We start from the raw sequence: 62,084 nt of genomic DNA, 5'->3' as shown, positions 1-62,084 counted from the left end.
GCAAAAGAATGGAAATTATAACAAATAGTCTCTCAGACCACAGTGCAGCCAAATTAGAACTCAGGATTAAGAAACTCACCTAAAAACCGCACAACTACATGGAAACTGAACAACCTGCTCTTGAATGACTACTGGGTAAATAATGAAATTAAGGCAGAAATACATAAGTTCTTTGAAACCAATGAGAACAAAAACAACGTACCAGAATCTCTGAGACACAGCTAAAGCAGTGTTGAGGGGGAAATTTATAGCACTAAATGCCCACAGGAGAAAGCAGGAAAGATCTAAAATCAACACCCTAACATCACAATTAAAAGAACTAGAGAAGCAAGAGCAAACACATTCAAAAGCTAGCAGAAGACAAGAAAGAACTAAGATCACAGCAAAACTGAAGGAGATAGAGACAGGAAAACCCCTTCGAAAAATCAGTGAATCCAGGACCTCATTGTGAAAAGATTAACAAAATAGACCACTAGCCAGACTAATAGAGAAGAGAGAAGAATCAAATAGACACAATAAAAAATGATAAAGGGGATATTACCACTGATCCCACAGAAATAGAAACTACCATCAGAGAATACTATAAACACCTCTATGCAAATAAACTAGAAAATCTAGAAGAAATTGATAAATTCCTGGACACATACACCCTCCCAAGACTAAATCAGGAAGAAGTCAAATCCTTGAATAGACCAATAACAAGTTCTGAAATTGAGGCAGTAATTAATAGCCTACCAACCGAAAAAAACCCAGGACCAGATGGATTCAGAGTCAAATTCTACTAAAGGTACAAAGAGGAGCTGGTACCATTCCTTCTGAAACTATTCCAAATAATAGAAAAAGAGGGACTACTCCCTAACTCGTTTTATGAGGCCAGCATCATCCTAATACCAAACCTGACAGAGACACAACAAAAAAAGGAAATTTCAGGCCAATACCCCTGATGAACATCAATGTGAAAATCCTCAATAAAATACTCGTAAACTGGCCGGGCACGGTGGCTCACACCTGTAATCCCAGCACTTTGGGAGGCCAAGGTGGGCAGATCACAAGGTCAGGAGATCGAGACCATACTGGCTAACACGGTGAAACCCTGGCTGTACTAAAAATACAAAAAAAATTAGGCGTGTGCCTGTAGTCCCAGCTACTCGGGAGGCTGAGGCATCAGAATGGCATGAACCCAGGAGGCAGAGCTTGCAGTGAGCTGAGATCACGCCACTGCACTCCAGCCTGGGCAACAGAGCGAGACTCTGTCTCAAAAAAAAAAAAAAAAAAAAATACTGGCAAACCGAATCCAGCAGCACATCAAAAAGCTTATCCACCAGTCGACTTCATCCCAGGGATGCAAGGCTGGTTCAACATACTCAAATCAATAAATATAATCCATCATATAAATAAACCAATGACAAAAAACACATGATTATCTCAATAGATGCAGAAAAGGCCTTTGATAAAATTCAGCACCGCTTCATGCTAAAAACTCTCAATAAATTAGGTATTGATGGAACTCATCTCAAAATAATAAGAGTTATTTATGACAAACCCACAGCCAATATCATACTGAATGGGCAAAAACTGGAAGCATTCCCTTTGAAAACTGGCACAAGACAAGGATGCCCTCTCTCACCACTCCTATTCAACATAGTATTGGAAGTTCTGGTCAGGGCAATCAGGCAAGATAAATAAAGGGTATTCAAGTAGGAAGAGAGGAAATCATATTGTCTCTGTTTGCAGATGACATAATTGTATATTTAGAAAACCCCATTGTTGGCCAGGCGCGGTGGCTCAAGCCTGTAATCCCAGCACTTTGGGAGGCCAAGGCGGGCGGATCACGAGGTCAGGAGATTGAGACCATCCTGGCTAACACGGTGAAACCTCGTCTCTACTAAAAATACAAAAAATTAGCCGGGTGTGTTGGCAGGCGCCTGTAGTCCCAGCTACTTGGGAGGCTGAGGCAGGAGAATGGCGTGAACCCAGGAGGTGGAGGTTGCGGTGAGCCGAGATCGCGCCACTGCACTCCAGCCTAGGGGACAGAGAAAGACTCCGTCTCAAAAAAAAAAAAAAAAGAAAAGGAAAGAAAACCCCATTGTCTCAGCCCAAAACCTCCTTAAGCTGATAAACAACTTCATCAAAATCTCAGGATACAAAATCAGTGTGCAAAAATCACAAGCATTCCTATACACCAATAATAAACAGCCAAACCCCATTCACAATTGCTACAAAGAGAATAAAATACCTAGGAATACAACTTAGAAGGGATGAGAAGGACCTCTTGAAGGAGAACTACAAAACACTGCTCAAGGAAATAAGGACACAAACAAATGGAAAAACATTCCATACTCATGGATAGGAAGAATCAATATTGTGAAAATGGCCATATTCCCCAAAGTAATTTATAGATTCAATGCTATCCCCATCAAGCTACCATTGCGAATTAGAAAAAACTGCTTTAAATTTCATATGGAACCAAAAAAGAGCCTGTATAGCCAAGACAATCCTAAGCAAAAAGAAAAAGCTGGAAGCATCATGCTACCTGACTTCAACCTATACTACAAGGCTATAGTAACCAAAACAGCATGGTACTGGTACCAAAACAGATATATAGACCAATGGAACAGAACAGAGGCCTCAGAAATAACACCACACATCTACAACCATCTGATCTTTGACAAACCTGACAAAAACAAGCAATGGGAAAAGGATTCCCTATTTAATAAATGGTGCTGGGAAAACTAGCTAGCCATATGCAGAAAACTGAAACCGGACCCCTTCCTTACACCTTATACAAAAATTAACTCAAGATGGATTAAAGACTTAAATGTAAGACCTAAAACCATAAAAACCCCAGAAGAAAACGTAGGCAGTACCACTCAGGACATAGGCATGGGCAAAGACTTCATGACTAAAACACCAAAAGCAATGGCAACAAAAAAAGCCAAAATAGACAAATGGGATCTAATTAAACTAAAGAGCTTCTGCACAGCAAAAGAAACTGTCATCAGAGTGAACAAGCAACCTACAGAATGGGAGAAAATTTTTGCAATTTATCCATCTGACAAAGGGCTAATACCCAGAATCTACAAAGAACTTAAACAAATTTACAAGAAAAAAGCAAACCCCATCAAAAAGTGGGTGAAGGATATGAACAGACACTTCTCAAAAGAAGACATTTATGCAGCCAACAAACATGACAAAAAGCTCATCACTAGTCATTAAAGAAATGCAAATCGAAACCACAATGAGATACCATCTCACCCCAGTTAGAATGGCGATCATTAAAAAGTCAGGAAACAATAGATGCTGGAGAGGATGTGGAGAAATAGGAATGCTTTTACACTGTTGGTGGGAGTGTAAATTAGTTCAATCATTGTGGAAGACAGTGTGGTGATTCCTCAAGGATCTAGAATCAGAAATACCATTTGACCCAGCAATCCCATTACTGGGTATATAAATCATTCTACTGTAAAAACACATGAACATGTATGTTTATTGCAGCACTGTTCACAATAGCAAAGACTTGGAACCAACCCAAATGCCATCAATGATAGACTGGATTCAGGAGATCGAGACCAACCTGGCTAACACGGTGAAACCCCGTCTCTACTAAAAATACAAAAAAAATTAGCCAGGTGTGGTGGTGGGCGCCTGTAGTCCCAGCTACTCGGGAGGCTGAGGCAGGAGAATGGTGTGAACCCGGGAGGCAGAGCTTGCAGTGAGCCCAGATCGCACCACTGTACTCCAGCCTGGGTGACAGAGTGAGACTCCATCTCAAAAAAAAAAAAAAAAAAAAAAAAAAAAAGACTGGATAAAGAAAATGCGGCACATATAAACTTATAAAGGAAGTTTTGGTGCCACAAAAGAAATAGCGCTCAAATGTAAAATTTTCTTAATTCTCAGCAAGACAAGTTACTTCTATAGAAGGGTGCACCCTTACAGATGGAGCAATGGTGAGCGCACACTTGGGCGAGGGGAAGGGGTTCTTATATCTGATGCACGTAGCCCCTGCTGCTGTGTCATTCCCCTATTGGCTAGGGTTAGACTGCACAGGCTAAACTAACTCCAATTGGCTAATTTAAAGAGAGTGATGGGGTGAGTGGTTTGGTGGGAAAAATGGTTATGACAGAGCAGGTAATCAGAATGCGTCAGGGTGGAGCAGGTAATCGAAAAAGGTTGCTTTATGAGGAAGCTAAGTTTAGAAGGCAAAGAATTGAACATACTGACATGTTGATTCTTTGAAAAGAAATTTAGAACTCATATCTAACAACACCATGGAATACTATGTAGCCATAAAAAAGAATCAGTTCATGCCCTTTGCAGGGACATGGATGAAGCTGGAAACCATTCTCACCAAACTACCACAGGAACAGAAAACCAAACACTGCATGTTCTCACTGGTAAGTGGGAGTTGAACAATGAGAATGCATGGATCCAGGGAGAGGAACATCACACACCAGGCCTGTCGGGGGCGGGGGAATAGTGGAGGGATACCATTAGGAGAAATACCTAATGTAGATGACAGGTTGATGGGTGCAGCAAACCACCATGGCACATGTATAGCTGTGTAACAAACCTCCACATTCTGCACATGTAGCCCAGAACTTAAAGTATAATAATTTTTTTTTAAATGCTAACTTTGGTGGAAGTGTCCCAGATGTGTCTTTTTTATAGGCAGAACAAGGACCCTCTTCAACAAAGAACAGGCAGCTTTCCTTCCTTCCCCTGTCTGTTGCTTCAGGGTGCTGGGAACAGGGAGCAAACACAACCACTCACAGCAAAGAGAGATTTCTGTTTAGATGAGAAGCTGAGGAACGAGATGCCTAGCTGTCTCCCTGGCTGAGCAGAACCAGGAGTCCCCTGCTCTCCACTGCTGAGGCCATTGCACTGGGCTGCCTCTTGAGAAATAAGTACCATTTGAAAAGTGTACCATCCACTAAAGAGAAGATACTCATCTTCATTTGTCAGCAGGGAAATACAGATTAAAATGACAATGTGCCGGGTGCAGAGGCTCACACCTCTAATCCCAGCACTTTGGGAAGCCAAAGAGGGAGGATCACTTGAGGTCAAGATGGAGAGTTCAAGACCAACCTGGCCAAAAAGGCAAAATGCCATCTCTACTGAAAATACAAAAATTAGCCGGGTGTGTTGGTGCGTGCCTGTAGTCCCAGCTACTCTGGAGGCTGAGGCAGGAGAATCGCTTGAACCCAGGAGGCAGAGCTTGCAGAGAGCTGAGGTTGTGCCACTGCACTCCAGCCTGGGCAACAGAGCAAGACTCCGTCTCAAAAAATAAAAAAGAGATAAAATAAAATAAAATGTCAATGTGATATACTACACCACCAAAAGGATTAGGAAGACAATACCATGGTTGGGGAAGATGTGGAACAACAGAATTCTCATACACTGCTTATGAAAATGTAAACTCCTATTTTGGAAAACTGTTTGGTACTATCTCTACACATACCTATAAACCCAGTGATCCCACTCACAGGTATAAACCCAATAGAATTACCCACATTTGCCAAAGGACATGTGTGAGAAAGTTCACAGCAGCACTAACAGTCACAGCCAAAACTGGAAGCAAGTTGAAGGTCCATCAACAGTGGAATAAATTTTGTTTTCTTTTTCTTTTTTTTTTTTTTTTTGAGACAAAGTCTTACTCTGTCACCCAGGCTGGAGTGCAGTGGCACGATCTAGGCTCAGTGCAACTTCTGCCTCCCGAGTTCAAGCGATTCTCGTGCCCCAGACTCTCCAGTAGCAGGGACTATAGGTGCCCGCCACCACGCCCAGCTAATTTTTGTATTTTTAGTAGAGACGGGGTTTCACCATGTTGACCAGGCTTGTCTCAAACTCCTGACCTCAAGCGATCTGCCTGTCTTGGCCTCCCAAAGTGCTGGGATTACAGGCGTGAGCCACCGCGCCCAGCCAGAATAAATTATTGGCATACAATGAAATACTGTACTGGAAGAAAATGAACAAACCACTGCTACATGCAACAACATGGGTGAGCCAGTAACATAATGATTAGCAAAAGAAGCTAGACCTAAGAGGCTACTTAATGGTAGGATTCCATGGATAATGCTGAACGTGGACAGTAATAACCGATAGTGATAGAATGTCAAGGCGTGGGTTACGTTTGTTCCGGGATGGGGAGAGTGGCCTGGGAGTGTGAGGAGTGTTGTAGTATCTTAGTAACGTTCTGTTTCTTGATTTGGGTGGTGGTAACAAATATGTGTTCACACTTAGCTGTACACATCCATGCACTTTTCTATAGGAACGTTGTACTATATAGGTGGTTTCTTATAAGTAGGCCAAAACAGGGAAAGTCAAGAAAGAAAAGCACACATTCTGTCTTCATGAAACCAAGAGACATCTGTAACTTCAATCACAATTTATGAAAAAGGACAGCTAATGAAAGAATAATAAATGACTTAGAGTATATCATAAGAAGCAAGATTATTTGCACTGTATTTAAAATAAAATGTAATGGAGAAGAATTGGAGGCCCCATGTGCCAGGGAAAAACAGAGATTGGAAGTTCATGTAAAAAGCAGTTAGAATTAACAAGACCAGAAGTTACATATATTTGGAGAAACAACCTCAGAAACTCACAACTCCAGCCCTGTGGTATTTGGAGAAGGAATGACCAGACCAAAAGGGGGACAAAATAAAGTCTGTCTTCTGAACATCCCAACCCCTTTCGCAGTGCCACTCCAGGTTTAGACTGCAGACCAGAAGACCTCTCTCTAAACTAACTCTGAGAAAAGACCTATAGAGATTGACTTCTAGGGATCGCCAGTGAAAATGCCACCTGATTGATTGCCCTACAGTGAAAACCAGCAGTTGAGGATAGTTGCTCTTAGTGCCCTATGCTTACATACGTAGCCAGCCAGCCAAGAAGTATCAGAAGGAAAAGTCTACAACATAAAATACTGAAGTGAAAATAACTCCCAGGAAATGGACAACACAAAGAGTAGAAGATATCAAAAAATAACTATGCTGCAAAAGTATAAGAAAAAGTATCCATTAAATAGGGGAAAAAAAGACTGTGAGAGGATAAAAGATACAGGTTTTGAAAATTACTATTAGAGGCCAGGTGTGGTGACTCAGACCTGTAATCCCAGCACTTTGGGAGGCTGAGGCGGGTGGATCACCTAAGGTCAGGAGTTTGAGACCAGCCTGGCCAACATGGTGAAACCCCGTCTCTATTAAAAATACAAAAATTAGCCGGGTGTGGTGGCAGGTGCCTGTAATCCCAACTACTTGGGAGGCTGAGGCGGAAGAATTGCTAGAACCTGGAAGGCAGAGGTTGCAGTGAGCTAAGATCATGCCACTTGCACTCCAGCCTGGGTGAATATGCGAGACTCTGTCTCAAAAAAGAAAGAAAATTAGTATCAGAAATAAGCTTAATATAAGGATAAAAGGATAAAGCTGACGAAATCTTCCATAAAGTAAAAATGACAAAGAAAATAAAAATGATCAGTCGAAGAGGGTCAACATCCAACATCCAACTGTAATTGGAAATCTGCAAAGAGAAAAAACAGGAAAGAAATTGCCAACATAATAATAGGAGAAAATTCTGAAAAACAGGAAGAAGACCTAAGTTCCCAGAATGAAAGTGCTAAGTGTCACTCTTTGAATAGAAAAATAATCCACACCAACATGTAACATGGAGAAATTTCAAAATACTAGGGATAGATGGGCTCCTAAAAAGCTTCAAAGGAGACTGGTTATATGCCAAGTCAGAAAGAATGGCATTGGACTATAAAAACCTAGAAAGTAAAAGTGAGGCTTTCAGGACACTTTTAATTTCAGCTAAGATAGATTAACGGAAATCAGACAGCTCTTCCTTAAAAGAGAATACCAAATAAAATGCAGAAGAAATGATCCAGTTAGAGAGTCACCATATGAATAGTAATAATTCAGGCAAGAATCATCCTGGATGCTAAAACTAGTAGATGAAGGTTTGATAAGGAGCAGGATTATGTATAATCTCAATTATCTCCCCACCAAATAGTTACTTTACAATGGAGAAACATGGCAGACTAATGTCTTAACCAAGTAATTAGTTGTTTCCAGTAATGGAACTGACACCATGTGCCTCTGATATCATGCATTGGGAAAGATACATCATCATCTCTGCTATTCCTCTCAAAACCACATAATCGGAATCTAATAATAAGAAAACATCAGACAAACACAAGTTACAGGACATTCTACAAAATCACTGGCCTATACTCCTCAAAAATGTCAAGGAAAACAAATCTAAGAAGTTATTCCAGAGTAAGGAGGCTAAAGAGGCATAACTAAATACAAGGCATGATCTTGGACCAGAGGAAATTTTCTTTTTTTTTTTGCTATGAAGGTCATTATTGGGATAACTGGTAAAATTTGAATAAATTTTATAAATTAAAGTTTGTATCAAAGTTAATTTCCTAACATCCTTGTTCTGAGGAAATACATGCTGAAGCATTTGAGGTTAAGAGGCACAATGTCTGCAATCCCCTCTCAGAGTTCAGGGAAAAAAATTATCAACAGAATGCTAACAAATGTGATAAAAGCTAAAAACTGCAGTGTTGTCAAATGCATGATTTGGAAATATGGCAGTGAATACCAGAAAAAAAAAGCTTAAAAAAACTAAAAGCAGTCAACTCTTGGGAGAGGATTTTGGGAGAAGAGGACAAGGAATTATTTTAAAACTCTTTTTAGCTGTATTTGGCTTTAGTTGCATACAGTACTTTTTTTTTTTTTTTTTGAGACAGAGTCTCTGTTGCCCAGGCTGGAGTGCAGTGGCGCGATCTCAGCTCACTGCAAGCTCCGCCTCCCAGGCTCATGTCATTCTCCTGCCTCAGCCTCCTGAGTAGCTGGGACTACAGGTGCTTGCAACCACGCCTGGCTAATTTTTTGTATTTTTTAGTAGAGATGGGTTTTCACCGTGTTAGCCAGGATGGTCTCGATCTCCTGACCTCGTGATCCGCCTACCTCGGCCTCCCAAAGCACTGGGATTACAGGTGTGAGCCACCGTGCCCGGTGCATATGGTACTTTTTAAAAGTATATTCGTTATAAAACATTTAGAAACTATAGGTTACTTTAAAAAATGTCAAACAGGCTAAGTGCGGTAGCTCACGCCTGTAATCCCAGCACTTTGGGAGGCCGAGGTGGGAGGACCACTTGAGGTCAGGAGTTTGAGACCAGCCTGACCAACATGGTGAAACCATCTCTACTAAAATACAAAAATTAGCCCAATGTAGTGGTGTGCACCTGTAACCCCAGCTACTCAAGAGGCTGAGGCAGGAGAATCACTTGAACCTGGGAGGTGGAGGTTGCAGTGAGTCAAGATCGCACCACTGCACTCCAGCCCGGGCAACAGAGCAACTCTGTCTCAAAAAACAGTGTAAAACCAACCAACCCCCTGCTATTTTACTCAATGTCTAATCCAACCAAAGGCAGAGTGGGGAGAGTTTGACTTTCTGGCAGGTCTATCCCCACACCCCAACAGACAGTAAAGGGCAACATGACTGCCTCTCTGGCCCAGCTGGGGAGAGGACTTAGAGCTGCCCTGGATCCTTCCTCCCAACTTTTTGAAGTCCCAGGGGGATTTCAATGACAGCAGAAGCCATGCAAGTCCGATTCCCTCCAGTTTCTTTCACCCAACACATGAAAGTCTCACTGAGCTAAGGTGATTTTGTTTTACTGAGATATAACTGACATGCACTAAAAGATCTAACCCTACTGTGTGTTGTTTGTGTGTGTGCGCATGCACACGCACATGCAGCTTTTTTCTCTCAGGATAATTCTTTTCAGAGTCCTGCCTCTGCAAAGAACTGGCCGCATGGTTCCCGTGTCTAATGTTCCATCTATGAAATAGGGCAGTTCCTCCCACCTTTCCCACCCCAACAGGTTGTTGGAAGAACAAAGGAACTCAAAATGACCTGCGATGCTCGATGGTCCTATACAGACGGAGGCATTGAGGGGTAACAGCTAATCCTGCTAGGGCTCAACTCCTCTCAGGATGAAGGCTTTTGAAGAATCTGCTTTTCTCTATTCAGTCAGAGGCACCCATTCTAGCCCCAGTCATCACCGCAGCTGCAGCAAGCCTGTCAGTTTTCTCAGAAGTCCAATTTAAAACACTACACGTTCAATGTCTGTGTACTCCGAGAAGGGACTCATGGTGGAGCTGCAAGGGTTACTGGAGTGCCAGAGAAAGCCCAGCCCTGCTCACCTCCTCCAACCCCAGGGCTGACTCCAGCCCACCCTGGCCTCCCTGCAGTCTCTAAAGCACACAGGAGAAGGAACCACAAGACTGAGCTGAACTCCAAGTACAAACTTTATTTCTATTACAAGGAAGTTAATAATTATTATAATAGTAACATAAAAACAAGGGGAAGGGGCTCTGACACTTGGTTTTCAGAGCAAGCATGGGGCTGGGGCAGAGCCCAACATACCCCTGTGGGGACAGGGAGCCCTCAGCCCTCCCCATTAGAAAGCAGTGAGGACAAAAGATCCATGCTCCCCCAGGAACAGAAGGCAGTGATGCCAAATGCCAAGGAAGCAGCTTAAAACACAGCCCCCAGTCCACTCACCTCCAGCTCAACACATCAAAAGCCTCGTTACTGACAGACATTGCAAGTGGCCTGAGCACCTTACCAGAGCCTCACACACACCTGGGGCCCAGTTGGGTGTGGACAGAGGCAGTACAGGGAGAGGTTGCCCAAAAGCCCCCAAATTTAGGCCCCAACAGGGCAGAGAATCAGTTTACTGGTGGCTAACAGGTTTCCAAAATCTTCCCCTCCTTCCACCGGGACCACACAGCACCAAGGGGCAGTGGCGACTTGTCAAAAGGGAGCTCTGGCAGCCGAGGCTGCAGCTTGTATTTCACTGCTGCCAAAAGGTAGCAGCTAAGGCTGAAGCGTTCTTCAACCGCCACCCTGCTCCCTTCCCTCAAACTCAAACCCCCACAGCACAACCTCAAAAGACACAAAATGGCCATAACCTAGAAAAATCTAAAATCTGGAAAATCTCTCCCACCCAAAGAGCCAGAGAGGTGGGCCTGCACGGCAGCAAGTGCTGCTGTGCACAGAATACAGGAACCGATGTAAAGTCTCTGGAGATACCATTACTCCTCCTCTTCCTCCTCTGCATCCCCAGCTCCTTGTTGCTTGGAGGGCTTTGCCTGGTGAACAACACAACACAAATGAAGCTTTACGTAAAAAGTGAAAGAGCACTACTCCTCCCCTGGATCCCTGAAAATGTCCTGCTTCCTTAGAAACCTTCTCCTCAAAAGCCAAAGGAACAATCTTTGAACCACAACCAGCCTGGTCCCAGCAACTTCTACAACTTCAGGAGCCACACAAGCCCCACCATGTCTGAGTCCCCCCTGAGCATCCTGGGCTGGAGCCCACCTTACCTTTGCAGTTCTGCTGCGGTAGTTGGCAGCTGCAGGGGTGACCCCAGAATTCCTGCCACCTTCACTCCCACCACTGAAAGAAAACAATTGGAAACTAGCTCCTAAAGTGTCCCTGAGCAAAGGTCAACAAACTCAGAGGGAACAGGAAGCAGCCCTATGCTACCAGACAAACCCCAAAAAACCCATGGGCCACAAAATAATTTTTTTGGAGTCAGGTAACAATACAGGGAAAATCCATACTCCTCCCCTTACCATGCAAGGACCTCAGTCTTACCCCAGGCCCGGCAAGGGTAACCAGGCCTTTCCCCATGTTTGCTTCAGCTACTCCCAAGCCCCATTCCTGGGCTACTGATTCTTACCTAGCTCTGTATCTCCCTGTAGGTCCACAGGAGAAAGAGGGCACAATGTTTTCTGGGTAGAGATTTTGAGGAGGGCGAATCACTGAAACGTGCCCAGGGGCTATGGCCCCATTCTGGCTGTTTCGATTCCGCCCCCGGATGTCCTGGCTGTCTGAGTTGTTGAGCTTCTGCACAAGAGGAGGGCTGGGCTGGCACCCAGGTCTGGGGCCTGATGTTGATCTCGATAGCTGGTTATAGGTAGCTGTCATATTGTTAATGGGTCGGCTGGGAGGCAGACAGGAGGTGGGCCCATTAGCTGTTTCCTGCTTAATATCATCCGGGTAACCAGAAGACAGGTCTCCTGAGAAGAGAAAATGGTAACAGCTTTAGGAAAAAGCCTGCTCTGGCTATAGTGCCAGGTTTAGGGCAGGAACAAAAAGATTCCAGATAGAAGACAACTGCTCAGCCAGGCGTGGTGGCTCATGCCTGTAAACCCAGCACTTTGGGAGGCCAAGGTGGGGGGATCAGCTGAGGTCAAGAGTCCGAGACCAGCCTGGCCAACATGGTGAAATCCCATCTCTACTAAAAAAAAAAAATACAAAATTAGCCAGGTGAGGTGGCACACGGCTATAGTCTCAGCTACTCAGGAGACTGAGACCAGGAGAATCACTTAAACCCAGGAGGTGAAGGCTGCAGTGAGCCAAGATCATGCCACTGCACTCCAGCCTGGACAAGACAGAGCAAGACTCTGTCTCAAAAAAAAAAAAAAAAGACAACTGCTCACCCCAAAAGGCCGCTGGAACCCACATCTCCAGGGCAGAGATGGGGATATTTTATCAATTCTGCACATATTATCTGAGTCCTCAAAGACAGCCTCCTAACTGTTCAACAACAGTGTGCAAGCAAACCTTGAAAAACAATTTTTTTTTTTTTTTTTTTTTGAGATGGAGTCTTGCTCTGTCGCCCAGACTGGAGTGCAATGGCATGATTTTGGCTCACTGCAGCCTCTGCCTCCTGGATTCAAGTGATTGTCCTGCCTCAGCCTACCAAGTAGCTGGGACTACTGGCGCCCGCCACCACGCCCAGCTAATTTTTGTATTTTTAGTAGAGACGGGGTTTCATGATATCAGCCAGGCTGGTCTTGAACTCCCAACCTTGTGATCTGCCCACCTCAGCCTCCTAAAGTGCGGGGATTACAGGCGTGAGTCACCATGCCCAGCCAAAAAATAATTTCTAATTGGCTTTGTGGTGGTGAGGTTTCAAAAACAGTTTACTTGCCTAAACATGATGCTCTTAAGTAATAATAATAAGTTTGAGGCTGGGTGTGATGGCTCACACCTGTAATCCCAACACTTTGGGAGGCCGAGCTGGGAGGAACACTTGAGCCCAGGAGTTCGAGATCAGCCTGGACAATGTGGCAAAACCCCAACTCTACAAAAAAATTAAAAATTAGCTGGGTGTGTTGGTGGGCACCTAGCCTACCTATAGTCCCAGCTACTCAGGAGGCTAAGGATGGGAGAATCACTTGAGCTCAAAAGGTCGAGACTGCAGTGAGCTGTGATCACGCCACTGCACTCCAGCCTGGATGACAAAGAGACCCTGTCTAAAAAAATAAAATAAAATAAATAAGTTTGAGGTCAGTCACAGTGGCCCACGCATGTAACCCCAATGCTTTGGGAGTCCAGGGCAGGAGGACTGCTTGAGGCCAAGAGTTTGAAATCACCCTGGGCAACAGAGCAAGACCCTATCTCTACAAATACAAAAAAATCAGCTGGGTGTAGTAGAGTGTGCCTGTAGTCCCAGCTACTTGGGAAGCTGAGGAGGGAGGATCACTTGAGCCCAGGAGTTTGAGGCTGCGGTAAGCTATGATTGTGCCACTGCACTCCAGCCTAGGTGATAGAGCAAGACTCTGTCTCTACAAAAAAATTAAAAATAAATAATAATAATAGGTTTGAGTACCCTAAGTGTTATTTCTTTTTTTTTTTTTTTTTTTTTTTTGAGACGGAGTCTCGCTCTGTCGCCCAGGCTGGAGTGCAGTGGCACAATCTCGGCTCACTGCAAGCTCCGCCTCCCGGGTTCACGCCATTCTCCTGCCTCAGCCTCTCCGAGTAGCTGGGACTACAGGCACCCGCCACCACGCCCGGCTAATTTTTTGTATTTTTAGTAGAGACGGGGTTTCACCGTGGTCTCAATCTCCTGACCTCGTGATCCGCCCGCCTCGGCCTCCCAAAGTGCTGGGATTACAAGCGTGAGCCACCGCGCCCGGCCCCCTAAGTGTATTTCAACTTGAAATGGGGGCCCAAGGTAGCTACCATAAGGTCTGCAAATTATCTACAAATAATCCACTAAGTGCACAGACAGGAAACCAGAAACTTATTACAAGCACTTACTACTACATGTATCTCATGGATGTCTGCAAAGCCATTACCCTAAAAATCACACACTTGAGAGAGCTCAGTCTAATGTGGGACCACAACTACCTGCAGAGGAGTCCCCCATGAGACCCTAGTGTGTTTGGAAATTCAAGATGCAGGTAATCCCCACGTTAGAGCAGTGGATGAGAAGTGGTAAACAGGCCAGAGCCAGTAGTAGACCTGTGGCCTTGGCTGAGTCCTGGCTAATAAATACCCTGGTGTCTGACACGCCTCCTGGGCAGCTCTGGTGAGGTCTCTTGAGGCTGGGAATCCAGTCTAGGAATCCCCTCTGTCACATGGTTGGTTGCTGTGGCTGGGCGTTGGTCACACTGGTCCTAAACAAGAAAAACCAGAATTAGTACCTCTGAATTGAGTTATTCCCAGAAAAGAGCATGTGATGGGAGGAACAACAGTGTATTCCTCATCTGGAGGGGGACTTTGACAACCTCTGAAAGTTCTGGGAACTTTCAGTAACCACACATCTGGAATGGTTGCATTCAATCCCATCGGCACATGAGGCACTGACAGAAGCACTTTCTGATTTGTGCAGGGATGCAGGAAGGGCTGGTCTTGTAGCCCAGAAAAACATTTCTTTCTTTTTTTTTGTTTTTTAAGACTATTCAAGTGCAATAGTGAGAAGGGGGAAAAGAGTAGAACAAGGAGTTCAATCTGTAACTGTGAACAATCAACTGAGATAACTCACTACCTTCAGAGCAGCTGAAGAGCATTTCTATACTCTGACCAGAGTATTTATTTGTGTGGTTGCTTATTTCAGTCTGCCCTAGAGGGTAAGCAGTCACTTATCTACTGTTTGATCCCAAAGCAAGAGTCTTTTTCTTTCTTTCTTTTTTTTTTTTCTGAGACAGAGTCTCACTCTGTCACCCAGGCTGGAGTGCAGTGGTATGATCTCGGCTCACTGCAACCTCTGCCTCCCAGGTTCAAGTGATTCTCATGCCTCAGCCTCCTGAGTAGCTGGGATTACAGGTGCCTGCCACCACATCCAGCTAATTTTTGTATTTTTAGTAGAGATGGGGTTGCACCATGTTGGCCAGGCTGGTCTCAAACTTTTGACCTCAAGTGATCTGCCCACCTCAGCCTCCCAAAGTGCTGGGATTACAGGCATAAGCCACTGCGCCTGGCCTCTGAAAAGCAGGAGTCTTTATTACAGAAATGAAATGTACAATGTTCTAGTAACAGCTGCATGGCATCAACTACAGAAATGGTAGCTGCAGTGTTGACTCTCACTCCCCATAACATATACGATTGGGCAGAAAACATTTTTTCCACTAACAGATTGGAATCCTATACTGTAAATACTGAAAAATGACTTCATATTGTCTAGTCCAACTCCCTCACTTACAGATGGCCCCAGTGAGGGTCATCCACAGGACAAAACCAGAAGTAGACCCTCAGGTCTCCTAGAATGCAAGTCTCAAATGCCACCACAATGGGAAAAACCCACCTGATGAAAAGCAGGGAGACTCTCATCTAAACCCTCTGACAAGGCTTCCTTCCACACCTGCTCAAATAGAGTCCTGGCTCTTTGGTCCTCAGCTAGTAACAAGATGGCTTCAGTTGCCCGAAGGGAGGGAAAGTCTGAAAGCCTGCGGTATTGGTTACCACAGACAGCTCACAAAGACGACATGGCCAGAAGCCAAGTGTGTGCATTCCTTGTCAGGATGGAATGCAACTTAAAGGCTAAGGAAGTGTTCTCAACTCTGGAAGCCTCAGGTTCACTCACAGAGCCACATGGACAGGGACTCCAGGGACCCTTACCTGGTGATGGAACAGCACCTCCTCTTCCAGCTGTACCCCACAGAATTCACATGGAATGATGATGCTCTCCTCCACAGGGTGTGAATTGCTCAGGCCCATCAAAGAGTCTAACTGGTTACTTGCAGCCTGTTGCAAGAAGTTCTGGAAGATGACATCAGGTTCCTCCACCCCTCTGGGGGAAGAGCTGCCAGTATTGAGTGAAGGTAAGGCACGTGAAGGGTTACAGCTTGTCTGTCATTCAAAAAATATAGGTTAAAAACAAAAATCAGAGGTTAAGAAAACAACTACATTCCTAAAATATTTTCTAGAAGAAGTCATATAATTTTAACAATGCTTGGCCGGGCGCGGTGGCTCACGCCTGTAATCCCAGCACTTTGGGAGGCCGAGGCAGGTGGATCACAAGGTCAGGAGTTCAAGACCAGCCTGGCCAAGATGGTGAAACCCCGTCTCTACTAAAAATACAAAAATTAGCCGGGCGTGGTGGCACTTGCCTATGATCCAGCTACTTGGGAGGCTGAGGCAGAGAACTGCTTGAACCCAGGAGGCAGAGGTTGCAGTGAGCCGAGATCGCACCACTGCACTCCAGCCTGGGCGACAGGGTGAGACTCCGTCTCAAAAAAAAAAAAAAAAAAAAAAAAAAATTTAAAATGCTTAATATTGGAAAGAGAAACTAAAAAGAGGAATACACATAGAACACTCATTTTACTTTTAAATATTTTTGTGGTTTTTCTAAGTGTGTTCATTCTTTTTAAATTAATTTGAAAAGATTCAAGGTTCTTCCCACCACACCCATACAGTAAAAGAGAGGCACAAATATTCTTTATTATCTTTATTAATGGATTTTCTATGGTACTCCCAAAACAAAAACTACATGTATTCAAATAATATATTATTTCATTTATGGGGGAAAGTAAGTTCCATCATCCAGAGTACAGGCACTACTTAGTAGTTGTGGAAATGCCAGACTACGCCAAACCAAATCAGAGTATTGAGAGAACAAGAAATTCCCTCCAGGCCAGGCGTGGTGGCTCACGCCTATAATCTCAGCACTTTGGGAGGCTGAGGTGGGCGGGTCACAAGGTTAGGAGTTTGAGACCAGCCTAGCCAACACGGTGAAACCCTGTCTCTACGAAAAATACAAAATTAGCCGGGCATGGTGGTGTGCACCTGTAGTCCCAGCTATCCAGGAGGCTAAGGCAGGAGAACAGCTGGAACTCTGGAGGCAGAGGTTGCAGTGATCCCCGATCGCATCACTGCGCTCCAGCCTAGGTGACAGAGTGAGACTCCGTCTCAAAAAAAAAAAAAAAAAAACAGAAGTCCCCTCCATCAGGTAATCCTCAAACACATAAAGCTATTTGCTCATCATTCCTAAATGGCTCAAGAATAGTCAATCATTCAAATAACTGACACCTTTTCAGATACCAAGTATTTAGAGATTCCGAAACTGGGAAAACCCAGAACCTGCCCTCAGGGAACTCAGCCTAGTAGTGCAGACCAACAGGAGATCAGAAGACCACATCATAAAGTGACAAACCATAAGAGAGGTGGGCACAGACTTTCAGAAGCACACAGGTGTGGTTCCTGAACTAGCCTTCATAGTACCTCTCAGGATGGCTTCCATAAAGTCACATCTGAACCAGCTCTACAAGTAAGGGGTCTGTGTTGTTGGATGTGTTAAGGAGACAGGGGCAGAAGGCCAGACACCTTTCAGGTAGATAAAGTAATGTGCAGAAAACATCCTTGACCTTTCTAGAAAAATGCAAGGACTTCAATACAGCTCCAATAAATCAAAATGTGGCATGAGATGAGACCAGATCACAAGACGGGTAGTGGAGATATATGTGCACCAGTCACTACCACATGAAAGGGCTGCTAGCATGAGATTTCTAGGTCTGCTGAAATAAGCATCATTCCCTGCCCCCCTTTTATTTTGGTAGAGCTGGGGTCTCACTATGTTGCCTAGGCTGGCCTTAAACTCATGGGCTCAAGCAATCCTCCCACCTCAGCCTCCTGAGTAGCTGGGACTACAGGCACACATCACTGCCATCACTTTTTCTAAGAAGGAACAAGGCTAAGTTTTCATATCTGTATGCCACTCACATCATGGAAAAGAACACTTGCTATTCCTATCATGGGCATTGTATTAAAATGATTTGTTCAAGGCCTCATGTGGCCTGTAACACCAATTATGGCCTGCATACAATCCTACTAAAAGTCCTCAAGTAATTCATAACACACCTGATGGTCAATCAGCAGTTCCTCTGGGTAGAGCTCCTCACAAAATTCACAAGGCAACATGATCTCGTCAGCTGCACCTAGGTATTAGGCCACACAATGAGACTCAGGATGAACAAAAACAAACTTGAATTTAACTTTTTATCCTCTTTTTGGGATCTTATATAGAAGTTTGGCTTTCTTTAATGTTTCTTATAGATAGCAATTTGTGGGGCTGTATATTCTCAGAGGGAACCCATCCAAGAGATAAACTCTAGGCAAAAACTTCCATTACAAAACAAGAAATGTACTTGACCCCAATTTCCTGAGTAGCAGTATAGTAGTAGTTTACCTGCTACTCACTACTCTAAGGAAGCGATTTAAATGTGTAATAATCATAGGCAATAATCTTAAGTGTTTTCCACACACTATTTCAATCCTCAGAAAAAACTTACGAAGTAGATCCTACATTATCCTTATTTTACAGATAAAGAAACTGAGCAAACTGGCAAACAATATCCTGAATACTCCTCCCAGTACCAAAAAATGCTGACTAAAGTAACTGAAGTGAACAAATTGATACATTTTAAACCCAAGATTCCCAGACACAACACCCTCAGTAAAACTGCTAAACAAATGGGAGGGTGAACAATGGGGGGATGTAGGGAAATTTACCCTTCTACCCATCTAGATTTTAGTTCTGGGTAAAAGAGAGAAAAGTCTCTACCAAGTAGAGTAACTAGAGCTTGGCCCCTTACATAGGTTTGGGGTCACAGTCTGTGCTTCTGTTTTTTATGTTTCTATTTTTACATAAATTCACATTTGTGATTTTTTTTCTGTTGCCTAGATTGGAGTGCAGTTGGTGCAATTTTGGCTCACTGCAGCCTTGATCTCCCAGGCTCAAGAGATCCTCCCATCTCAGCCTACCCAGTAGCTGAGACTACAGGTGTGTGCCACCATGCCTAGCCAGTTTTTGTTTATTTTGTGTAGAAATGAAGTCTGACTCTATTGCCCAGGACGGTCTTGAACTCCTCAGCTCAAATGAACCTCCCGCCTCAGCCTCCCAAAGTGTTGGGGGGAATGAGACATGATGCTCAGCTATGTTTATGCTTTTTAAAAGTCCAAGCCAGCCGGGCATGTTGTCTCACGCCTATAATCCCAGCACTTTGGGAGGCCAAGGTGGGTGGATTACCTGAGGTCAGGAGTTCCAGACCAACCTGAGCGACATGGTAAAACCTCGTCTCTACTAAAAATACAAAAATTAGGCAGGCATGGTGGTACAAGCCTGTAGTCCCAGCTACCCTGGAGGCTGAGGCAGGAGAAATCACTTGAACCCCAGAGGCGGAGGTTGCAATGAGCCAAGATCGCACCATTGCACTCCAGCCTGGGCAACAGAGGGAGACTCTGTCTCAAGAAAAAAAAAAAAAAGTCCAGGCCAAAAGCTTAAAGTTACCCCTAATGGTAGTATCTCTATGTGCCTGCCAGAAGCATTTATAAATTCTCAGAGGAACATGTTAGAAAACTTGGTGTTCACACACACACATAGCAAGCCTCCATGAACAGGAGACAGCAGAAACAACATAGCAAAGAAACAGTTTTTGCTATTTTTGGACACAAAAGAAAAATAAGTATATTTAACATGTTTAAAGACATGTTAAAGAGGCAACTATGCTGGGCGCAGTGGCTAACGCCTATAATCCCAATCCTTTGGGAGGCCAAGGTGGGGCAGATTGCTTGAGCTCAGGAGTTCGAGACTACTAGCCTGGCCAACATGGTAAGGAACCATCTCTATTAAAAATACAAAAAAAATAGGTAGTGGTGCATGCCTGTGGTCCCAGCTACATGGGAGACTGAAGTGGGAGGATCACTTGAGGCCTGGGGGCGGAGGCTGCAGTGAGCTGAGATCACGCCACTGCACTCCAGCCTCGGTGACAGAGCAAGATCCTGCCTCAAAAAAAAAAAAAAACAAAAAACAAAACCAAAAAAAAAAACCAAAGCAGGAACTGTAATATGACTATGGAACAAAAGATTATTTAAAAAAATTAGGAGGTACAATGAGGAAAAGGATCAAACAGAACTCAAAATGAAATATATAATCACTAAAGTGAAAATCTTAATGGACACATTAAACAACAGATTAGAAGTAACTACAGAGAAAAATCAAACTAGAAGACCGATAAGAAATTACCCAGAATGGCTGGGCGCAGTGGCTCACACCTATAATCCCAGCACTTTGGGAGGCTGAGGCGGGTGGATCGCCTGAGGTCAAGAGTTTGAGACCAGCCTGGCCAACATGGTGAAACCCCATCTCTACTAATAATACAAAAAAATTAGCCAGGCATGGCTGGGCGCAGTAGCTCACGCCTGTAATCCCAGCACTTTGGGAGGCCGAGGCAGGCGGATCACGAGGTCAGGAGATCAAGACCATCCTGGCTAACACAGTGAAACCGCGTCTTTACTAAACATACAAAAAATTAGCCGGGCGTAGTGGCAGGCGCCTGTAGTCCCAGCTACTCGGGAGACTGAGGCAGGTGAATGGCGTGAACCCGGGAGGTGGAGCTTGCAGTGAGCCGAGATCGTGCCACTGCACTCCAGCCTGCCTGACAGAGTGAGACTCCGTCTCAAAAAAAAAAAAAAAATTAGCCAGGTGTGATGGTACATGTCTGTAATCCCAGCTACTCAGGAGGTTGAGGCAGGGAGAATCACTTGAGCCCAGGAGGCAGAGGTTGCAATGAGCCGAGATTGTGCCATTGCACTCCAACCTGGGCAACAAGAGCGAAACTCCGTCTCCAAAAAAAAAAATGTTCAGAATAGTATAGCAAATACCCAAATACTCCTCATCTATATTCACAAAGCTTAATATTTCCTCACATTACTTTTGTGTATTTTTCCCCTGAACTATTTGAGAGTAAGTTTGAACACATAACATTTTATTCCTAAGTACTTCATCATGTGTCTTTGAAGAACAAGGGCACTGCTTTCTCCTACGTAAACAATACGGATGACTTAGGAGTTGGGATGCAATCCAGATTCCATCCTGACCCCAAGATTCATCATATGCATTAGGAGGTATGGCAACCTCATTTCTCTTTTCCTCCCCCTCTCTCCCACAAACTTCAGGGTGAGTCTTCAGATCTTTCACAAGGACATACGGATGAGAACTTAATCTAAGTTCTCTACTTGTACAATAATGTCCTTTAGAGCTTTTTTTTTGAGACAAGGTGTCACTCTGTCACCAGGATGGAGTGCAGTGGCACAATCTCAGCTCACTGCAACCTCCGCCTCCTGGGTTCAAGCGTTCACCTGTAATCCCAGCTACTCGGGAGGCTGAGGCACAAGAATCACTTGAACCCAGGAGGCAGAGGTCGCAGTGAGCCGAGGTCATGCCATTGCACTCCAGCCTGGCTGACAGAGCGAGACTGTCCCAAAAAAAAAAAAAAAAAAGAAAAAAGAAACGAAAAAGAATAAGGCAAATTCTATTTCATTAAAATCTTTCAATTGTATAAGAATTGTATAACCTAAGACTTACAAAAACTGTAGAGAAAGAGGCTAGTGCAGAATAAGCAAGCCTACCCTGTATGTCACTCAGAGAACTGGGACCGCCATGAGACTGGTCGGCCTCACATATGGCCCTCCAGAAGTCCTGCTCTGCCACACTGGAGGCTTGGCCTTCATTTTGCAGACTTAGGGCCAACATGAAGTCCAAGTTTGCACTGTCTTCACCACCCTCTTTTGGGGGCTGTTGGCCTCTATTCCTTTCCTGCCTCTCTCGTTCTTCAACTGAAAAAAAAAAAAAAAACCCCAACCAGCATTCAGGATACCTTAGAAATGTTACCACCCTCAACTCAAGTCCATGCCTAGCAAATAGTCAAGGTTTACAGGCATCTGGGTAGGAACAAAAATGACCATGCTCAACCAGCTCTCTTCACCCTCTGGGTCTCCTAACTCTGAACATTAAAGTCTGCCATGTGAAAAGGCTCCATTATTATTCTAACTATTATTAAGCAATATTACTGAGTCATAATTACGAGACAGGCACTGTGCTAAACATTTTATACTTATTTTCTGAATTATAGTAGAATGGTTTAAAGCACGAGGTCAGATTATCTGAATTCAAATCTCAGTTCTACCTTCAAATTTACCTACCTTCGAATAATGAGAGAATTAAATGAGTTAATACATATAAAGCACTTTGCAAATGCCTAAGGGAAATAAGATACAGGTTGAGCATACCAATCCAAAAATCCAAAATTTGAAACTTTTTGGGGATCAATATGGCTCTCAAAGAAAATGCTCACTGGAACATTTTGGATTTCAGATTCTCAGATTTGAGATGCTCATCCAGTATATATAATGCAAATACTTCAAAAGCCAAAACACTTCTGGCCCCAAGTATTTTGGATAAGGGATACTCAATCTGTATAAGTGTTGGCTATTTACAACACTGTCATCATCCTCACCATTATGAACCCTAACTATAATCCAATGGAGGTTATTTCCATTTTATAGGAAAGCGAGGTATTCTTCCCAGTGTTACTCAGCTACAGTCAGGTTTCTATAATCAAGATCTATCTGGCCCCAAAGCCCTGTTCCCATTTGCCTTGGGATTTTGATACCATTCTAGTTCCCTAATCGCAAGCACAACTCACACAGATTATTCTGAATTAAAACCTGGGCTGTAATGTTCCTTTGGTTGGTAGTTCTATTGTGGAAAACATCTGATTCAAAGGCTCTCAGGGGCCTTCGCGGCAGCCTCATGGGTGGGTCCAGAGCCTCAATTTGTCTGAGGAGTTGGGATGCAATCCAGATTCCATCCTGACCCCAAGCTTCATCATATGCATTAGGAGGTATGGCAACCTCATTTCTCTTTTCCTCCCCCTCTCTCCCACAAACTTCAGGGTGAGTCTTCAGATCTTTCACAAGGACATTGCGACCACAGTTGCCACATAATTCCGTCCGGGCACCACAATAATCTTCATGTTCCTTCAGTTTGAGAATGCAAAGTTCTAAATCACAGTGCTGACAGACAGCAAGCCGCAAAGGGCACTCAGTCTCCTACAAAACAGAGGAATGAGGCAGTTAATATGCATATCTAGGAGAGGTGTGTTTTACTATAGGGCAAGGAAAGCCAAGAGTATCTACTGCAATCTTTTCTTCCAACCCTTGATTCTCCTGCCATTTTTTAATGTATTTAATTATTTAAGAGTCACAGCTTCCCCTTTTGTTCCTGCCACAATGTTCTATAAAGGAAAATAAAATATTAGAGGGAGCCCACTACTCAGCCACCCTATCATATTGTTTTGTGTACACATTACTAAGTAATCTAAAACCAGCCAGAGAAGCCCAGGAGCAAATAACAAGAATCATAGCAATTCAGATGTTTGTCAAAGCTCCAACGTCCCTGTCCCCTACCAACTACTCCAATTCAGTTTTTTTTTTTTTTTTTTTTTTTTGAAACAGTGTCTTGCACTGTCACCCAGGCTGGAGTGCAATGGTGCAATCTTGGCCCACTGCAACCTCTGCCTCCCGGGTTCACACGATTCTCCTGCCTCAGTCTCCTGAGTAGCTGGGATTACAGGCGCACACCACCACACCCGGCTAATTTTTTGTATTTTTAGTAGAGACGGGGTTTCACTATGTTGGCCAGGCTGGTCTTGAACTTCTGACCTCATGATCCGCCCGCCTCGGCCTCCCAAAGTGCTGGGATTACAGGCTTGAGCCACCGCGCCCGGCCTCCAATTCAGTCTTAAGTACCTAATAATGAGGAAAAGAAACTGCACTTTAGAAAGACACAGGTTTCTCTAACCTTCATATTTGTATTTAGCACAGGCTTTATTTTTTATTTATTATTATTTTTTGAGAAAGTATTGCTATCGCCCAGTGGTAGAGTGGTGTGCATGGAGTGCATGGTGCAATCTCGGCTCACTGCAACCTCCACCTCTCGGGTTCAAACAATTCTTGTGCCTCCGCTTCCTGAGTTGCTTGGGACCACAGGTGTGTGCCACCACACCCAGCTAATTTTTTTGTATTTTTAGCACCGAAGGGGTTTCACCACGTTAGCCAAGTTGTTCTCAAAACTCCCAGCCTCAAGTGGTGTGAGCCACTACTCCTGGCAAATCTGTGTTATTTATCTAATAAAAGAACTTTGGGGCCCGGGCAGTGGCCCACGCCTGTAATCCCAGCACTTTGGGAGGCCAAGGCAGGCGGATCACCTGAAGTCAGGAGTTCAAGACCAGCCTGACCAACATGGTAAAACCCCACTCTACAAAAAATACAAAAATTAGCAGGGTGTGGTGGCATTCACCTGTAGTCCCAGCTACTCGGGAGGCTGAGGCAGGAGAACTGCTTGAACCTGGGAGGCGGAAGTTGCAGTGAGCTGGGATCACACCACTGCACTCCAGCCTAGGTGACAGAGTGGAAAAAAAAAAAAAAAAGCTTTTGAAAAAAAACTTTCTGAATTGGCATTATATCTACATGGTATCAAATTTTATTTCTTAATTTTAATTTTTCTTTTTTTTTTTGAGACAGGATCTCAGTGTCACCCAGGCTGGAGTACAGCGGCGTGATCTTGGCTCACTGAAACCTCTGCCTCACAGGTTCAAGCAATTATCCTGCCTCAGCCTCCCGAGTAGCTGGAATTACAGGCATGCAGCACCATGCCTGGCTAATTTCTGTATTTTTAGTAGAGACAGCGTTTCACCATGTTGACCAGGCTGGTCTTGAACTCCTGACCTCAAGTGACCTGCCCACCTCCGCCTCCGAAAGTGCTGGGATTACAGGCTGAGTCACTGCACCTGGCCTACCTTTTTATTTTTATTTTTTTGAAACAGGGTCACACTTTGTCGCCCAGGCTGGAATGCAGTGGCACAAACAGGGCTCACTGCAGCCTCAACCTCCAGGCTCAAACAATATTGTACCTCAGCCCCTTGAGCAATTGGGACTACAGGAACAGACCACCATTCCCAACTAATTTTTTAGTTTTTTGTAGAGATAGGGGTCTCACGATATTGCCTAGACTGGTCTTGAACTCCTTGGTTTAAGCAATCTTCTCGCCTTGGCCTCCCAAAGTGCTAGGATTACAGGCATGAGTCACTGTAGCCCGCCATGAATTACCTTTAAGGGTAATTTAATTATAAATTAATAAAATCAAGTTGTTACAGTTTGAGGCACACAGAATGAAATGCACAAATCTTTAAGTATATACCTTGGTGAATTTTTACATATGTATATCCATTCTTATATAACTACCATATAAACAGCTCTTTGGATTTTTATTTATTTATTTTTTTTTATTTATTTATTTTCTTAGAAGGAGTCTCGCTCTGTCGCCCTGACTGAAGTACAGTGGCGCAATCTCGGCTCACTGCAAGCTCCGCCTCCCGGGTTCATGCCATTCTCCTGCCTCAGCCTCCCGAGTAGCTGGGACTACAGGCGCCCGCCACCATGCCTGGCTAATTTTTTGTATTTTTAGTAGAAACGGGGTTTCACCATGTTAGCCAGGATGGTCTTGATCTCCTGACCTTGTGATCCGCCCGCCTCAGCCTCCCAAAGTGCTGGGATTACAGCTGTGAGCCACCGCGCCCGGCCTAGAAATGAAGATCAAGGCTGAAGGATGCTCCCTACTGAATGGGAAAACTGTCCTTGGTTCCACATGGGCTGTAGACACAGCCCTTCTGCCAGCAACTGTTCCTGCAAGGAACTTGTGCTCAACTGAACAAACTGTCACATGGCTCCTTGAAGGGGCACAGCACTGATTTCACTTGCGTTATAAAAGATTGAGTGGTGCTTTTGACTGTTAGTTTATGTCAACACTTGAAAACAAGGTGAGCCAGTTTTTTTTGTTTATTTTAGATGGAGTCTCACCCTGTCACCCAGGCCAGAGTGCAATGGCACGATCTCGGCTCACTGCAACCTCTCCCTCCCAGGTTCAAGCAATTCTCCTGCCTCAGCCTTCTGAGTAGCTGGGATTTCAGACACGTGTCTCCATGCCCAGCTAATTTTTGTATTTTTAGTAGGGACGGGGTTTCACCATATTGGCCAGGCTGGTCTCGAACTCCTGACCCTGTGATCCACCCACCTCAGCCTCCCAAAGTGCTGGGATTACAGGCGTCAGCCACCGCTGGCTGGATTTTTAAATTGGTGAATTAACATACTCATTCAATGTTGGCCAGTTTTGGCCAGGTGCCATAGTTCACGCCTGTAATCTCAGCACTTGGGAAAGCCAAGAAGGGAGGATCACTTGAGGCCAAGAGTTCGAGACTAGCCTGGGCAACATAGCAAGACCCCAACTCTATGAAAAACAAAAATAAATAAAAGTAGCCAGGCATAGAGGCCTATACCTGTAGTACCACCTATGCAGGTAGATCATTTGAGCCCAGGAATTCGAGGCTGCAGTGAGTTATGATCATGCCATTGCATGCTAGCCTGGGTGACAGAGTGAGACTCTGTCTCTTAAAAAAGGTTTTTAATTAAAAAAAAAAAAAAAATGACCGGGCACGGTGGCTCACGCCTTTAATCCTAGCACTTTGAGAGGCCAAGGCGGGTGTATCAACCTGAGGTCAGGAGTTCAAGATCACCCTAGCCAACATGGCAAAATCCTGTCTCTACTAAAAATACAAAAAAAATTAGCCAGGCATGGTGGAGCACGCCTGTAATCCCAGCTACTCGGAAGGCTGAGGAAGGAGAATCGCTTGAACCTGGGAGATGGAGGTTGCAGTGAGCCAAGATTGCGCCACCGCATTCCAGCCTGCAAGACAGGAACAAGACTCCATCTCAAAAAAAAAAAAACAAAAAAACTTCGGGCTGAGTACAGTGGCTCATGCCTGTAATCCTAGCACTTTGGGAGGCTAAGGCAGGAGGACCACTTGAGCCCAGGAGTTCAAGACCAACCTGTGCAACACAGCAATAGAGACAACACCTGTCTCTATTTTTGGGGTTTTTTTTTTTTTTTTTGAGACGTAGTCTCACCCTGTCATCCAGGCTGGAGTGCGGTGACGCGGCCTCGGCTCACTGCAACCTCTGCCTTCCGGGTTCAAGCGATTCTCGTGTCTCAGCCTCCCAAGTAGCACACACCTCCACGCCCAGCTAATCATTGTATTTTTAATAGAGACAGGGTTTCACCATGTTGGCCAGGCTGGTCTCAAACTCCCGACCTCAAGTGATCTGCCCACCTCCGCCTCTCAAAGTGCTGGGATTACAGGCATGAGCCACCATGCCCAGCTGACCCTGTCTGTATTAAAAAAAAAAAAAAAAAAAAAAAAACACGTTCGGCCAGTTTTATCTCAACTAGCGAGCAAATGATACTCTATTCTCTCTCAGCAAATGCTGAGGAATTTCTTAGGTTAAATAGCATGTTATCCAGGTGTTCAAGAATTTAAAATGAAGCCAGGTGTGGTGGCTCACGCCTGTAATCCCAGCACTTTGGGAGGCTGAGACAGGCAGATCACAAGGTCAGGCCAACATGGTGAAATCCCATCTCTACTAATAATTAGCCGGGAGTGGTGGCAGGGCACCTGTAATCCCAGCTACTCGGGAGGCCGAGGCAGGAGAATTGCTTGAACCTGGGAGGCAGAGGTTGCAGTGAGCCGAGATCACACCACTGCACTCCAGCCTGGGCAACAGAATAAGACTCCGTCTCAAAAAAAAAAAAAAGAATTTAAAATGAAATGACAGCTTGTAAGGCAGGCTGTGTGCTAAAGAGGTTATCCCACACTGGCAACTCTAGGGCTGGCTTCATATTCAGTGAGGCTGCCAATAACCAAACCCCAGCAGAAATGACAGACTCAGTTCCAAAGGGAGAGACTTCGTGAGTCTCAACATACACAAAGGAGTTCCAACAGCCAGGTAGCCAAATCTGGCAGCAGTCACATAGTCAAGGCCTCAAACAGGCTTTGAGAAACAGTATGCATGTGAGCTCGTGGAGAACTAACACTCAACCAGACTGGCTTTCTGCTCTGCATGTGGGTCTGTAATCTCAGCAGGACTGGGCCCACGGTAACTCACTCCATGGACTAACCTCATGCTTCTTTAACAGCCTCTTCTCCAACTTCTTGTTACATTTGCAGGTCACCTAGAGTAAGAAGTGAGAATCAATAAATTGGCATTGTGACAATATGCTCATTTGCTATTGCACAATAGCAAACAGAATACATTTATGAACAACAGCAAGTATAACACATGTATAAACATTTGGGTACTTGGTGGCTCACCTGACAGTGTTCTGCAGCCATGTGAGTCTCCATGTCAGATTTGGGAAATGGTTCCTTGCAGATAGGACACATACCAATGTTCCTTTGACAGTGGATCTCATGGATGGTAAAGTTAAACACAGGAATTTCTTTTTTGCTACAGAAACAGACCAAAGAAAAAGGCAAGCATTACTGACTAATCTATGCCTTTTCTTGCACAGTGGCATCACATGGAAATCTGTCCTGTCCAATCTTTAGTCTCCATTATTTATCTTTAGTGAATACCTAGCCTACAAACTCATGACTATTACCATTCCTGCTTTTCAAGAACTAAATCCTGGCCAGGCACGGTGGCTCATGCCTGTAATCTCAGCACTTTGGGAAGCCAAGGCAGGCGGATCACCTGAGGTCAGGTGTTCGAGACCAACCTGGCCAACATGGTGAAACCCCATCTCTACCAAAAATACAAAAATTAGCCAGGCGTGATGGCGGGCACCTGTAATCCCAGCCACTCGGGAGGCTGAGGCAGGAGAATCGCTTGAACCCAGGAGGCAGAGGTTGCCATAAAAAAAAAAAAAAAAAAAAAAAAAAAAAAAAAACTGGCCGGGTACAGTGGCTCACGCCTGTAATCCCAGCACTTTGAGAGGCCGAGGCGGGCAGATCACCTGAGGTCAGGAGTTCAAGACCAGCCTGACCAAATGGAGAAACCCCGTCTCTACTAAAAATACAAAATTAGCCAGGTGTGGTGGCACATGCCTGTAATCTCAGCTACTCAGGAGGCTGAGGCAGGAGAATCGCTTGAACCCACGAGTCGGAGGATGCAGTGAGCCTAGATCGTGCCATTGCACTCCAGCCTGGGCAACAAGAGCGAAACTCTGTCTCAAAAAAAAAAAAAAAAAAAAAAAAAAAACTAAATCCTTTCCAGGTGCAGTAGTAATCCCAGCACATTGGGAGGCTGAGGCAGGCAGATCACTTGAAGTTAGGAGTTCAAGACCAGCCTAGCTAACATGGTGAAACCCCGCTTCTACCAAAAATATAAAAAATTCACCAGGTGTGGTGGCAGGTGCCTGTAACCCCAACTACTCGGGAGGCTGAGGCAGGAGAATCACTTGAACCTGGGAGGCGGAGGTTGCAGAAAGCTGAGATCATGCCACTGTACTCCAGCCTCGGGGACAGCGAGATTCCGTATCAAGAAAAAAAAAAAAAAAAAGAACTAAATCCTGAAGGCTGACTCTTCTGTGCAACATTCTGAGTTACCGGTGCTATGCACTACTACCTCTAAAAGCTCAGGCTTACTTTCTCAAAGTCAGAGCTGATCACAACATAAAGTCAGATGCCAATAAGAGTGGAGCTAGGCTATTCCAAAACTATCCATGTCCCAAAGCAGAGTGATATGCTCCAGGATTATTTTAAAACAGAAAACAAACCAAAACAACAACAAAAACAAGTGAAAAAACACCCTACCACTGATTTTCCCTCAGTCTTAAGTAGTTTAATTTCATTGGATTTTATTCCATGAAAAGTCAAACCAAAAAGAGAAGACACCAGCTTTCAGATAGTCAAAGGGGAAGGGGAAATTGTCTCCTGTATGCCTCACATGACTTTCAAAGCAGGCTGGATGCTTCCTGACTACAGGAACATGCTCTCTGGCTGGGTTGCTAGCAACTTCACTGTAAAGCTGTACAAAAATGAAATCCTGAACCCCTTCCTCCACCAGTCTGGTCTCTCCACTTCATTTTTGCCTTTCTCACTTAGTTTAGTGGCCCAAAGATCATATCTAAGCTATACAAATTAAGGAGGTAAAGTGATAATCTTACATGAAAGAGTAAGACCATTTAAACATGAAAAGATTATACATATATTTGAACTAAAGGTACATTCTATTCAAAGGCCTTACTTTTACTTATTTGGATAGGACCATTGTAAAATTCCAATTTCACCAGCTAAAAACTACATTAAAGAAGGTACCTATAACGATAATTCAGAAAAATAAAATACTGAACAGGATCAATACAGATAGTCATAAAACACATTATTTAATATCATATTTTGCCTCTAAAGCTGAATACTAGAAGAACTCTCTCCCATATTAAATTATAAATAGCTTATTTCTCTTCTAATAACCTTTAATATTCAGACATTGTCTAAGAAACATTTCAAAGTAGGAGAAACGATGTGCCTCCAGCTATAGTCATTCTTCCAAACTGAAAGACCAAGACACCAAGGAAGTGTAAATTCATTTTCATCCAGTGGTGGAATTATCAAGCTAGGGACCCCAAGGTAGCTCTCAAAGCAGCACTGGAAGGTGACAGAACAATCAACTATGAGAGATGGGAAGAAAACTCAAATGGATAAAGAGGTAAATTACTGACAGATTTAACTTCCCATATTTCTCTCACATTTCTAGCTTTTTAAGGAAACTACTCATTTTGAATTAATTTAGTTAAAATAATACATCCCAACTTTTTAAAGATGTCGTGAAACCAATACTTTAATACATTACTGGTGGTAGTATAAACTGCCTAAAAACAGTCTGAAAATGCATTTCTAGGACCATAAAATTATATACTCTGCAACACAATAATCCTACTCTTGGGATCATGTATGAATGTTTTCATTACAGTATCACAGAATGGTAAAAAATGAAAGTCATTAAAAATACCTAAACAAGAAAGGAATAGCTAAGTTACATATAGTACACCAACAAAGTGAAAGAAGCAATGTTATATTGTGATTGTAAATCATGTATGTACAAATGCCAAGAAAATTAAAGCCAGTAATTACTGCTTAGGGTGTAGAAAACCTGGGTTCCTTTTTCATAATTTTGGCAGTAATTTTTATTTTAATGGTAAATATGGAGACACTAAATGTCTAGCGTTTACTTTACAAGGCTGTTCAGGATAACTTGTTGACATACTACATACACAAGGCCCCTAAAACTTTAGAACTAAAACAAAAAATATTAAGGACCACACCATCATAATATGAAGCAACAAGAATCAAAAGCAGCTGTCAAGTAAGACCACAAAGCATTTACTATTCCACATATTCACCTCTTAGGAAATGCTGAAATAAAAAATATAGTTGTAACAATTACATAAAACAGTTGCCTGCTGGGTTTTTTTCTTTTAAAATTTAACTGCCAACATATTCCTACCAAACATTCCAACCAGACGAAATACTAATATGCTTACTTCCTATCTTTGGATAAAATGAAGATGTTTTAAGTGAGATAAATGAGCACACAATTCTGTATCTAAATAAAACTGCTAAAAGTCTCAAAGAAGGGCTAGCAAATTAGAGGTGAAATTTCATTTAGATAGAAATAGCTGAAAGGCAAACCAAAGCTTCCAGAAAAATTCCCAAGAGCTTTCCAAACACTAAACACAAACAGCCAGAAATTAATTCTTTACAGGTTCAGTCAGCCTTCTATGCTAATCTGCTTTTTTCTTTAATTTCTTTGGCTTTGAATAGCATTGTTTTTCACTAGCTTTCCATTAACTCACCCTTTAACTCTCTTAGCACAGTTATTTATATATTGTCCTAGGCTTCAGATTCCTCCTAATTAGAGTGGACTGATAAAACAGGTGTATCTTAACTAATGCTAAAAACCAATGTGTCTGTTTTCTTACAAAATCATGTTTTCTTTTGATTATTTGTTCCACTGATTACTCTGTTTCAGTAGCTATACATATAAAACCCAAACAAAACTAAAATAATTTATGAAATGGTAGAAAGTGATAGTGGCATAGCAGAAATACCCTACAATATGGCAAGACACCTACAATGAAATGAAATCTTAATTCCAAGCAGGTAAAGAATATTGTAACCAGCTGTTGCTCTAATTATATGCTAATTCTGCCAAAGTTAGGCTGAGAAGAAAGAAAAAGACAACAACGATGACAAAAATGTTATTTGGCTCAAATATTCCACCAATGAGTCAAATTATTTTCCTTATTCCACATCTCTTTCTACCACAGTTTGCTAAGGTGAACATAGCACATTGTCAAAGAAGTACCCAGTGAAGGAAAATAAAGTAATAAACATAGCAGACAGTTCTGCTTTGCTTTTTTTGTCAGCTTACAGTAAGAGCACTTGTATAGCACCAAGATACCAAGATAAGTTCTTAGGAAATCCCCAACAGGAACCAGCTGATTATTAACTTTACAACCAGTTTCATTTCATCAGGAAAGAGATGCTCTTTCTTGTAATTCATGTGAGTTATAAACACCAAAATAGAAAGCTTAACTCGAGACTGTGCCAGTCTTCACTAAGAGTTTTTAAATCAGGAAATGATAGTGATTAAGCTTGACTGTCCTCATTCCACTAACATTTCTTAGATTTAATGTCTTACCAGTTGTCACACAGTCGAGTTTCCTGGTCATCTAGAAATTCAGCCATCTTTAGCTCTTCCTAAAAACCACAAAGGAAGACATGAACTTTCTCTTTCATTTCTGCTTTAAAGATGACATGCAAAAAAAACAAAATAAAAAACTAGTATACAGAAAATGTCACCCAAACCTGCATGTTAAAGCATTGTATTCAATATCCAGCCCCTTGGGATTTTCTTATTTTAAAATTTTCAATTTAAAATAATTTTATTGGATAAGGGACTTTTAAAAAATAAAAATAATAAAATACTTTTACTAGGCTGGGTACAGTCGCTCATGCCTGTAATCTCAGTACTTTGGGAGGCCAAGGTGGACGGATCACTTGAGCCCAGGAGTTTAAGACCAACCTGGCCACAACATGGGGAAACCTCATGTCTACAAAAAATACAAAAAAAAAAAAAAAATTACCCAGGCATGGTGATGTGTGCCTGTAGTCCCAGCTACTCGAGAGGCTGAGGCAGGAGGAATGTGCAAGAGGAATGCTTAAGCCTGGGAGTTCAAGGCTGCAGAGAGCCATGATCATGCCACTGCATTCCAGCCTGGGTGACAGAGTGAGACCCTGTCTCAAAAATAATAAGAACAACATCCTGGCCAGGCGCGGCGGCTCATACCTGTAATCCCAGCACTTAGGGAAGCCGAGGCAGGCGGATCAGAAGGTCAGGAGATCGAGACCATCCTAGCCAATATGGTGAAACCCCCATCTCCACTAAAAATACAAAAATTAGCTGGGTGTGGTGGTGCATGCCTGTAATCTCAGCTACTCGCGAGGCTGAGGCAGGAGAATCGCTTCAACCAGGGAGTCAGAAGTTGCAGTGAGCCGAGATCATGCCACTGCACTCCAAACTGGTGACAGAGACACCGTCACAAAAATAAATAAATAAATAAAAATAACATCCCTTATAGACTTCATCCAATTACCCTAAAAGCATCATAACAATAGTAAAATTATCAAATAGAGGAAATTAACACTAATACAATACTAGTAACTAATCTACAGAATTTATTCAAATTTCACCAACAAGCCAGGCATAGGGGCTCATGCCTGTACTCCCAGAACTTTGGGAGGCTGAGCTGGGAGGATCGCTTGAACCCAGGAGTTTAAGATCAGCCTGGGCAACATGGTGAAACCCCTTCTCTACAAACAATTTAAAAATTAGCCAGACGTGGTGGCACACACCTGTGGTCCCAACTACTCAGAAGGCTGAGATGGGAAGATCACTTAAGCCCAGGAGGTCAAGGCTTCAGTGAGCAGTGATTGTACCACTGCACCCTAGCCTGGGTGACAGAGTGAGAGACCCTGTCTCAAAAAAAAAAAAATTACCATCCCAAAATCACCGTCCCACCCTTTTTCTGGTTCAGCATTCAATCTAGGATCACACATTGCATTTAGCTATTACTTGTACTTAATCTCCTTTGATCTGGGAGAGTTCAGTCTTTCCTTCTCTTTCATGACCTTGTTAAGCATACTGGCTTTTTTTTTTTTTTTTTTTTTTTTTAAACAGAGTCTCACTCTGCTGCCTAGGCTGGAGTGCAGTGGTGCGATCTCGGCTCCCTGCAACCTCCACCTCAGCCTCCTGAGTAGCTGGGACCACAGGTGTGCGCCACCATGCCCAGCTAATTTTTGTATTTTTCCCTCTCTTTCATGACCTTGTTAAGCATACTGGCCTTTTTTTTTTTTTTTTTTTTTTAAACAGAGTCTCACTCTGCTGCCTAGGCTGGAGTGCAGTGGTGCGATCTCGGCTCCCTGCAACCTCCACCTCAGCCTCCTGAGTAGCTGGGACCACAGGTGTGTGCCACCATGCCCAGCTAATTTTTGTATTTTTAGTAGAGACGGGGTTTCACCATGTTGACCAGGCTGGTCACTAACTCCTGACCTCATATGATCCACCAGCCAGCCTCGGCCTCCCAAAGTGCTAGGATTACAGGCATGAGCCACCATACCCAGCCAACTAGTTATTTTATATAATGTCCTTCAATTTGGGTTTGTCTGATATTTTCTCATGATTAAATTCAGGTTATACATTTTTGGCAAGAACACCATAGAAATCATGTTGTGCTCATCTCAGTGCCTTGTATCAGAAGGTACATGATGTCAACAGTCTTATTTTACTATTGATGTAAACCACGATCACATAGTTGATACGGTGTCTGCCAAATTTCTTCACTATAAAGTTTCTCCTGCTTTTTAAACAAGATGTCAATGCAGAAAGCAAAGCACTGGCAACTTTACTACCATTGTTTAGTTTAGATTATTCCTTTCCATGATACAAAAATGGTCTTAAATCCTGCCCCCAGTAGGATTCTTCAATGGTTTTGGCATTATCAAGCGAGTTGCCACTTTTCCAAACATGTATTTAGTCACTTGTTCAACATGCTTAATTAAGACAATACTTTGGGGCTGGGTCGAGTGGCTCATGCCTGTAATCCCAGCACTTTGGGAGGCTGAGGTGGGCGGATCACTTGAGGTCAGGAGTGCAAGACCAGCCTGGCCAACATGGCAAAATGCCTCTCTACTAAAAATAAAAAAATTAGCCGGGTGCCTGTAGTCCCAGCTACTAGGGAGGCTGATGCAGAATTGCTTGAACCCGGGAGGTGGAGGTTGCAGTAAGCCAGGATCACACCACTGCATTCCAGCCTGGGCATCAGAGTGAGACTCTGTCTCAAAAAAAATAAAAATAAAAAAAAAAAGGACAATACTGTGGGCTAGGTGCAGTGTCTCATACCTGTAATCCCAGCACTCTGGAAGGCTGGGGTGGGTGGATCACTTGAGCTCAGGAGTTCAAGGCCAGCCAGGAAACATAGTAAGACCCTGTCTCTATAAAAAATAAGCAGCTGGGCGCGGTGGCTCATGCCTGTAATCCCAGCACTTTGGGAAGCCGAGACAGGCGGATCATGAGGTCAGGAGATCGAGACCATCCTGGCTAACATGGTGAAACCCAGTCTCTACTAAAAAGAGCTTGCAGTGAGCCGAGATTGCACCACTGCACTCCAGCCTGGGCGACAGAGCAAGACTCCGTCTCAAAAAAAAAAAAAAAAATTAGGTGGGTATTGTGGCACATGCCTGTAATCTCAGCTACTTGGGAGGCTTGAGCCCAGGAGGTCGAGGTTACAGTGAGTGAGTTGTGATCACACCACTGCACTCCAGCCTGGGTGACAGAGTGAGACCCTGTCTCAAAGAAAAAGAAGACCATACTGTGTGCCACTGTGCCCTGGCACTAAAAATACTTTACAAAATAAGGAAATATAGTGTCTGATAAAGCAATTTAGTGGTAGAGAAAAACAATAAGCAAAAAATACATAAAACTTAAGGTGAGTATTGTGATGGAGAAGTATACTGACAAATGGGGGTGGAGTAGAGGCAAATCTACTTTAGGTAGATAAGAGTGGTCAGGGAAGAACTTTCTGGGGAGATGACATTTAAATTAAGAACTGAAGTACAAGAGCCAACCATGAAAAGACAAAGATGGAGGATGGGAATGGGAGAAAATCCACCCAGGCAGTGGGAAGGGCAAAAGGCCTAAAAGCAATGAAAGAGAAAGTAAAGGCAGATCTGGAAGAGCATAATAAAAAAGGGAAATGACTCAAGAAGCTCTTGTCATGTAAGACAGAGAATATTGGATTCGATTCCAAGCTCAATGGTAAACCACTGAAGGGCTTTAAACTAGGGAATGATATAATTCAAGACACCCATTCTGGGCTGGGCGCAGCAGCTCACGCCTGTAATCCCAGCACTTTGGGAGGGCGAGGTGGGCGGATCACTGGAGGTCTGGGGTTCGAGACCTGCCTGGCCAACATGGCAAAACCAAGTCTCTACTAAAAATACAAAAATTAGTTGGGCGCGGTGACGGGCGTCTGTATCCCAGCTACTCAGGAGGCTGAGGCAAGAGAATCACTTAAATCCAGGAGGCGGAGGCTGCAGTGAGCTGAGATCTCGCCACTTTCACTCCAACCTGAACAACAGAAGGTGACTCCATCTCAAAAAAAAAAAAAAAAAAAAAAAAGATATTCACTCTGATATGAAATGACAACTAGGGAAGACTGTCCGACTGATTTCAGGTGTGCTCTATTCCAGCCCACTAAGTGGCCAACTCTAAGGCCAGAGCTCAGATGTAGCAGGTGCTTGCTTTTCTAGATGCAAGGAGACTGGGGGTGGCCTGCAGGGGTCCCCCTCTGGGGGTCAAGTTCTGGCTGGTTCTGCCAGATTTAACCTCTCTGGGCCTCAGATTCTTCAGGCAGAGGACTGACAGTACTTCAAAGGGTCAAGGAAACGGGCGAATGCACGGAAGAGTTGAGGCACAGAAAAAAGTCTTCAAGCTTATAAGGAGCCTGTTCGGGGTCAGCTAGATCTCTCTGGTCCGCAGAGGGGACCGTCCCTCTGCCCGAGGCGGCGGAGCTTCCACTGCCAGGTCCAGATACCCCAAGGCAGTTTCCAATCGCCCCCTTCCCCAGGAAGGTCGGTGATGGGGAGTGAAAAAGTAAGCGGCTTCTCAAATAATAGCAGTTGCCAAACGCTTACCGGGAAAATCTTTTAATCCCGACTACAATCCTAAGAGGTGAAAGTCTTGGTCCCCACTTTACAGGCTGCGAAAGCGGAAGGTCACCTGAGTTTTCCGCAGCACCAGTAGGTCGGAGTGCGAGTTCAGACTCGGGTCCTTCGGCCTCGAGGCCGCATTAGGCCACTTGCGACCCCCCACGCCGGCAGCTCGAGGCTCGGGCTCTAGGCCCAGGCCGGCACCGAGCCCAGCTCCGCCCGGGACGCGGTGGCCACAGCGGCGCTGCGGACGACGCCCGCTTCCCGGCTCCCCAGACCAACCTAGGCCGCGAAGGGGGCGGCGTCGCCGGGAGCTGCCAAAGCGCCGGTTCCCTGAGGAGAAAGCGCGGCCTCCTCCAGGTGCCTAAGATGCCGCCGCGCGGGCAGCCTCTCCTCACAGCCGAGACCCCGGGCCCAGAGACCCCTCGCCCACACACCCCTCCCTTGGGATGCTGGACCCTTCCTAAACTGGAGGCCACAGGGGATCTCCAGCCGCGTGCCGACGCTACACCTCACCAGGGACGAGAGGAGAAACGCTGAGTTGACACACTAGCTGCAGACACGGAGCCTCCTCTGTCAGACCCCGCACTGAACAACGGCCCTCAGAGCTGCCTCACCACTTCCGCCCATCGCGGAGGAGCGCGCCCATTGGCCAGGGGCGGCTCCAGCTGTCTGCCCATTGGATAACACCGTTGTCGCTCCCGGGGCCCCGCCTTCTGCGCGTCGATTGGCTCCCTGGAGGCCTACGGGGGCGTGTCCCTGGAAGCCCTGGCCCCTGCACATCTGGAACCAGAGGCACGGAGCTGGGCTGCGTGCCTGTTGCTGAGTTTAACAACTGTCCCCGGCACAGGCTAATAATATTTGCATGAATAATTCTGTACAAACATTACTAATATGCCTAATATATTGAGATAATTAATGGTATTTGTTCTTTTCTCATGGGCCATTAATACTTATTAGTCATTCTTGTTGCTATGATAATGCCCTTGTGCAAGACTTCTGCAGGGCTGTGACCATATTTGAGCACTTTGCTTTTTTGCAGTGGAAGAATGAGAGCCTGAGATGCAGGTTTGAGAGCTAGTTTCTCCACTTGCTGCCTTAATGGATTCCCTGAACTTCTCTTACCTCATGTATAATAAAGGAGAGAATAATTATATAAGTATAACCAAGCACATATTACAAACAATACAGCAATTTAAAATTATGATTCCATTGCAGATTATAATTGCAAAATATGGAGGCCAAGGCGGGTGGATCTCTTGAGCTCAGGAGACCAGCCTGGGCAATATAATGAAACCATATCTCTACAAAAAAAATACAAAAATTAGCCAGGCATGATTGCATGCACCTGTAGTTCTTGGGAGGCTGAGGTGGAAGGATCCCTCGAGCCCAGGAGGCAGAGGCTGGAGTGAGCCCTGATCATGCCACTGCACTCTAGCCTGGGGGACAGAGCAAGACCCCGTCTCAAAAATAATATGATATAATATAATATAATATAATATAATGTAATGTAATATAATAGCAAAATGTTAATGAGATAGTACTAAGCAAGAACAGCAGCTAACAGGCTGGGCACGGTGGCTCACGCCTGTAATGCCAACACTTTGGGAGGCAGAGGCTGGTGGATCACCTGAGGTCAGGACTACGAGACCAGCCTGGCCAACATGGTGAAACACCGTCTCTACTAAAAATACAAAAATTAGCTGGCCGTGGTGGCAGGCGCCTATAATCCCAGCTACTTGGGAGGCTGAGACAGGAGAATCGCTTGAACCCAGGAGGTGGAGGTTGCAGTGAGCCGAGATTGAGCCACTGCACTCCAGCCTGGGCGACAAAATCAAAACTCCGTCTCAAAGCAATATTTATAACAAAATAAAATATTTAGTTTAAATATGCAATATAATTTGTGTTATTCCAATATATAAAGTTTAAAACCAGGGAAAACTAACCTAAAGTGAGAGAAGTAAGTAACTGGTTCCATTCAGAGGGTATATAGCCTGAAAGGAGATATGAGAAAGATTTTCTAGAAATGTTTATATCTTGATCAGCCAAGTGATTAACACAGATGAATTAATTAGTAAATAGTTATTAAGCTACACACCTATATCTTAAGCACTTTACATTGTATATTACATTTTAATAACAAAACTTACTGGAGTTCAAAAGAAAGCACAATCATTAACGATTAAAAACAATCAGAAAAATGTGTATTAATATGAATTAAGTATATTAATGTATTAAGTATATATAAAGAAAAAAACCATATAGTGTGTTCTTTTATGAATAAGGTGTTTTAACTCAGCTAATGTTTTTGAGGTTTATCCATGCTGTTGATAATATCAAGTCTATTCCTTTTCAGTGCCAAGTAGCATAGCACATGGATATGCCACAATTTATACTGACAAACATTAGAGCTGGTTCTAGTTTTTGGCCAGGCATGGTGGCTCATGCCTACAATCCCAGCACTTTGGCAGGTCAAGGCGGGTAAGATCGCCTGAGCTCAGGAGTTCCAGACCAGCCTGGGCAACATAACAAAACCCTGTCTCTACAAAAAATACAAAAATTTAGCCAGGCGTGGTGGCTCATGCGCGTAGTCCCAGCTACTTGGGAGGCTAAGGTGAGAAGATTGCCTGAGCCTGGGATGCAGAAGTTTCAGCGAGCTGAGATGGGGCCACTGCACTCCAGCCTGGGTGACAGAGCGAGACTCCGCCTCAAAAAAAAAACTGATTCTAGTTTAGGCAGTAATAAACATTCTTGTGCAAGTCTTTGGGGATATAATTTTTTATTTCTCTCAGATAAATACTTGGATGTGGGATTGCTGGATCATATGGTAAGTCTATGTTTTAACTTTACAAGAAACTACCAAACTGTTTTCCGAAGTGGTTGCAACACTAAACGTTCCCAACAGTAGTGTAGGAGAGTTTCAGTTGCTCCATGTAGTCATCCACATGGTATAAACACAGTTTGAATAAATAAACAGGAGAATGTCAGTCCTGCCTTTCCCTTGCCTGAGTGACCCAGAAGCTCCTCTAAATTCATAGTTCACAGTGGGAGGAGACAACAAGGTCCAGGGTAGCAAGGAATGAACTGGAAATAATGATAAGCTCAAATTTCACTTAACCCCTGGGGCGCCTTATTTTCACTGGCCTAAATCCAACAGCAGAAATCAAAAAAGTTTAGGGGTATTTTATTCCTGACCAAAAAAGGCAGGCAAGGCGGGGTGATTACAGTGGCAGCAGAAAGTATTTAGATTAGGTTAGAGGAAGAGCTGCTTCTTGGTTTACCAGGAGTCACCTGTATGAGAGGATTAGATGGAGTTCCCCCCAGCCTCCTTGCACCAGAATCTTTAAAGGGCTTGTTAGGAACTTATTTTTATTTATTTATTTACTTATTTTTTATTTTTCTGAGACAAAGTCTCGCTCTCTCTCCCAGGCTGGAGTGCAGTGGCGCGATCTCAGCTCAACTGCAACCTCTGCCTGCCCGGTTCAAGCGATTCTCCTGCCTCAGGCTCCGGAGTAGCTGGGACTGTAGGTGCCCACTACCACGCCTGGCTATTTGTTTGTATTTTTAGTAGAGACGGGGTTTCGCCATGTTGGTCAGGCTGGTCTTGAACTCCTGACCTCAAAAGATCGTCCTACCTTGGCCTCCCAAAGTGCTAGGATTACAGGCGTGAGGCACTGCGCCCAACCGGCTTGTTAGAAATTTGAATGTCTGGCCGGGCGCAGTGGCTCACGCCTGTAATCCCAGCACTTTGGGAGGCTGAGGCAGGTGGATCACGAGGTCAGGAGATCGAGACCATCCTGGCTAACACGGTGAAACCCCGTCTCTACTAAAATGTACAAAAAATTAGCCAGGCGAGGTGGCGGGCGCCTGTAGTCCCAGCTACTCTGGAGGCTGAGGCAGGAGAATGGCGTGAACCCCAGGGGGCGGAGCCTGCAGTGAGCGGAGATCGCGCCACTGCACTCCAGCCTGGGTGACAGCGAGACTCCGTCTCAACAAAAAAAAAAAAAAAAAGAAATTTGAATGTCTGCTCAAGGTCAACCTCCTCACTATCCCAATTCCCTAGTACCTCAACCTCATCCCCAAAAACTCACTAAATTAACTGAATCTGGATTTCTGGTGTCATGGCCTAAATGGCACTTCTGGGCTCTGGCAGAGTTAGCATTCACTGCAGTAGAATTTTGATAAAGCCCAAAGGGAGAGGTGTTGCCCTACCCTTCCCAGCTCAGCCCTACTCAGAGCCCTGCCAGGCTGGGGGAGGGAAATTCCTCTCCTCTAGCCAAAGCTGTCACTACCTAGTCTGAGAAGCCAACCCGACTCCATTCCCCAACACGCCCCCATCCCTGTTCTGAACTGTCTTCTGCCTCCCACAGCCTCAGCCCCTGCTCAAGGGCTAGGGATCTTCCCTGACAGAATGCAGCTTTTCCCTGTGGTTCTAGTTGCCAACCTGTTCCCTTCCTCTCACTTTTACTTCCCAGCAAGCAGCTGCTTAGAGTCATAGATTCCTGGCCCCATGCCTAGCCCGGACACATGGAAGGCACTCAATTTCTACTTGCTGGATTACCTCAAGGTGCTGCTTTACAATAAACTCTTTTTTTTTTTTTTTTTTTTAAACAATCTTGGCTGGGCGCGGTGGCTCAAGCCTGTAATCCCAGCACTTTGGGAAGCTGAGGCGGGCGCATCACCTGAGGTTGGGAGTTTGAGACCAGCCTGACCAACATGGAGAAACCCCATCTCTACTAAAAATACAAAATAAGCCGGGTGTGGTGGTACATGCCTGTAATCCCAGCTACTTGGGAGGCTGAGGTGGGAGAATCACTTGAACCCAGGAGGCAGTAGTTGTGGTGAGCTGAGATCACGCCATTGCACTCCAGCCCAGGCAACAAGTTTATTTTGAAACTCCGTCTCAAAAAAAAAAAAAAAAGAAGGAAAAAAAGAAACAGAATCTCTTTCTGTCACCCAACCTGGAGTGCAGTGGTGCGATCTCGGCTCACTGCAATCTCCACCTCCTGGGTTCAAGCAATTTTCCCGCCTCAGCCTCCCAAGTAGCTGGGATTACAGGCATGTACCACCATGCCCAGCTAATTTTTGTATTTTTAGTACAGATGGGGTTTCACCATGTTGGTCAGGCTGGTCTCGAACTCCTGATATCAGGTGTTCCATCTCGGCCTCCCAAAGTGCTGGGATTACAGGTGTGAGCCATCTTGCCCAGCCTACAGTAAACATTTAAAGGTGGTTTTTTGTTTTGTTTTTGGCCAAAACCAAATCTGTTTTCATCAAACTGGGTTTTCATCAAACTGGGTTCCTTTCTACCCTCTAGCATTCCATCCTTTGCACTTCTCTCAGCCCTTCGCCAGCTCCCTCTGTCTTTTGAGGCCCCTTCCTGTTGATCTTCCTGGCACTTTTTTGGATGCATCAAGAGGCGACTCTGGCAGTGAGTCCCTTGCTCCCTGGCGTCCCAATAAGCACCCAATCCCAAATATCTTCTCCCTCTCTGCCCATCTTCTCAGACACCTCTGGTAGGAAACTACTATTATTTTGTTTTGTTTTAAATTTGTCTGGGGTAGAAGTACACGCCATAAAGTGCATACATCTTAAGTATATTGTGTAAGGACTATTTTTTTTTTTTTTTTTTTGAGACGGAGTCTCGCTCTGTCGCCCAGGCTGGAGTGCAGTGGCGCGATCTCGGCTCACTGCAAGCTCCGCCTCCCGGGTTCACGCCATTCTCCTGCCTCAGCCTCTCCGAGTAGCTGGGACTACAGGCGCCCGCCACCACGCCCGGCTAATTTTTTTTGTATTTTTAGTAGAGACGGGGTTTCACCGTGGTCTCGATCTCCTGACCTCTTGATCCGCCCGCCTCGGCCTCCCAAAGTGCTGGGATTACAAGCGTGAGCCACCGCGCCCGGCCGTAAGGACTTTTTAAATAACAGTAACAGTTTTATCAAAGGTATAATTCACATATCAGACAATTCATCCATTTAAAGTGGACCTGGCATAGTAGCTCACACCTGTAATCCCAGCACTTTGGGAGGCTGAGGCAGGAGGATCCCTTGAGCCCAGGAGTTCAAGATCAGCTTGGGCAACATAGGGAGACCTCGTCTCTACTAAAAGTAATAAAAATTAGCTGGGCATTAGTGTGTGCACCTGTAGTCCCAGGTGCTTGGAAGGCTGAGGTGAGAAGATTAATGGATCCCAGGAGTTTAAGGCTGTAGTGAGCTATGGTCACACCACTGCACTCCAGCCTGGATAACAGAGAGAGACTTTTACCTCTAAAAAAAAAAATTGGTTTTGGCCAGGCGCGGTGGCTCATGCCTGTAATCCCAGCACTTTGGGAGGCCAAGGCAGGTGAATCGCTTGAGGTCAGGAGTTCGAGACCAGCCTGGCCAACATGGTGAAACCTCGCCTATACTAAAAATACAAAAATTAGCTGGGCATTGTGGCTTATGCCTGTAATCTCAGATACACGGATTTGGGAGGCTGAATTAGCAGAAACGCTTGAGCCCAGGAGGCAGAGGTTGCAGTGAGCAGAGATTGCGCCACTGTACTCCAGCCTGGGTGACAAAGCGAGAATCCGTCTCAAAAAAAAAAAAGAAAAAGAAAAATTAGCCAGCTGTGGTGGCAGGCACCTGTAACTGTAATCTCAGCTACTTGGGAGGCACAGGCAGGAGAAGCACTTGAACCTGGGAGGCAGAGTTTGCCTCCCAGAGTTTGAGACTCTGTCTCAAAAAAAAAAAAAAAAAAGAAAAGAAAAAAAGTAGACTTCACAATGATTTTTTAGTATAGTCACAGATTTGTGCAACTATCACTGCAATCTAGTTCCTGGACATTTTTTTTTTTTTTTTTTTTTTTTGAGATGGAGTCTCTTTCTGTCGCCCAGGCTGGAGTGCAGCGGCGCGATCTCAGCTCACTGCAACCTCTGCCTCCCGGGTTCAAGCGATTCTTCTGCCTTAGCCTCCCGAGTAGCTGGGACTACAGGCACCGGCCACCACGCCCAGCTAATTTTTGTGTTTTTGGTAGAGATGGGGTTTCAACATATTGGCCAGGCTGGTCTCAAACTCCTGACTTCAAGTGATCCACCCACCTTGGTCTCCCGAAGTGCCAGGATTACAGACGTGAGCCACCGTGCCCGGCGATCCTGGACATGTTTATCATCCCCAAAAGAAACTCTGCCCATTAACAGTTACTCCCCTCATCTCCATGCCCAGACTGACAATCACCCATCAACTTTCTTTCTTCATAGATTTGCCTATTTGGGGCATTTCATATGAATGGAATCATACAATATGGAGACTTTTGTGATGGTTTATTTCACCTAGCATGATGTTTTCAAGGTTCGTCCATATTATAGCATTCATCAGTACTTCATTTGTTTCCTTTTCTTTCAATTTTTTTTTTTTTTTTTCTGAGACAGGGTCTCCCTCGATCACCCAGGCTGGAGTGCAGTGGCAGCACAATCTCGGCTCACTGAAACCTCTGCTTCCCGGGCTCAAGGAATTCTCCCACCTCAGCTGTCTGAGTAGCTGGAACTACAGGTGCACGCCAGCACACCCAGCTAATTTTTGTATCTTTTGTAGAGATGGGGTTTCCTCATGCTGCCCAGGCTGGTCTCGAACTCTTGGACTCAAGCAATCTGCCTGCCTCAGCCTCCCAAAATGCTGGGATTACAGGCTTGAGCCACCTTGCCCAGCCAAGAACGCTGTTATACACAACTGTATACAAATTTTGCATGGATGTATGTTTTCTTTTTTTTTTCTTTCTTGAAACGGAGTCTCCCTGTCACCCAGGATGGAGTGCAGTGGCGTGATCTCAGCTCACTGCAAGCTCCGCTTCCCGGGTTCACACCATTCTCCTGCCTCAGTCTCCTGAGTAGCTGGGACTACAGGCGCCCGCCACCACGCTCGGCTAATTTTTTTGTATTTTTAGTAGAGACGGGGTTTCACTGTGTTAGTCAGGATGGTCTCCATCTCCTGACTTCGTGATCCGCCCGCCTCGGCCTCCCAAAGTGCTGGGATTACAGGCGTGAGCCACCGCACCCAGCCCTGCGTGGATGTATGTTTTCATTTCTCTAGGAGAAATTTCACCTAGGAGTGGAGTTTTGTATTTTTATATACCCCTGTTACCATCACTCAGATCAAGAAATAGAAAATGCCCGGCCAGGCGTGGTGGCTCATGCCTATTATCCCAGCACTTTGGGAGGCCGAGGCTGGCAGATCACGAGGTCAGGAGTTCGAAACCAGCTTGGCCAACATGGTGAAAACCCGTCTGTACTGAAAATACAAAAATTAGCTGGGCGTGGCCGGGCGCGGTGGCTCACGCCTGTAATCCCAGCACTTTGGGAGGCCAAGGCGGGCGGATCACGAGGTCAGGAGATCAAAACCATCCTGGCCAACACAGTGAAACCCCGTCTCTACTAAAAACACAAAAAATTAGCCAGGCGTACTGGCGGGCGCCTGTAGTCCCAGCTACTCGGGAGGCTGAGGCAGGAGAATGGGGTGAACCCGGGAGGCGGAGCTTGCAGTGAGCCGAGATTGCGCCACTGCACTCCAGCCTGGGCGACAGAGCGAGACTCCGCCTCAAAAAAAAAAAAAAAAATTAGGTGGGCGTGGTGGCGCATGCCTGTAGTCTCAGCTACTTGTGAGTTTGAGGCCGAAGAATCGCTTGAACCCACAAGGCAGAGGTTGCAGTGAGCCGAGATTGTACCACTGCACCCCAGTTTGGTCAACAGAGTGAGACTCTTATCTCAAAAAAAAAAAATTAAAAAAAAGAATAGTTGGCCGGGCGCAGTGGCTCATGCCTGTAATCCCAGCACTTTGGGAGGCCGAGACGGGCGGATCACGAGGTCAGGAGATTGAGACCATCTTGGCTAACAAGGTGAAACCCCGTTTCTACTAAAAATACAAAAAAAAATTAGCCGGGCGTGTTGGCGGGTGCCTGTAGTCCCAGCTACTCGGGAGGCTGAGGCAGGAGAATGGCGTGAATCCAGGAGGCGGAGCTTGCAGTGAGCTGAGATCGCGCCGCCCCCTGCCGGACTCCTCAAAGTTTTTTTTTTTCACAGAAAATGATGCAATATATATTTTGCACTCCAACCTGGGGGACACAGCGAGACTCCGTCTCAAAAAAAAAAAAAAAAGAATAGTTTTGCCTGTTCTATTCCACAGGAACAGATAGAATGATGCAATATATACTATTTTGTGTTGGACTTCTTTCAGGCATTATCTTGAATGTTATATTCACCCATGTCATTGCATATAACCTTAGTTCATTCCTTTTCATTGTCATGTAGTATTCTTAATAAATTGTGAATATCTTCACAACTTCACAATTTATTAGCCCATTCTACAGTTAATGAACATTTGGCTTGTTTCTAGTTTCAGCCAAGTATGAATGTTCTTGTTCTTGGTTAGATATGATGTTAATTTCTATTAGGTATACACCCAGGAGTAGAATTACTGGAATGGGCTATAGAGTTGGCCTTATTTGGCTTTTGGTTATTAAAAGTTCCAGTCATCCATGTGTACATAAATATCTCTAGCTCTCATGAGTTATTAATATTTATTTAGCCCTGGCTTCTTTTTTTTTGAGATGGAGTCTTGCTCTGTCGCCAGGCTGGAATGCAGTGGTGTGATCTCGGCTCACTGCAACCTCCTCCGCCCAGGTTCAAGTGATTCTCCCACCTCAGCCTCCCAAATAGCTGGGACTACAGGCGCACACCACCATGCCCAGCTAATTTTTGTATTTTTAGTAGAGACGGGGTTTCACCATGTTGGCCAGGATGGTCTCGATCTCTTGACCTCGTGATCCGCCCACCTCGGCCTCCCAAAGTGCTAGGATTACAGGCATGAGCCACCGCACCCAGCCCCTGGCTTTTTTTTTTTTTAATTAAAAAAAATTTTTTTTGAGGCAAGGTCTCACCCAGGCTGGAATGCAGTGATACAATCACAGCTCACGGCAGCCTTGACCTCCTGGTCTCAAATGATCCTCCCACCTCAGCCTCTTAAAGTGCTGGGATTACAGGTGTGAGCCACTGTGCTGGCTCTGGCTTAAAAACCAAAACAATACGGTCTTTTAATTTCTACCTACAAGTTTTGGAATTCCATCTTTTTTTATTTTTCAGTGGCCCCAGAGTGACTCAGGCACTCCCTCATTAGCTGGCCATCTGATTACTCAGAGAGGCTTAGATAATTGACACACTGGGAGGGGAAGTAACCAGGCAATAACAGGGGAGTAACCAGGGAATAACAGGGGAGTAACCAGGGAATAACAGGGGATTAACCAGGGAGGGAGCTATTAGGGAAGCAAGAGCAAAGGACAGTGTCTGCCACAGAAGGACATCACGCACTTTTATTTTCTAGATGGAGTTAGGTCTTCCAAGGCGGGCTTTAGACATACATCTGATTTAATTATTATTATTATTATTTTTGGCACATAGTCACAAGTATATTCATCTCTAACTGGAGAAATATTTGCGAAACCACTGCTAAAAGCCAGTTTCCTAATCAAGGTGCCAGGCCCTGAAACACTCTAGATTAATGTCCTCAGGCCCTGAAACGTTCACATTATTTCATCAGTTCTGAAGCAAGGAGCAAGAGATGTTGCCAGTTATCAAGGAGAAGAGGAAGGGTGAGGGATGTTTGTGTGGGGAAGGGAGCGGTGGGGGGTTGAGCCGGGAGGAAGAGGCTCAGAGCCGCAGCTGATATCTGGGGACTCATATACATTCATGAGGAGGACTGGGATTGGACCAGAGGCTTCAGAGCATGCTGGGACATTTTCCAGGCTGCCTGGTTGCCAGGCAGAGTTCCCAGGGGCCACCGCTCCCTTCCCCAGGCAGCTTCAACCCTCAGACACCTGCAGGGACCCTCCTAGTGTCTAGAGGAGGAGACTTAGGATCACTTTGTTTTAGTCTGATTTCTCAGGAAAAGCGCTCACTCAGTTCTCTCCCTCAACACTGCCTAAGGTTTGAGGCGGGGCACAGTGGCTCACACGTGTATATATAAAATACCAGCACTTTGGAAGGCAAAGGTGGGGGGATTGCTTGAGTCCAGGAGTTTAAGACCAGCCTGAGTAACATAGCAAGACTCCTGCCTCTACAAAAAAGTGAAAAAATTAGCTGGGCATTCTGATGTGTGTTTGTAGTCCCAGCTACCTGGGAGACTGAGGGAGGAGGATCGCTTGAGCCCAGGAGTTCAAGGCTGCAGTGAGCTGTGATTGTGTGACTGTACTCCAGCCTGGGTGACAGAATGAGACCTTGCCTCACAAACAGACCAAATAAATAAATAAAAACATAACCTATGGTTCCATTTACTGGGAGAAAAAATCTTTTCTCTGCTGAATTACACTTGGGTCTTTGTCATAAATCAAGTGACTATATGTATAGAATCTATTTCTGGGCTCTCTGTTCTACACATCTACCTGTTTATCCTTATACTGTTTCTCCACAGTCTTAATGAATGTGGCTTTATTTATTTATTTTGAGAAAGGGTCATAGCCCACTGCAGCCTCAAACTCCTGGCTGGATCAAGCAATCCTCCCGCCTCACACTCCAGAGTAGCTGGGACCACAAGGGTGCACCACCACTTCCAGCTAATTTTTTTAGTTTTGTAGAGATGGGGGTCTTGCTATGTTGCCCAGGCTGGTCTTGAACTCAAGCAATCGTCCTACCTTGGCCTCCCAAAGTACTGAGATTACAGATGTGAGCCCCTGCAACTGGCCTTGCCATTTTGGCTATTCTAGGTCATTATCATTTACATATAAATTTTAGAATCATTAAAAAAATTTCCTAGGTGGTTTTAATTCCTTATCTCGTATGCTTTCTCAGGGAACTGGCCGCAAAGCAGCACTACCCCCTCAAGGTGACTTCATTCCAAATCAAGGGCCTCATTCTTAGCATCCAGTAGCCCAAATGCAGCTGACAACGTTCTCCCAAGAGTCGAGTAGTTCAGAGGCTGCACAGAGCAAGCCCAGACTCAGATCAGATAATCCAGCCAACTCTGCAGACTCTGGTGTTGACCTGCCCTTGAATAGAGACTAGAGACTGTTCCATGACTAGCCGGAAATGCATATGGAAATTTAATATATGATAATGATGGCATTGAGTGCTTTGTGAAAAAGATGGACTATTCAATAAATAGGGGTTGAGGTCAGGCATGGTGGCTCCCTTGTCTTTGAGAGGCCGAGGTGGGAGGATTGCTTGAAGCCAGGTGTTCAAGACCCTGTCTCTACCAAAATATATATATATATATATTTTTTTTGAGATGGAGTCTCGCTCTGTCACCCAGGCTGGAGTCAGTGGCACAATCTCAGCTCACTGCAACCTCCATTTCCAAGGTTCAAGCGATTCTCCTGCCTGTCTTGTAATCTGGGATTACAGGCGCCTGCCACCATGCCTGGCTAATTTTTGTGGTTTTAGTACAGACGGAGTTTCAGCATGTTAGTCAGACTGGTCTTGAACTCCTGACCTCAAGTGATCCGCCCACCCTGGCCTCCCAAATTGTTGGGATTACAGGCCTGAGCCACTGCGCCCAGCCTGTCAGCCACCGCACCAGGCAAAAACAAAAACAAAACAAAACAAAACAAAAATATGTATATGTATATATATATGTATATATATATTCCCTTTATATATTTATGCAGCTACTATATATATTTATATGACCACCATAGATAGATAGATACAACTGAAAAAGATAAAATTGAAATCCCACCTTATTTATTTATTTGTTTTGAGACGGAGTCTCGCTCTGTTGCCCAGGCTGGAGTGCAGTGGCGAGATCTCAGCTCACTGCAACCTCCGCCTCCTGCGTTCAAGCAATTCTCCTGCCCCAGCCTCCCAAGTAGCTGGGACTACAGGTGCACGCCACCACGCCCAGCTAATTTTTTGTATTTTTAGTAGAGATGGGGTTTCACCCTGTTGCCCAGGCTGGTTGTGATCTCCTGAGCTCAGGCAATCTGCCCACCTCGGCCTCCCAAAGTGCTGGGATTACAGGCATGAGCCACCGCACCTGACATTTATTTATTTATTTATTTTATTAATTTGTTTATTTTGAGAGGGAGTCTCACTCTGTCGCCCAGGCTGGAGTGCAATGGTGAGATCTCAGCTCACTGCAACTTCCTCCTTCTAGATTCAAGTGATTCTCCTACCTCAGCCTCCTGAGTAGCTGGGAATACAGGCGCGTACCACCTCGCTCAGCTAATTTTTGTATCTTCAGTACAGACGGGGTTTCACCATGTTGGCCAGGCTGGTCTTGAACTCCTGACCTCAAGTGATCTGCCCATCTTGGCCTCCCAAAGTATTGAGATTAGTGTGAGCTATCACGCCTGGCCGAAAGCCTACCTTATTATTCATATGGAAATAAATACCAAATGGATCAAAGATTTACATGTTAAAAATAAAACCATAGGCCCGGCGTGGTGGCTCATGCCTGTAATCCCAGCACTTTGGGAGGCTGAGGCGGGCGGATCATGAGGTCAGGAGATCGAGACCATCCTGGCCAACATGGTGAAACTCCGTCTCTACTAAAAATACAAAAAAAGTTAGCCAGGCGTGGTGGCAGGCGCCTGTAGTCCCAGCTACTCGGGAGGCTGAGGCAGGAGAATGGCGTGAACCCGGGAGGCGGAGCTTGCAGTGAGCTGAGATCGCTCCACTGCACTGCAGCCTGGGCGACAGAGCGAGACTCTGTCTCAAAAAAAAAATAAATAAATAAAAAAAATAAATAAATAAAACAAGCCATAAAACTACTAGGATAATAAAGTAATTTACAAAATGATATGGAAGGTCCAGGCATGGTGGCTCACACCTGTAGTAAGCCCAGCACTTTGGGAAGCTGAGGTAAGAGAATGACTTGAGGCTGGAAGTTCAAGATCAGACTGGAGCCAGGCATAGTGGTGCCCAACTGTAGCTCCAGCTACTTGAGAGGTTGAGGTGTGAAGATTCCTTGAACCTGAGGGATCAAGGCCACGGTGAGCCATGATCATGTCGCTGTACTCCAGGCTGGGTGACAGAAACCCTGTCTTTAAAAAAAGCAAAATAAAAATCATTAAATTTTGCATTCAAAATGGGCAAATTTTATGGTATTTAAATTATATATCAATAAAATTGAGTACAAAAATTAATAAAATATAGCTTACACAAACATATTTGCTATGTTTTATTAAAGCATGCAAAATGAGATGTATTTGATTTGGAAAGTGGCCTGGGAGACTTGGCATTCATAGGCCACCTGGCGGACACAATTGGAAGTGCTGAGGCAGACAGCTACTGCATACAAGGGATTGAGTTGGAAAGGTTCTCTTAGTCTCATCCTCTCCTTTCGTTTCTTTCTTTTTGTTTTTGTTTTTGTTTCTGAGACGGAATCTTGCACTATCGCCCGGGCTGGAGTGCAATGGTGCTATCTCGGCTCACTGCAGCCTCTGCCTCCTGGGTTCACACGATTCTCCGGCCTCAGCCTCCTCCTGGGATTACAGGCGCACACCACCACACCCAGCTAATTTTTGTATTTTTTTTTTTTTTTTTAGTAGAGACGGAATTTCACTCTTTCTTTCTTTTTTATTTTTGAGACAGTCCATCGCCCAGGCTGGAGTGCAGTGGTGTGATCATGGCTCACTGCAGCCTGGGCTTCCTGGGCTTGAGCATGCACCGCCACACTTGGCTAATTTTTAAATTTTTTGTAGAGATGGGGGTCTTGCCTTATTGCCTAGGCTGGTCTTGAACTCCTGGGTTCAAGTGATCTGCCCACCTCAGCCTCCCAAAGTGCTGGGATTACAGGCATGAGCCACTGTGCCCAGCTCATCCTCTCCTTTTCTTTTCTTTTTTTTGTTGGTTTGTTTTATTTTGTTTTGTTTAGATAGAGTCTTGCTCTGTCACCCAGGCTGGAGTGCAGTAGTGTGATCTTGGCTCACTGCAACCTCCACCTCCCAAATTAAAGCAATTCTCCTGCCTCAGCCTCCTGAGTAGCTAGGACTACAGGGGTGCGCCACTACACCCAGCTAATTTTTGTATTTTTAGTAGAAATGGGGTTTCGTCATGTTGGCCAGGCTGGTCTCAAGCTCCTGACCTCAGGCAATCCACCTGCTTAGGCCTCCCAAAGTGCTGAGATTACAGGTGTGAGCCACTCTGCCCAGCCCATACTCTCCTTTTCGAATGGAAATAAGTCAGAACTTGAATTATTGGTCAAAAGAAGACCATAGCTCAGGTTATCCTAACTCTTAGTTGAAGTCACTGCGTTTCTCCATCTACCTTTAACTCTGTGCCTACTTTGTACTTTAGATTTTCCCTATGCTAACCAGTGTGGGAAATTCCCAGATATTGTTCCTCCCAGGAGACATGTCAGACTTGGGAAAATTTCCTTCCTTAGTGCCCTGAAGTGCCAAGAAGTTATTTCTGCAGGGCTTTTGTTGTTGTTGTCGTTTTGTTTGTCTGTTTTGAGACAGTGTCTCAGTCTGTCACCCAGGCCAGAGTGCAGTGGCATAATCATAGCTCATTGGAGGCTCAACCTTCTGGGTACAAGCAATCCTCCCACCTCAGCCTTCTGAGTAGTTGGGACTATAGGTGTGCACCACTACGCCTGGCTAATTTTCTTATTTTTTGTAGAGCCGGGGTCTCCCTATATTGCCCAGGCCAATCTTGAACTCCTGGGCTCAAGTGATCCTCCTGCCTCAGCCTCTCAAAATGGTGGGATTACAGGCATGAGAATTTCTGCAGTTTTAAATCAAAGGAGTCCTCACACTAATATGAAAGATAATAATACCTGCTGTTGAGCGCTTTCTTTGTGCCTGTTTCTTTCTTTTTTTTTTTTTCTTTTGAGACAGACTCTCAGTCTGTCACCCAGACTGGAGTCCAATGGTGCAATCTTGGATCACTGCAACCCCGCCTCTCAAGTTCAAGCAATTCTCCCGCCTCATTCTCCCAAGTAGTTGGGATTACAGGTAGCTGCCACCACGCCCGGCTAATTTTTTGTACTTTTAGTACAGATGGGATTTCAACATATTTGTCAGGCTGGTCTCAAACTCCCGACTTCAGGTAATCTGCCCGCCTTGGCCTCCCAAAGTGCTGGGATTACAGGCGTGAGCCATTGTGCCTGGCTATGCCTGTTTCTTTTCATGGAAGACAGCATTTATTCCTTACATCAACTTAATGAGGTTGGTCATTTTATTATTATAGTTTCATAAATGCAGAAACAGGTTGGGAGACATTCAGTCACTTGTTTAGGATCACATAGTTGATAAATGTCAGAGCCTGGATTTGAAGCCGAATCTACTTGATTTCAGAGCCAGAGTTGCTGTTTATTCCACCGTCAAAAGTGCAGGATATCAACCACGAAAACTGTGAAATAGGTCAGTGTCCTGTTTAGGATGAGGCATTGGTACATGTCCATCACGACAGAAAAGAAAAACTAGGGCCGGGTGCGGTGGCTCACGCCTGTAATCCCAGCATTTTGGGAGGCCGAGGCAGTCGGATCACGAGGTCAGGAGGACTGAGACCATCCTGGCTAACACTGTGAAACCCCGTCTCTACTGAAAATACAAAAAATTAGCCGGGCGTGGTGGCGGATGCCTGTAGTCTCAGCTACTCTAGAGGCTGAGGGAGGAGAATGGCGTGAACCTGGGAGGTGGAGCTTGCAGTGAGCCGAGATAGCGCCACTGCAGTCCCGCCCCGGCGAAAGAGCGAGACTTCCTCTCAAAAAAAAGAAAAACTAGAAGAATTATTGGGTGGAGACACCCACATCACCACATTCAAGTAATGCAGACCCCCTCCCTGTGTCTTTAGCTATTCACGCACAAAGCACCCAGGTGTCTCACTGCCCTTTAGGGAAAACATTTCTTCTTCCTCTTCCTCTTCCTCTTCCTCTTCCTCTCCTTCTCCTTCTCCTCCTTCTCCTCCCCCTTCCCCTCCTCCTCCTCCTCCTCTTCTCCTTTTCCTTTTCCTTCTCCTTCTCTTCTCCTTCTGCATCTTCTTCTTCTTTTTTGGTGGTGGGGGGACAGAGTCTTGCTCTGTCGCCAGGCTGGAGTGCAGTGGCATGATCTCGGCTCACTGCAACCTCTGCCTCCTGGGTTCAAGCGATTCTCCTGCCTCAGCTTCCCAAGTAGCTGGGATTAGAGGTGTGGGCCACCACATCTGGCCAATTTTTGTATTTTTAGTAGAGATGGGTTTTTGCCATGTTGGCCAGGCTGGTCTCAAACTCCAGACGTCAAGTGATGCCCCTGCCTCGGCCTCTCAAAGTGCTGAGATTACAGGTATGAGCCACCGCACCCGGCCAGGGAGAACGTTTCTCACCAGAGAAAATGTTACCAAATGAAGAGTGTATGCCCCTCCTCTAAGTTGAGAAAATGGAAACCACTACTTAATGAGCACCTGCTGTATACCAAGCACTTTTCCATAATATCATCTCTAAGAGCTCCAAGTTCTGAATTGTACAGCAAGGATGGGCTTTTGGCTTCCTCAGAGGTCATCTTGTTACCCGAAAAGATTCAGGCCTGCCAAAGGCTGTGGAAGCTGCCTCCAGCGGCAGGTAAGGACAGGCCCAGAGCTGAGCGAGTCACTGCTTCATTCTTAGGTTCTGAGGACAAGCAGTAGGAATGGGAAAAGAGAACAACCAATTAATCCTACTTGGATGCTAAACAGTCTTTCAGAGTGGAGGGAAATATATCCCACTAAGGGTGGTGACCTAAGACTCTAGAGGCCTCTGCTAGGTAGGTCCATATGACACTCTGGTCTTGCCAAGTTCAGGGAGCTGGGTGCCAAGTCTATCAGCATTCCTCTGGGGCCAGGCCAACAAAGGTAGCCTAAGAACATGGCTGAGTAACCCGAGCCTTGGTTAGGAGCCTCGTAAGTGCTCCCCTTAAAGGTGCTGTATTTTTCCATTCCTGGGAAATTCTTAAATCTCAGGTGACTCATCATCTCTTTCGCTTGCACCAAAAGTGAACACCAGCTCTCCTCCCTCCTTTTCCCTGTCCAAGCCCAACCTCAGCAGGGTCATACACCATCTCTGAGTGATCCTGGGGTCAGCTCGCCTGAGGCATCTGCCCTTCATTGTTGCTGCTTAGCATGATTTGGCGGGCATGGAGTTTCCTCTAGGGCAGGGTTGCCCGATTTAGCAAATACAAATACAGGACACCCAGTTAAATTTGAATTTAAGATGAACAGTGAATGTATGTATGTATGTCTCAAATATTTTGTTGTACTTTGCCTGATAGCTTCATCCCGGGAGTCTTTGTTTGTTTTTAGAGAGTCAGGGTCTCGCTCTGTCACCCAGGCTGGAGTGCAGTAGTGCAATCATAGCTCAATACAGCCTCAAACTCCTGGGCTCAAATGATCCTTATCCAGGGAGTATTTATTTATTTATTATTATTTTTGAGACAGAGTCTCCCTCTGTTGCCCAGGCTGGAGTGCTGTGTTGCAATCTCGGCTCTGCAACTTCCACCTCCTGGGCTCAAGTGATTCTCGTGCCTCAGCCCCCTGAGTAGCTGGGATTACAGGTGTGCACCACCCTGCAGCTAATTTTTTTTTTTTTTTTTTTTTTTTGGGAGACGGAGTCTCTCTCTATTGCCCAGGCTGGAGTGCAGTGGCACGATCTCGGCTCACTGCAAGCTCTGTCTCCTGGGTTCACGCCATTCTCCTGCCTCAGCCTCCCGAGTAGCTGGGACTACAAGTGCCCGCCACCACGTCTGGCTAATTTTTTTGTATTTTTAGTAGAGACAGGGTTTCAGCATGTTAGCCAGGATGGTCTCGATCTCCTGACCTCGTGATCTGCCCATCTTAGCCTCCCAAAGTGCTGGAATTACAGGCGTGAGCCACTGTGCCCGGCCGCTCAGCTAATTTTTGTAATTTTAGTAGAGATGGGGTTTTGCCATGTTGCCCAGGCTGGTCTTGAACTCCTCTCCTCAAGTGATCCTCTCGCCTAGACCTCCCTAAGTGCTCGGATTACAGGTGAGAGTCATCATTCTCGATCTCCGGAGTATTTAAATGCCTTCCTTTTTTTTTTTTTTTTTTTTGAGACGGAGTCTTGCTCTGTTGCCCAGGCTAGAGTGCAACAACGTGATCTTGGCTCACTGCAACCTCCACCTCCCAGGTTCAAGCCTCAGCCTCCCGAGTAGCTGGGATTACAGGCACGTGCCACCACGCCTGACTAATTTTTTGTATTTTTAGTAGAGATGGGGTTTTACCACGTTGCCCAGGCTGGTCTCAAACTCCTGACCTCAGGTGATCCACCCACCTCGGCCTCACAAAGTGCTGAGATTACAGGCACGACCCATTGCACCCGGCCTATTTATTTATTTATACAAGAGTCTTGCTCTGTTGCCCATGCTGGAGTGCAATGGCACGATCTTGGCTCACTGCAACCTTTGCCTACTGGGTTCAAGCGATTCTCCTGCCTCAGCCTCCCAAGTAGCTGGGATTACAGGCTCACACTACCACGCCCAGCTAATTTTTGTATTTTTAGCAGAGAAGGGGTTTTATCATGTTGGCAAGGCTTGTCTTGAATTCTGACCTCATGCGATCCACCCACTTTGGCCTGCCAAAGTGGTGGGATTACAGGGGTAAGCCACCAAGCCAGCCTTACCACACTATTTAAAATTACCTCCCTCTCTCACTGCCCCCCTTTCCTGCTTTATTTTTCTCAGTAGCATTTATCACTATGTAATAGGCTATCTACTTATTTATTGTCTGTCTCCCTCACTACAAATAAAAGCTCCATTAAGTCTCCATCTATTTTATTTATTGATGTATCCTCTGTGCCTAAAACAAGAGTATGTCAAATAATAGGCACTCAATAACTCAGTGTTGTATGAATAAATCTATCTGTAAAAAGAGAGGTAATAATAGGATCTACCTCCCAGGGAAATACGATGACAGTTATGAAAATTAAATGAGAGAATAAATGTAAAGACCTTGCATTTAAATACTCTAGGCAGATACTGAGTAAGTATTCATCTAGGATGCTTCTTTGTTGGCTGAGTCCTGGGAGAAGGGTGTGTGGCAGGCCAGGTCTCACTAACACAGGCCTCCATAACAACTGTTTCAGTACTGACTGAGTGGTTAAGTTAGATATTAAAAGCTAAAAAAAGCCAGTGCCCTTATACAAAGGCTGGAATGTAACAAAAGCCCACCAAGAGTTTTGCCTAGGCCTTTCCTTGGCCTTAAAGCATGACAAAATAACGAAAGAATTCCTAACAGGACGCATTTAGGATTAAACAAATTTTATTGGGGGTCTGAAGTAACTCCCAAACCTCCATGATTTAGCAGGAGGCAAGATAAGGGTAATCACCCCAGCACCTATTGCCATTTAGATTAAGTAAATTTACTGAGGCTTCAAAGGAAAGTCTTCAGGACTCAAACCTTAGTTATAGACTAAAGTGAGTTAATCAATTATTATTATTATTATTATTGTTTTTGATACGGAGCCTTGCTCGCCCAGGCTGGAGGGCAGTGGTGGGATCTCGGCTCACTGCAAGCTCCGCCTTCCAGGTTCACGCCATTCTCCTGCCTCAGCCTCCCTAGTAGCTGGGACTACAGGCGCCCGCCACTGCGCCCAGCTAATTTTTTGTATTTTTAGTAGAGATGGGGTTTCACCGTGGTCTCGATCTCCTGACCTCGTGATCCACCCCCCTCAGCCTCCGAAAGTGCTGGGATTACAGGCATGAGCCACCGCGCCCGGCGAGTTAATCACGTATGTCTTTAGATGAATGCACATTTACACGTAGACATATAGCTTAGAAGGTATATAAGCTGTGGAAAGCTTTGTAATTTTAAGTTGGTCTGGTGATGATTTCCAGGTCTTCTCCCTGTAACTGGTTGCAGAAATAAAAACTCGCTTCCTCTCCAGTTCATCTGCATCTCCTTACTGGACCAGGAGAAATAGCAGCCTGACGCTCAGTTTGGTCCAGGAACAGGTGGTGGAGGGCTCTCGAACTTTTTTTTTTTTTTTTTTTTTGAGACGGAGTCTTGCTCTGTCACCCAGGCTGGAGTGCAGTGGCGCGATCTCGGCTCACTGCAAGCTCCGCCTCCCGGGTTCATGCCATTCTCCCGCCTCAGCCTCCCGAGTAGCTGGGACTACAGGCGCCCGCCACTGCGCCCGGCTAATTTTTGGTATTTTTAGTAGAGATGGGGTTTCACCGTGTTAGCCAGGATGGTCTCGATCTCCTGACGTGTGATCCGCCCGCCACGGCCTCCCAAAGTGCTGGGATTACAGGCTGAGCCACCGCGCCCGGCTCTCTCGAACTTTTTTGGCAGATTTTTGCTGTTGATCAGCCGCGCTTCCCCAACTTTCCCCTGGGTCTCTCTCCTCCAGGAGTTTCTGGTTCCTCTGCAATTAATCACAGCAAAGTCTAGCTGGTTCTTCAGGACAGAGAATAAATAGGATAAACAGGAGCAGCCGAACCCTAACTTTGAGAGCTTTCTCCCCTCTTCTCCTCACTTCCCAGTCAGTGACTCGGAAGATTTTAACAGCAACAGCTTCCTCCTCTTGCCAGCTTGATCCCACCTGCTAAGTGAAGGAACAGCGTTTAAAAAGGTGGCAGTCGGCAAGAGTGGATGCTTCCCTTTCCGCGCAGGCGCATTCAGTCGCAGCACCGCGACTATCGTGATAGACAAGCGAGATTGACGCTGGCCCTTTAATAGCCCTTTCCCGGGGTCCTGCCCCGCGCGTGCGCACTGTGGTTCTGCGCTTGTCATCATGGCGACGCGGGGCCATGTGCAGGACCCTAACGACAGGCGCCTCCGGCCCATTTACGGTGAGTGCCTTGGACCAGCCCGCTCACCAGCCCGACGCGCCGAGGGCTGCCGAGGCTGGGGCGAAAGACCAGGAGGGGTGCTGAAGGCCTGCGCGCGGGCCCGGCAGGCGCAGGGGGCGGGCCGCGCGGGCCACTAGGCCGCAGCCGCGGGCCTCGCGTAGGCGCCGGCCCAACCTTCCTCAGCCCTGAAGTGGTAGCGGCGCGGTCTGGGCAGCAGCTGGTCGGCAGAGCTGGCCTGCCTGGGAGGCCCTGTGGGACGCGTGGTTCTGCAGCCACCTGCGCTACCCGCAGGCTGCATCGTTACCGCCGCTCCTAGGGAGACCAGAGATCTCCCCGAAGGTGGAAGCCGGCTCCGGCACGAGGGTGGGACGCCCTGCCTGAGGGAAGATTCCCTACCAGAGATTTTTTTTTTATTTACGGGAATTGGGCCTAGAGGGTTGTCTGACTAGGTGGGCTTCGGTGCACAGGAGAAACTGAGGTCCGGAGTGGGGAAGGGGCAAGGTCACCCAGATCGAGTCAGGAGCAGGCCCGAGAGTCCAGGCTCCCAATCCAGAGCTGTTGGGTGGAGAAGCAGCTGCTCTGGTCACACGTGGGAGGCGGGGGGAGGGGGTCTTGGGCCCAAAATAGCGGTGAAAAGATTGTGATAGCTCGTGTCAGAGGGGCATGCAGAGCTACTGGAGGGCTTCTCCTTTCTGCAGCTTCTCTATGGTTTTCTCTGCAGCTTTCCTCCCCTGTGCTAAGCAGATCCCTCTCCACAACTCTTACCTCAACCCGTTGACTTGAAGACCTTGATGTCATCCATTTACCCTGGTAGTGAAAAATCACAGATTTGAGTTTGGGAGAAATCCTTTTCCAATAACTGAGATGTGTAATTGGATTGGTCCTTTTTGCATTTCCTTTCCTCTTAGATGGTTTTATGATCTTGGTCTATCTCACTTAATGGTGAGGAAGCTTCAAGGTCAGTGGTTTTTACACAAGTAGACATCGTATTTATAGACCTCGTGTGGATGTTACTAAATTGGAGACTTCTCTCCATGGCGGGAATCGTTTTGGGGGGCGGGGCGGTGGTTAACTTTGTTTCTGGCCACAGTTAGTCCGGCTTTTATTTCATAATTTGTGTGATTTTTTACTCTCACATCTCATTTGATTTTAGCAACAATCCTATAGCTAAGGTTTATAGATGACTCATTATGACAGTCACTGGCCTTGGCCTTTTATATGGGTTATCTAATATAATCTTCACCCATTCTCAAGAGGTGGGTACTGTTTTTTCCTGCCCCTGAACCCTTTAACAACAACAACAACAACAAAACCAGATGAGGAAACTGAGGCTTTATTGATGTTGCGTAATTTATCTAAGGCCACTCAGCTAGTATTTCTTGGAGGTGGAATTTGAAACCCTGTGGACTGTTTCAGGCTCACCTTTTTTTCTTTTGAGTTGAATCTCACTCTGTCATCCAGGTTGGAGTACAGTGGCACAATCTCAGTTCACTGCACCCTCTGCCTCCCAGGTTCAAGCAATTCTCCTGCCTCAGCCTCCTGAGTAGCTGAGATTACAGTTGAATGCCACCGAGCCCAGCTAACTTTCATGTTTTTAGTAGAGACAGGAGTTTACCATGTTGGCCAGGCTGGACTCGAACTCTTGACCTACTCAGCCTCCCAAAGTGCTGGGATTACAGGTGTGAGCCACCATGCCTGGCTCCAGGCTCACCTTTTTTTTTTTTTTTTTTTTTTTTTGGAGACAGTCTCGTTCTGTCATCCAGGCTAGAGTGCAGTTGCACAATCACAGTGCACTGCAACCAGCCTCCTCCTCTTGGCTTCAAGTGATTCTCCTGCCTCAGCCTCCTGAATAGCTGGGATTACAGGTGCCCACTACCATGCCGGCTAATTTTTGTATATATTGTAGAGAATGGGTTTCGTCATGTTGCTGAGTCTAATCTAAAACTCCTGAGCTCAAGCAGTCCTCCTGCCTCGGCCTCCCAGAGTGCTGGGATTACAGGTGTGAGCCACTGCGCCTGGCCCAGGCTCACCTTCTTAACTATTGTGCTAGAAACCACCTCACTTTGAGCTGAAGACACTGATTTGCCTGAGGTCATGCAGATGGTAAGTGGCAGAGAAAGGACTCTGATTTCCTATTTCCCCGGGGCTGCATATTCTCATGCCCTTGCCCTCCAGTGTATATTTTCAGAGGACAGAGATAATATATACAAGGTGGGTGATGGAAGGTGAGAACTGAATCCAGGGTTCATAGTTTGTGACTCATTACAGCTTTGTGCAGCAGCTGCCTGCAGACTTTTTTTTTTTTAAACTAAAAAGACTCAATACTTTCAAGAATAATTTGATTTTTAAAATTGTTCTTGAGGACCAAAGATAATTTCTTTGGTCCCATAGTTATTTAGAATTAATAGTGTTTTGACGTCCAGTGGGAAACACTATGTCCGTTTCACATCACTAAACATCAGGATATATTAACAAGTTATATTCTCAAAACTGAAGTCAGAATTATGTAGCTTTTGTTACATGTACATGGGAAGAGGATTAGAAGAGGCTTTCTTCAGGAATTCTAAGGCGATTAGTATAAACTGGCAGGACTAGGAAAAGAACGGTACAGACTGTCAGTGAATTCAGCACTTAAGCACATTTGACCTTTGAACTCCACACTTTTGTTGTTTAAATACATTAGTACCCCCAAACAACTATGGTTCCTTGAATTCAGACATTCTGACAAATGAATAAACTCATCTATGGTGGTACTTGCCCACCAGCCAAAAATTCAACAACTATCAGCATTAATTAGTGTTTACTGGTGGGCTAACTGCCCTATTAGGTAGGTAAGGTTATTGTGATCAAACTGAAGCCTAGAGATTAACTTGCTCAAGGTTGTAGCTACCAAGTTGTAGAGCTGGGATTCGAACATAGGCATTCTCACTGAGAGCTCAGCTTTTCACCAAGTTCAGATTCAGTAGCATCACTGTCTTTGTACAACAGTATTTGTACTGCCAAGGTTTCAGGATTTATTTTACAATTGTGTTGGAAACCTTGCTTGGAGCCTCAGCTCTTGCTGGAATTCATTGAGGGTATACATGGACAGGGCTATGAGGTGATAAAT

At 45.3% G+C, this 62,084-nt stretch overlaps 2 protein-coding genes across 5 annotated transcripts in view; one reads left to right on the top strand and one right to left on the bottom strand.

Annotated features, from left to right (window-relative positions):
• Positions 1 to 10,303: 10,303 nt before the first annotated feature.
• On the bottom strand, positions 10,304 to 37,886 carry TRAFD1 (TRAF-type zinc finger domain containing 1). Of its 3 annotated transcripts, none has more exons than XM_003274409.3 (12): positions 37,769 to 37,886; positions 32,685 to 32,743; positions 28,352 to 28,487; positions 28,159 to 28,212; positions 22,793 to 23,198; positions 21,717 to 21,923; positions 18,168 to 18,244; positions 15,930 to 16,160; positions 14,368 to 14,488; positions 11,761 to 12,100; positions 11,402 to 11,474; positions 10,304 to 11,167 (listed from the first exon to the last, which is right to left on the bottom strand). In XM_003274409.3, exons 2-12 carry the CDS (start codon positions 32,729 to 32,731, stop codon positions 11,111 to 11,113), a joined length of 1,749 nt encoding a protein of 582 aa, XP_003274457.2. In that variant the 5' UTR covers positions 32,732 to 32,743; positions 37,769 to 37,886; the 3' UTR covers positions 10,304 to 11,110. The 3 variants fall into 3 exon arrangements, with proteins under 3 accessions (XP_003274457.2, XP_003274458.2, XP_030677290.1); XM_003274410.3 differs by having other exon boundaries at positions 37,238 to 37,842; XM_030821430.1 differs by lacking the exon at positions 21,717 to 21,923.
• Positions 37,887 to 58,865: 20,979 nt separating this feature from the next.
• Positions 58,866 to 62,084, top strand: part of NAA25 (N(alpha)-acetyltransferase 25, NatB auxiliary subunit) — an 83,786-nt gene continuing 80,567 nt past the window's right edge. Inside the window, exon 1 of one of the 2 annotated variants that reach the window (XM_003274408.3) lies at positions 58,866 to 58,975. In XM_003274408.3, coding sequence (XP_003274456.1) covers positions 58,918 to 58,975 — 58 coding nt within the window. In that variant the 5' untranslated portion in view covers positions 58,866 to 58,917. The remainder of the gene's footprint in view (positions 58,976 to 62,084) is intronic. The other variant, XM_030821418.1, reaches the window with a different exon arrangement.

Source organism: Nomascus leucogenys, chromosome 10 (assembly GCF_006542625.1).
Source record: "Nomascus leucogenys isolate Asia chromosome 10, Asia_NLE_v1, whole genome shotgun sequence".
Lineage (NCBI taxonomy): Eukaryota > Metazoa > Chordata > Mammalia > Primates > Hylobatidae > Nomascus > Nomascus leucogenys.
The sequence above is the reverse complement of the archived record's forward strand: the minus strand, read 5'-3'. Positions and strand labels throughout refer to the sequence as shown.

Excerpts from the sequence above, each read along its gene's own strand:
- TRAFD1 (XM_003274409.3), bottom strand. The coding sequence starts at position 32,731 with ATGGCTGAATTTCTAGATGACCAGGAAACTCGACTGTGTGACAACTG. Across the intron at positions 21,924-22,792 it reads TTTAATTCAGAATAATCTGT|TTGAAGAACGAGAGAGGCAG; the intron begins GTGAGTTGTGCT and ends TTTTTTTTTCAG. Across the intron at positions 11,168-11,401 it reads ACCGCAGCAGAACTGCAAAG|GCAAAGCCCTCCAAGCAACA; the intron begins GTAAGGTGGGCT and ends GTTGTTCACCAG.